The 72,089-nt window shown below is 43.7% G+C and overlaps 1 protein-coding gene across 1 annotated transcript; it reads left to right on the top strand.

Annotated features, from left to right (window-relative positions):
* The first annotated feature begins 42,278 nt into the window (after window positions 1-42,278).
* RNF149 (ring finger protein 149) lies at window positions 42,279-67,574 on the top strand. Its single transcript, XM_080916831.1, has 7 exons — window positions 42,279-42,788; window positions 53,664-53,914; window positions 55,152-55,220; window positions 58,485-58,567; window positions 60,822-60,918; window positions 63,356-63,548; window positions 66,498-67,574. Exons 1-7 carry the CDS (start codon window positions 42,341-42,343, stop codon window positions 66,539-66,541), a joined length of 1,185 nt encoding a protein of 394 aa, XP_080772957.1. The 5' UTR covers window positions 42,279-42,340; the 3' UTR covers window positions 66,542-67,574.
* The last annotated feature ends 4,515 nt before the right edge of the window (window positions 67,575-72,089 follow it).

The raw sequence follows: 72,089 nt of genomic DNA, 5'->3' as shown, positions 1-72,089 counted from the left end.
GAGGGTAATGACCAAATTTCCCAAACCAGTTTCAGTTGCGTTGTTTCCTTCTGCCTTCGGCCATAGACCTAACACTCACACAAAGGAACCAGAGGTAACCTGATCTCTCTTGGGCCATCTCTCTGTCCCAGCCTTCCGAAAGGAATAGCTCTGAGCCCACCCAGCCTCTTCCTGTTTCTATTTTCTTCAGCGCTTTGCTGTCTATAAAGTAAATCTCCAGTACTTGGTTCACGTGAAACTTACTGCATTTGATCGAATCGAGAGTCATCAGATTCTAGAAACACAAACAAGGGAGTCAAGATTTTTAAACTAAAAGTAACGTTGTCTTCTGACAACTTTGAAGGTCAAAATTCTACACTTTTTTTTGGAATTTATTTTTAAATTGTGTGTGTGTGTGTGTGCAGATGTGGTATTGTACGTGTGAATGCAGACCCCACAAAGGCCAGGATCAGGCACCAGATTCCCTGGAGCTAGAATCACAAGCAGTTGTGAACTGTCCCTTCACCCAAAGGCTAGGACCAGAATTCCATCCTCTGTAGAGCCGTATGGACTCCTAACCTCTGCAGTATCTCTCCATACTCTAGACTTAGATCTATCTTACGCAAAAGCCATTTTTCATAAATACTTGGAAAAGATCACGTTTTTATCTTGAGTGCTTTGTGGGTTTTGTTTGGCTTGGGACGTATTAATCATTTTTATTGCTCGTCCTATAGTGCCCTGTATTCTCTGTACCTGGTGGATATCACTTATAAAGAATCTCTCTCCAGACACATTTCTTGTAAGAGTAATAATTAGCCCAGCGTAAGAATCTTCCCTGCCATGAATCAGGCCAGCATCTAAGTACCAGGCATCACCAGCTGTGAGAGGAACTGGAAACTGTGACGTCCTCACGACCACTGTGGAGCTGTTCAAGGTCACACAGAAGCCGTCTGGAGCCGGTTCAGCTTTCTGGAGACAGCAGGAAAACGTCCTCCCCACATCCTAACACATCAGAAACTTTCCGAACCAACTTGGCAAGAATGTGATGCTTCACCTATGCCTGGGGCTCTGAGCCTTTGGTCAGGAAGTTTTTGCACACAGGTGCCGCATTCAGGCGAGCTCCTCTCGAGTAGCCACCCTCCTTCTCAGTCCCAGACACGGCCCTGGCCCTGCGTCCGTCCGGGTGAGACTCTCGAAGGAGGCCTGTTCACCTTAAGGCAGTGCTCCTCAGCCTCCCTGAAGGGGCTCGGGATCCCTTCTGGCAAACCTCTATTTCCAAAAATATTTATATTACAACTCACACAAGTAGCAAAATTACTGTTAGGAAGTAGAAACGGAATAATTTTATGGTTGGGGGGGACAGCTGCAACACGAAGGTCGCAGCATTGGGAAAGCTGGCCACCACTCCCTCAAGGGCATCGAACGTAACGTGGTTTAATTTTTACCCACATGCCTCTTTTCCCCAAAGAACATCAAACCTATTTCTGGTAGCCTGCCCAGTAGTTTCTCGGATCCATGCTCTCCTGATTTAAAGTGCCCTGTGACATTTTACTATGTCAGCACAGCGACCCCACAAGTCCAACATCAGAGTCGGAGCAAATCCACCCTGCTCCTTAGTCCCCAGAGGAGCTAATGGCCCGCACAGCTGTGACAGGCCCGCACAGCTGTGACAGGCCCGCACAGCTGTGACAGGCCCGCACAGCTGTGACAAGTATACTGTAGATGGCTCCGGCAGTGGCACCTTTAATCCCAGCAATGGGGAAGCAGATGCGGGTGGATCTCTCCCAGTTTAAGACTAGCCTGGCCTACATAATGAAAGTCTGTCTCAAAAGAGAAAAATGGGAAGAGGGAGGAGGAGGTTTAGAAGAGTTTGTTTACCTAAATTCAAAAACAGACAAACAGACAAAGTCCTTATTTCCCAACAGGGAACGCAGCCAGATGACCCATAATGCAGACTGGGTGTGGTCTATTCCTCCTCCGGAGACCGTGATAACTAAGTGCTTCATGTCACCGATGGAGCTAACATTGCAGGCCATCTTGCATGGTCATAAGACATTCTTTAGGGATGTAATATATTGATTTAACTGTCAAAAGTTTGGGAATGCCCCAAGATGACAATTTCCAATTTCTCTGCCTAGATAATGGACTGGGTTTCATTGCTTTAGTTATCTGCTACTCTGATGCAGATTACCTACTACACACACACACACACACAGAGAGAGACACCAAATTAGGCACTTAAAGCCACACACATAAGCCTGGCATGGTGATATATGCCTATAGTTCTAGCTCTCAGAAGACAGAGGCAGGAGGATGGAAAGATGAGGCAAGTGTCTCAAATAACCAGACACAAACAAAAATCCACCACTATCTCCTTTAGTCTCAGAGGCTGGGAATGTTACATATGCAGACAACACTGGCTTTGGACAGCTCAATCCTGCTCCAGAAGATATGATGCCCTCTTCTGGCCTCCTCATGTACTGCACCCATGTGCACCAACCCACACACATCAACACATTTAAAAAGCAGAGCCAGATACAGTCTCACATGCCGGCAGTTTCAGCTCCTTAGAGGCAGGGAAATCGCATGAACTCAGGAGTCTCAGATCAGTCTAGGCAGCGTAGTGTGACTTAGCTCTTTAAAAATATGAACAGGAATTGTAAGTGTAGTTCAACAGAAGAACAAGGGAAGAATAAATACTGTATTTATTTATCTACCCATGGGATGAATAAATATTGCTTCAACGTTCATCTACCCATGGGAAGAATAAATACTGTTTAAGTGTTCATCTACTCAAAGCACTTTACAGCGTCAATGGAGTCCCTATGACGGTATCAGAAGCCAAGTTGTTTTAAAATTAGGTGAAATTATTGCAGAGAGACCTAGAATAGAAAAACCACTCATTGTCACTGTGGCCAAAGAAAAACTGTCATCAGGGAAAAGTGTGTTTGATCCCGTGTGAGACAGACATGTAGAAGACCTGTGCCAAGTGTGGTAACAGCAAGAAAGATGAGGTGAGGAGCTTGTGAAACAAGTTTGTTCCCTACCTGAGGGTAGCCATCTGGAAAGGCTGCGCCAGCAGCACAGTTGAACAAAGGACACCACAGCCTCCTACAAGGACCTTGCACACAGACTGGCCAACTTTCGACTGACCCCACACACTTTCGTTACTAATCCTTGTTGTGGCCAAGGATTATTGACTCAAGACATCAGATATAATCCTTTTTATCATTTAAAACTTCCCTTTGCCTCAGCTCTTGGAACACACCATGGCTCACTGTGGCACAGGACACACACACACACACACACACACACACACACACACACACACACACCACTCATACTTTTTAAGCATACTTATCCCTCTGTTTCCTTAAGTAGTTTTGCCTATGCGTCTCTTAAATCCCCGCCTACTCTCTGTAACGGCCAATGAGCTTCTTTGGTTTTCCCAGTTTATGCCCATAATTGAGTTGCCTTATTCCACCGACTTTGTAATGACAAATAACATTTGTTGCACATTAACCTTATGCCTTTGCTCCAATCTCTGTCTTAATCTTAAATGTGCATTTATATATTTTAAAGTGTTCAACCTCGGTCTGGTGACATTTCCCATTTCTTCAGAGGGCAGTTACTTACTAGTCTCTGTGATGAACCTGACAACGGCAGGGGAAGGAGGAGGGAGGGAGGGAGGAAGCAAGGAAGGAAGGAAGGAAGGAAGGAAGGGAAGGAGGAAGGGTTTATTTCAGCTGTAGGTCCGGAGGATATGATCCATCGTGGTAGGGGAAGTGTGGAGGCAGGAGAATGCGGCTGGCTATATTAACTCCACCATCAAGCGGTTGGGAAAGCGATGTTCCACTAGCTTTCTCCCTTTTAATCTAAGAGGGAGCCCACTGCATGGGTGGCACTGCTGATTTTTACTTCAGAATCTAAACTAACCTCAGTTTAAGCCAGACATTCTTTCAGACACACCCAGCCCCTTGTTTCCTCAATGACCCTAGATCCTGTGAGATTGGAAATCAAGAGTGATTACCACAGTGAGAAAGATGGTAATCTTCCCTTAAGGTACGCCTCGGTCTGATGGCCAAGTTGGATCAGTACCGCAGGCTGAAAGCATGCCCTGCAGGGCACAATATAAAAAGAGCTCAGATCACGCTTTCTTCCCTTGTTTTCAGAAACGATGGCTCTTGTGACTTTGCTGGTATCCTGTTTATAGTTCCTGTCTCTGTGGTTAAACACTGTGACTTATTGGAGAGGGGCTTTACTTTAGCTCACAGCTCCTGGGCACAGTCCCTCAAGGCAGGGACATGAAGGCTGCAGGAGCTCAAAGCAGCTGATCATTTCACTCAGGAGCAGAAAGAGAATGGCGTGTGTCCGTGTCGGCTCTTCATTCATTTCGGGATTCAGCCCATGGCATTGCACCATCAACTTTCCGAACTCGTCTTCCCATCACAGCCGAGTAAGGAAACCCCTCATAGGCATGCCCACCGGCCAACAAAACTTGTTAGGCAATTCCTCCTAGAGACTTTCCTCAGACAACTCGAGATTGTACCAAGTAGCCAATCAATAATCACTAGCACAGCTGGGTTTTGGCTTGGTTTGGTTTTTAAGATTATTTGACATTCTTATCTGAAGGCTTTTCTTTTTCTCTTTTGCTACTAAGCCTGATAATTTTCTTAACTTAGGTTGCAGAGTTGATATTTGTCGGTCAATTTTTCCAATACTTGGTATAGCCATTGCTTTTCCATAGCTGCAACAAAAGTACCTAAGAAACAACTTGAGAGGAATAAAATTATTATTATTATTTTATTTTTATTCTTATTTACGTATTTATTTATTGGTCTGAGGTGTCCTAACAGCTCAGGTCACTGAAGCAGACATGTGTGAAGACTTTCCACATCGTGGTAGACCTGAATGCAGACAGTGCGGCAGGAATGGGAGAAAAAATAATCTCCCAAAGCCTACCCTTAATGGCCTACTTCTACTTGCCACCCAGCACTTGTTAGAGATTCTAACAGAACCGTCTAAATTAGCGCTGTCAGCTGAAGAGCAAGCATCAAAGCTCACACCTGTGGGAGAGTTTCAGCATCCTAACACCTGGGGAGCCCGTTCACCTCTGGGATGGGTTTGTTTTCCTGACTTCCGGTTCCTCTGGCCAGTCATCAGGCCGATGTGCAAATGCTGTGACTAAGCAGCCGGCCTTCTTGAACCAATAAACAGGAAGTCTTTGAGCTGAGTTCTCAAATGGGATGCTAACTGCTAAAAACAGCAAGTTCAGACAAATTTTCCTTCATTCTCCGGTGTGTTTTACAATTGTTTTTGAGACACGATAACAATAATAATTTATGATATTTAAGTGTTTTATAATATAATTCATGATAATAAATTATAACTGTAATGTCAGGTTGGAGTTAGCTTAAGCCATTCAAAATTGTTTGAGGAGTTGATTAATTCTATCTTACTTTTTGAATTATGAAGTATATCATTATACTAGACACCCATTCATTAAAATACTCTTAAGTTTTATTTGAAGAAATAAACCATTTCTATCTATCATCTATCTATTCTCTCTTTCTCTCTCCCGTCTTCTTTTCTCATTGTAAGAGAGAAAATCTGTTGGTTCATATTCAAAGATGCCTTGGTTCAACTTAGGTCCATTAACGCCAGAAAACTCTCAGGTCTGACCAAAGCCTGGCTGAGACCCCTCCCCCGCCCCAACCTGAACTCTGCCCACTTCAACACACACCCAAACTCATAAGTTTTGAGTAGAAAAAGACTAATGGCCAATCTTGCCACAAGGCCATGTGTCCAATATGCTCTGAGATAGTAAACAGGATGTAGCAGAGATGGACTCATACAGTTTCCGTTGAGAGGAAACGGATGTAAGCTGTAGAATGCCCATTAGAGGAGCAGGGAGGAGGGCCGTGTGTTAGGATTTAAAACCAACCTCTGCGTTGCTTGACTGACAATCACACTAGGCTCCTTCCTGGGGGCCTAAGCTTGTGGCATGCTGCAGGCGGGCAGGCAGGGCAGGCAGTGTGCATAAAGAGGACTGCTTGATACCCCAGCCCCCCTTCTCCCCAGCCCATATCCCTCCCCTCCCCCTCCCCTCCTCTTTCCCTCCTCCTCCCCCTCCCTCCCCTTCCCCTTCTCCCTTCCTCCTCTCTAACACACACTTTGGACCTAAGCATGTATGTCAAGTGTCCGATGAGACCCTAGTCTGGACCTGAGACTAGGTCCCCACATCCACCCACCTGTCCATCACACATCCTCCATCTTTAACTCTCTATACTCAATAAAGTCACTCATTCGAAACTACAAATAGGGTTAGGGTTATTGTAGATAAGTCCCCCAAACCATACAGGTCATCTGGCTTCAAGAATAGGCTGCTATGAGCCAAAGAACATGGGTACCTTCTTGGAGCTGGACAAAGAGAAGAATTCTGTTCTGAAGCTCCTATGAAAGAGCTCACAGTGCCGACACCTCAACTTTAACGCCTGGAGAATTTATTTACAGTTCTGACCGTGCCACCCCTATGCCTTCAAAATAATGTGTGTGAGAGGTGTTAGGCCATTGAGCTCAGGGTATTTTGTCATACAAGAAGAGGAAGCTTAGTACAATACATAACGGTGATAAATTTGTTCACGGGTCCAACAAGTGAAGGCGGAAAGTGACTGTTACAAATCTGGTCTTAGAGGTCTCTGAGCTCTGACAGTGCCTGACAGAGGTCCTGGGAGCTGGTGGAGGTCAGAACCTAATTGAAGTCGTTAAAGGTGTGTGATGAGCTCTGTCTCCCTTTCGCCCTCTCTCCTTCTTGGCCACCATGAGGTGGGCAGCTTTGCTCACGTACATATCCACTGCATGCTGTGAAGCCACGTGGTCACGGGCCGAAACCTTGAGCCAAATGCAACTTTCCTCCTCGGTAGTCAGTCAGGGGTTTTCTCACGGTATCCGGAAGCTGACTAACACAGAACCCAATCTAAAACAAATCTCGGTTTACAGAAATGAGCGACATTTTGCTCGAGTCAACCAAATCAGGTGGCTCTGGAAGATTTCTTTTCTTTTTTTTTTTTTTTTTTTAATAAAAAACGCAATGCACGTTTGTTCTTTGTGGCAAAGACCTAAGTCGTAGAGATGAGCAAAAAGAAAAGACAGAAATCGAAAGACAGAAAGGTGGCCCCTTGCAGCGTACAACTGTTCTCACCACAGATTTGCTGTTAAGGAAATGAGACTTTGGACTTTAAAAAAAAAAACAATTAGAATACTTGAAGCTTTAAATTGAGACTAAAGGTAAGCTGTAATAAACAAAGGCTATAGTCTGCTGGTGCACGTCCTGTTGACTGGCCAAACAAAAGTAAAACGGTTGCCTGCATGCAGGTAAGCCTTAGAAGATGTTCACCAACAGGGCGGGGCCCGGTCCTAGTTGAGTGAAAGAGGCCTTGCTTGGAATGTGCTAGCCCCAGCTCTGTAAACAAACAGACAATATTTTTTTAAGTCCGGAAGATCCATTTTAAATTTCGTAGTGCATTATTGATTTATCGGGGGATGGCGCGTGCATACCACCAAGCTTGTGGAGGTCAAGGGGCAGCTTGCTGGAGGTGTGGGTCCCGGTAATCAAATTCGGGTTATCAAGCTTGGCAGCAAGTCCTTTACCAACTAAGCCATCTCACCATCCCTGAAAAGTCCTGGACAGCTCCTGAAGAAGAGGACAGGTGTCCATCAGTCAGCCCCGCTTCCTCTTACTTTGGATGGAGAGCCATGTGATTCATACAGAAACAAAGATGAGAAAATCATGTTGATCAGGATTCAGAGCCGTCTGCATTCACCTTACACAATCTCATTATAATTCTCGTAATCAACCACCGCCTGATAGTGATAGGAAATTTTAAAGTTAGCCCCCTTTTTAAAGTTCTCATAAGGAAGTGTCTTGAGACGTCGGTGCCTTTTTAATAGTTGGGCGTTTTCAGTCTTTTGATGTAGTTAATAGCTAGTGGGAGTCGCTCACGGCTTGCTTTATCTACGATGGGATTAAAATTCATGAACTCCACTGAAGATAAAAACTGCGTAAGATCTGGGAAGTCTTCTGAACTGGTTCTCGGCATAAAGATAAGTTGAGAGAGACAGTGAGCTCTCTGGTAGATACCCTTGAGTCAAGGTGAAATCCTGGTCTCCTGTCCAGACAAAATGCAGCCTCACCTCCCAGAGAATACAGGATAGTTGATTCTGCAGCCAAACAGAAGTGGCCAGAACCTGGAAGCTCAGATTGATTCAGGTTGCCCCAGATACCTTGTTCTAACACGCAAATGGTTTCATGACTTTTTTTATAGTTGCAGAACAAAAGAGAGGCATGAATTAAAGCACTTTTAAATACACAGCAGGTGGTTGGCCTCAGCGAACTTTAGCTGTACGTTTCAGATGCTGTCTCAAGGTTGTCAGTCTCAGCATCGGAATTGATGAAACTCAGGAATGGGCTGTTCATACATTTCAAACGTGTTTCCCTGTGAGTCAGGGGTGTCAGGTAAGACAAAAGTGGCGGCAGATAACTAGTAAGGGAGATAAAGGTTGTCTAAAATAATTTAGCTCTGGATCTACAACATTTCAACTCTTTACAATTCCAAAGTTCTAATCTGCCCCTCATCCTTCTAGAATCTTTAACATAACTGTGGCTCCCTCTGCCCCCCCACCCCAGGAACATCAGTTCACACAAAATATTCATTGTAAAACAAGGATGCTTGATTTTTTTTTTTTTATTAAAGCAAAATCCCCCAAACAGAGATTTAGCCATGTTAAAATTAAACCCCATTCGGTGGCATCTCATATATCCAAGCATATTGTACAGCCAAAACAATCTCTTTTTTCTTTTTTTTTTTTTTTAAATTTCATCTTCACAGATGTTTAGGCACAGTTAGTCACCAAATATTAATAATGCATGAACTTATAAAGACCGCAATTGTTTTAGTTAAAAGAGGCCAAATATCAAACAGCTATCCGTCCCGACTCTTTCTTTTCTCATGCCAACAGAGACTTCCAAGTCCTGTCAGTGGAAGTCAGCAGAGATCAAAGGGTCTTAATGCTGCCTCTGAGGAAAGAGCAGACTCTGCACATTTTAATAACCCTGGAATGTACAGCGACCTGCAGGGCAGATAATGTTCCCCCAGGCTTTCCAAAAGACAGCAGTCAAAACACCCAGACTCCCTCTGACAGGTAAGGGTACCGCCAGTCACCCTGATGACATCCTGGCTTGTGTTTTCCTGGTGCTGTGCGATTTGATCTGGTTAAGTTTTCAATCAATTAGCAACATCAAATATCAGACTCTGATATCTGGAAAGGCTCTCGGTTTATCTTGGTTCATTAGAGTTTAGTTTCACCTATTAAAGGAGTGTTGTCTCCTCTTCTTCTCTAGGGCCTGACTCACCACCAATGCCTCTTTGGATCTTGCTCTGTAGACCAGGCTGGCCTCGAACTCACCGAGATCCACCTGCCTCTGCCTCCAGAGTGCTGGGATTAAAGCCACCACTGTCCAGCACCACCATCTGTTAATCAGTGCTCCTTCTTATGGAAGGTTAGCAGGAGGTCAGAGGGTAAAGGTAGCGACCTCCTCAGTCTCACACTGAAGCGGATCCTCAAGTTTAGCCTCACACTGCCATGCAGAGCAGAGCTACTGTGCATTAGAGAGCTGGCCCCTCACTGGTACGGTCCACTCCTTTGATTATTCAGCATCCATACCCTTCCATAATGCCTAAACATCCCTTCCCCAGCAAGACTCAAGCTCCCTTGAAATGCGATTCTGCTTTTCACAAGTGGCCAAACCTTCATTCCATAAAGCCTTGTTCCTCGGTGGTCTCATTTTTCTTGGTTCCTGTAATCTTTCACTGGGTCTCACTAAGACATATCCAAACTCCCTTTGCATGGTACAAGACTCCTTCTCCTAGGTTATCAGGCACCCCAGTCTTTTGGTTCAAAGACCTAAAGACCCTGACTGTCAAATGATGGTCTCCTATCATCAGGTGAGCTGTCAGTCCTTCTGGGAATAGCATCATCTTTGGAACTAATCGTTGGCATCTGGTTTTGGAACTTCTAAGCCACAGTAGTTGCAGTAGCTAATACTGTGTGTGTCTGTGTGTATCTGTATGTGTGTGGCTGTGAATATGTGTGTGTATATCTGTTTGTATGAGTTTGTGTGTTTGTGTGTATGTGTGTGTCTGTGTCTGTGTCTACGTGTCTCTGTGTGTGTATGTCTTTGTGAATACGTCTCTGTGTCTGTGTGTTTGTGTGTGTGTCTGAGTGTATGTGTCTGTATGTGTCTGTGTATGTCTGTGTGTGTATCTGTGTGCATCTGTGTGTGTCTGTGGGTGTCTGTGTATGTCTTGTATGTGTTTGTGTGTCTGTGTGTGTTTGTGTGTCTGTGTCTATGTGCTTGTGTCTGTATGTGTGTTTGTGTGTGTGTATGTCCATGTCTGTCTTGTATGTATGTGTTTGTGTGTCTGTGTCTGTCTGTGTCTATGTGTCTATGTATGTGTTTGTGTGTGTGTGTATGTTTGTCTGTGTATGTCCATGTCTGTCTATGTGGTGTCTGGATGTGTTTATTGTGTCGGTGTGTATCTATGTTGGTGTGTATCTGTGTGAGTGTGTATGTGTGTGTGTGTGCATGTGTGTGGAGGAAGTGTTGTGAACTCCACATCTCACTCCTCCATCCATTGTGCAAAAGCAGGGGAGTTTGGAGACACGGGCTGATGCCTACAGCACAGAACATCCTTGTCGCTCTCGTTCTGATCCTCATCTGCTGAAGTTCCTCTCTGGTGACAATTTATAGAAGCAAAATCTCTCCACGAATATTATCTGACCAGGAGAACCACCCACACATTACTTCCCGGGATTCTGTGCTGTACTTTCCAGATCCCTGACTGTGTGGCCAACCTTTCTCTCCTGCCTACAAAGAACACAAATGGTCTCCTCAGCTGTTTCCCCATCCAAGAAGTCATCCTTCCCCATCGCCTTTCAGGCATGCTTGGCAGCCTTTCCCCCCAGGACCGACCACAGAAAACTCCTGGTGGATCTAAGACACACGAGCTTCAGCAAACCATCTCATGAGCCCAAGACTTGGCTGCACTGAATCCCGAGAATGGCACAAGCCCTCTTGCATAATTTTTGGTCCTATATAAAGGAAAAAAACAAAAATGCAACAGATTGAGAAACGCTATGTTTATGTCAGCTGGGCAAAAAAAAAAAAAAAAAAAAAAAAAAAAAAAACTAACTTGGGATTGTAGTTAAGACACCGACCGGCTACCCGGGAAGTGACAGAAATACAGGTGGGCACCAAGAAATGCAGAAGACGCCCCCGTTTAGACTGGGAGAGATATGGACTCTCTGTTTCTCATGAACTCACCACTCCTTAGCTTCCTCATCTGTTCAGGTATTAGCTCGCCCACTGGATACCAGGCATAAAGTAAATACAACAACAAACAGGTCTTCGTGGCTTCATGGGGACTCTGTCATAGGGAGGATCTGTCATTTGCTGTCTGTGAGACCTTGACTAAAACACTCAGGTCTTTAGGCTATAAATTCCTCACTTGTGAGATGGATCAACAGAGCACTTACTTCTTCAGGATGTTTGGAAGCTAAGTGAATGAATATACACCCAGATGCACAAACACACACAGATACACACAAAGACAAATACAGACACACATAAGCAGGCACACACAGACATACAGACACACACAGAGATACACAGACACACAGAGATACACATACAGATACACACAAACATAGAGAAACACAAAAGCACGCAGACACACATAGAGACACAAAAAACACATTCACAGACATCCAGACATACACATAGAGACACACAGAAACACACAGAAACACACAGACACACACACACAGACACACAAACACACAGATACACAAACACACATATAGTCAGACACACAGACACACATATAAACACACACAGAGACACAGACACACACACACACACACACACACGGACACTCATTCATATGTTTAGAATAGGCCTTGACACATACTAAACACAGGAAAAAATTCTTTTCTTCCTTTCTTCCTTCCTTTCTACATTTTCTTTTCCTTCCTTCCTTTCTTCTTTTTGATAGCACCATGTTCTGTAGCCCAGGATGACCTGGAACTTACAATGTAGCCCAGACCGGAACCAAATTTGCCTCACTTTCCTATCTTGGAAATTATAGATATGAGTCACCATGCCCAACTGAGGAAATGCTACTCCTACATTCTATTTCCTACCTATAGTTGACACAGAGAGAGAGAGAGACTGTGAGAGAGAAATAGAGAGAAACAGAAACAGAGAGTGTATGTGTGTTTGTATATGTGTGTGAGAGAGAGAGAGAAAAAAAACAGAGTGTGTGTGAGAGAGAGAGTGTGAGAGTATGTATATGAGAGAGAGAGAATGTGTGTAAGAGAGAAACAGAGTGTGTATGTGTATGTGAGAGTGAGTGAGAGAGAGAGGGAGAGAGAGAGAGAGAGAGAGAGAGAGAGAGAGAGAGAGAGAGAGAGAGAGAGAGAGAGAGAGAAATGCAGAGAGAAATAGAGAAATGGAGAAAGAGATTTTAAGGAGGCAAGCAGCTGCTGCAGAAGCCCAGCAGGCAGCTAGCATCTTGTTGCCTGTACAGAACTGGAGCCCTGGAAGTACCCAGGCCCCACATCTCACAAGGTATTAGGGAAGAAGCCAGAGACATAACTTAAGGGTGAGATCAGCCCTCAAGGAGGGTGTTCGGAGATTCTGGCACAGAACTGCTGAGTCAGACAAAGCTGACTATGTGTCTCAACCCTGTCACTTTTTAATTATGAAACCCTGGGCAGTATCTCTTTACCCATGAAGAGGAGGACCATGGAGATGACTATGGGGAACCATGATGACCATGAGACACTTAGTCTAGACATATAAACATAAGCTTCAGTGTCTCCTTGCTGTGCCTGGGGTTTGTCTTGAAATACAGAAATGACCAAAAATTGGAAACCACATCTGGTCAGTGGAAGCAAAGGAGACTTATGGGAAGCTTTGGGCATGGCCATAGGCTTGAGAGAAAGTTTATGGCTCCTGAAGACTGAACAGAGCAGTCAAATGTAAGCTAAGGCAGGGCCCCTCTGGAATCCTGGTCCCCCAATGAATCCTTCCCTGGTATGTGCAGTTTTGTCCTGATATAGTTTAGGATCTGAGAGAAAACACTTCACTTAGAAGAATCTGAGTTACCAGCCCAGCCTGTAGCCACAGGAAAAGGAAGCATCTTGAGTGTCATTTGTCAAGACTATCCAGTGTAGAATGTGAGTGATGTTAAGATAGATGATATATTGGACAGTGGAGAGGTAGGCTGGGAAAGAGGCTGGAGGAGGGAAATGAGGGAGAGGAGTCAGAGATGGCAGAAGCAACATGGAAACCAATGTGTATGTTCCGGTGCATCTCTAGCTTGATAAGGTTATTATGATTATTTCTAAGTGTTTCTATGGGTCTAATTTATCTCCTATAGATGGACAGTTTATATCTTTGTCCATTGGTTGTGAGCTCATTGTGTAGAGGGTTTGTGGATTGAGAATTTAACACATAAACCTGTTTGATAAGTTAACGGATGCAGAGTCGCGTTTGTATCAGGCGGTGGAGGAAAGTGAGTAAAATCAACACACTGGGGAGGCCATAAGCTACCCAGGACAGAAGTAGCAGGGGTGGTGGAGTGAACCACGCCTGTGTTCTTAGAGGTGGCATGGAGCACCAAGTTAGAGATCCCTGCATGGCCAGATGGCCCTGCAGGAGCTGGCACTAGCATGGGATAAGAGGTTTACACTTTTTAGTATTTACCGCAACATAGGAGGCTATGTGTATAAATCAGGAGGTGGCCCCAGGTCAAGGGCACTCTGACAGTCACCCCTCTCCTTAGTTCCTAATAAGAACAGACCCCTCGGTAAAGCATTAATCTCCACGGGCCCCACCTCTTACATCTTTATCTTTGGAAATGAGAGGAAGAAGTCGCAGAACCCCCAAAGCAGAACTTCCAGACATCAGTTATTAAAGAAGGGGGTCATAGCACTGGCTTTTTTCCTAAGGGTGTCTATGGAGGCTGGTGTTGGATAGTTCAGGCTTCTGCTGTCTCTGCTTAGCCCACCTCCAGCTCTGGTTCACCATCATTTTTCCTCTCATAACTGTAGATGTCATTCCTAAATGGTGGTAGCTTCCTAGCCCAACCACCCACTTTCACGGTGGGTTCGAGATACAGGGCTGTGAGACACAAATTCTACTCTTCTCCACTTGAGCTTTCTTTACAACTCTACCTCTGGGCCACTTCTTCCAGGAGTAACCATTTATCAAGGAGACAGAAGAATCTCGCACATACCCACTGACTTCCTAAAAATATTTTGCTGATCTCCGATTTGCTAACCTATATCTACTTGGTGACACAGAATGAAGCAAGGCCAATATAAAGCCCTCAGCCAAAGAAGGAGCTTCTGTGCTCTTGTCTTAGCATCCCTTACTAAAGCCCTGGTCAGACATCATACCATACTCCTCCCATAGTATAAGGGTCATGAGACGTGATCAATGGCCTATGGTCCCCTGGCCCCTAAAGTGGATGTTCTATGCAAAAGTATTGATTTTAAAGACACATGCCCATCAACTGTGAGTGCTCCCATGATACTTAAAAAATCAGTCATTTTATCCTCTACTTCATTTCTCTGCCTCCCAGCTTCAGATGCACTGTGCTCAGCTGCCTTGTACCCCTACCACCCTGGCAACCATAGAACAAGTTTGCCATGGTGTTACTCAGAAGTGGAAACAGGAGGATCCCTGGAGTGTGTCTAACCTAACCAAAATGTCCTCAGTCCACATTAAAATGTCCATGCCAAAAGACAATGTGGATGATACCAAACGAGCGAATCTAAGGTTGGCCATTGGCCACCATGTGTATACAACGACAGGATGTAAGCATGTAAACCTGCACTGCCACCTTCATGAAAACACACCCAAGTACATACTGTGGTGAGTATGGGAAATAGAATAATGAATGCAGTCTGAACCAGTTCTTCACTTTCAATAATAACATAAAACACACAGGAGACTGCTTGGACTGACTCAGGCTCTAGTCTCTATTTGGTCTTGTCTCGCTTTGGCAGTCTGCCAACTTATTTCACCACACACTCTTGGGTTTTTGACTCAGTTAGGCCTTTGGTGGGCTTTAGAATTGTGCTCACCCACTTTTAGCAAACTCTTCAGTTCATTCCTAACAAGTGTGCCAACCTTTTCCTTTATTTCCACCCCAGCCCCCTCCCTCTTTCTCATGATGGTTTCCTACCCTCTTGAGAAGGACAGAGCACCTGCCAAGAATGTATCTAGCTTATTGTCCTTGCTACAAAAATTCTTACATTTATATCCTTCCCCTGAATCATGGAAGGTACCTTCCTTCAAAGGTCCTTTCTCTCCTCAGACCTTAACATCTCAGCTTGTTTTTGCAGACTTGCTGCCTCAGCTATGTCCTCTAGCCTGCAGCTCCTGTCTTCCCTTGTTCCCCTGTTTTCTTGGGGTCAGCCCACAAACAGTCCCTGCTCCAAGAAAGTCTCCCTCAGTCCTGCAGTTTGGAATTCCCATCAAGGGTTTTCTCAAACAACCTGGGTGACTAAAGCTTAGCTGTTCTAATGTCCAGTCAGCACTAAGTCAGCTACATATGACCAGGCTCACCTTTGTCTTCCACACCTATCCCTCTGTTGTGGTCTTTGGGGGGTCTTCATCCCTAAATCTTTGAAGGCCCTTCTCCATTCTCTGATCTTCACTTCACCCCCCCACCGTACCTCCAGGGTTCTCCCCTGGTGAACAACTTTTTCTTTCTCCAGTAGCTTGTTTCTGAGTTCCCTAACCATCTCCACATGGTTGGCTGCCCAGAGCCCGTGTCCCTCTAGAGCATTGACCTACTTTATCTACGCACATTTTTACTTGGATGTCTTGCCAAGTACCTCAAGCGTGAGCCAAGCCAAAATCATTATCTTCCCATCCAACTGGTTCTTTGCGCTGCCTTTCTCCGCTTGGCTTGGTACAGTCATCCTTGCAAACACCCTTTCTTTCCCTTGTTCATGCTCGAGCAGTTTTCAAATCGTACACACACTCCCCCTATAGAAGCTTTGCATGTTGTGGTGTTTCAGGTCCACCTCAGTCCTTCACAACAAGGAGCATCTCACTCGGGTTCCTTCTCCCAGGTGGCTTCTTAGTGCTACAAAGTTACCTTAAAATCACAGTTAACACATGCCATTCTCTGGTCCATTAATAATGTCAGCAAACTCCTGTTGTTGTCTTCCAATCGAAGACGAGCTTCGTGTATAGAATCTAAGCCCTATCCAGTCTGCCCTCAAACCCTTCCTGACTTCTCTTTGTTCAACCTGTATGTCATATCTCTATTTAAAACTGTTTCCTCGTCTCTAACTACAACCTCAATTTTCACACCTTTGCTTAGCTTGTGTTTACCTCAAATACCATTCCTCTTTGCCCACACATGTCATCCAAACCTTGACCAGCAACATTTCAAGTTTTTTTTTTCACCTTCACAGCTCCCAGAAAGCAGCACCCACTTTCCGTTTGGGACATCACCTTCGTGTGGTGATTCTTATTGCCTGGTCCTGAGCTCAGCTTACCAAGAAACAAGAGAAACACGAACATCTTATCTCTGTCACCACAGCCCACAAGCAGGCCTATGCCAGACTTCTCTTTATATCTCCTGAGTCAATGCCTCCTAAAAACAAAGGCCACAGCAAGCAAGCACAGGCTGAGCCTGCTGGTCTTTTTATGGCAATACTTTATGAGCACAGGAAATGATAGGTTGATTGACATCTCTAGGTTGGTTGACATCTAGAACAAACTTCTTATCTCACAGCAGACCAGTGACAAACAAGTCACTGATCAGCATCCCAAGGGCGAGCCTCATTTTTAAGTAGACTGACTCAGCACACAGTGGCTTTCAATGGATTTTTCTGAACACTTTTTTTAGAGCATTTTTATGTTTACAGTAAAACTAAGCAGACAGTACAGAGAGTTCCTATCTGCCCTGTTCTAGCATATGAACAACCGCTACATCCCCCATCAAGTTGGTACATGTGCTCAAAGTCCTACATTTGGCTGTCCTGTACTGAGACATCTTGATTTACCCAAAGCCAACAGTTTACATTTGAGGAGAAAGCAGATGACTGGATCCATAAAATGCCTTCCAGGGAGGTGCTAGAACCTGAATTCAGATCCCAAGAACCCACACAAAAGGTTTGGTATAGTAGAGCATACATGTAACCCCAGCCTTGGGCTGATGGACAGAGGCTGGTGGCAGAGATGTGGAGAGAGACAGATGAGGAGGCTGGTTCTGGAAGATCCTGGTAATGAGCTTCTCAATGAGGCCCTGTTTCAAAAGAGTTGGAGGGTAATGGAAGCCGCCTCATGTTCACCTCAGACCTCCACATGTACACGCACAAAGGTCCATGCATACACCATACACACATATGCACATACTATACACATGTACAACACGGCACAAACATGGGGGTATAATACACACATACACACACACAAAGAAAGTAGTAGTTTGGGAAACTTATAAATTAGACAACTCATTCCTAAATAATCAACAGATCAAGTAAAACATTTTAAAAGGAAAATTGGAAAATACCTAACAATGGACAAGGTGTGGTGACATGCATCTGTAATCCCAGCCCTTGGGAGGTAGAGTCAGGAATATTCTGATTCAATAACATCCACAGCTACATATCAAGTTCAAGGCCAGCCTGGGTCACTTAAGGTGTCACGGCAGAAAGAAAATACAATGTATCAAATGACAAAAGGAAACTACTACAATGAAAGCAGTACTTCATGAGAAACAACTTTTATCTTTAAAAATATAGAAGAGCTAGGTTTCGTGGGATAGGCTTTGGAAGATGCAGAGGTAGGCAGATCTCTGTGAGTCCAAGGCCAGCCCGGTCTTCATAAAGTTTCAGGGCAGCCAGAAATACCATGTCAAAAAAAGGAAAAAGGAAAAGAAAAGAAAGATGAACAAACAACAAACTCCAAAGCAAGAAAAGAATTTATCAAAATCTACAACAGAAGCCAGGCGGGGGAGCGCATCCAGTTAGTTCCAGGACTCGGCAGGCAGAGGCAGGCAGTCCTCTGAGTTAGAGGCTAGCCTGTTCTACAGGAGTCCCGGGACAGCCAGAGCTACACAGAGAAACTTATATTGGGAGGAAAAAATTAAAAAGGAAAAAAACTACAATAGGAATAAGTGAATCAGACAAGAGAGAAAAGCCCATGAAACCAGGAGATAAACAAACCTTTTGCCTATCCTGACAAAATGAGGGGATTCAGATCATTAAATTATCGCTGATAATTTATCAAATCATTAAATTGTCACTACCAAACATACAGAACTGAAAAGGATTTTAAGGAGTAGCACACGCAATTATGGGGCAATAAATGAGTTATTCCAAGTGGGACAGATCCTTAGAAGCACAATTTTAACACGTTTACACAATGGATGTAGGTATCTGCCTGGCCTTAGACATGTGTTCCCAAGAGTGTATTGGGGAGAAGCATTGGGTGTGTTCTCAGTCGTGACTGGTGACAAGTGACAGTGTGGCTCTGCTTATTCTCACTTTGACTGCTTGCTGACTTCTAAACGAGGCAGTCTAACTCCAAGAGCATGCTTTCTGTCTCTGACCCTCTGTCTCCCTCCTGGCCGTTGTGGAGGCTTACGGCTCATTCTGCTGTGTTACTCTCAGACTCACGAAGCTATCCTTGGAGACTTAAAACAACACTTTTTAAAAACGAATTAAGTTGAGTAAAAGAACTTTGCCTTTTCTCCTGAACAGCTGCTGGACAGTGGCCCGTGGCGTCCGGACAAGTGATCGGATGCGTTTCTTATTCCAGGTCAACCATGACGCTCGCAGAGTTGACGAGGAACAAACTTCCCACCATGGCGAGCATTGCACAAGGCTAAGACAACCTATCATCAGTAAGTGACCTAGAGTGAGGAGCTGAAGAACTTAACAGGTTACAGCCCCTGTTTATGAGCTTCTAGCAACCATTTTCAAACCTGTAACTTGACGGGTTATGGGTCCGTAGGATGCTACAACCTTGTCTCAGGATAAGTTAGACTTCACAGCAGCATCCCATTAAATACCCAACCTCATAATTGACCAAGTGTTTATGGAGCCACTCGGGGCCATTTGCGAGAGAATCTTATTTTCACGAGTAGAAGATATTAGAGGAATAAAAACTGTAGAAACTAAGATAATAGGCTTTTGAAGACAAAGCTTGGGTCTCCAGCACACGTTAGAACAGGTCTTGTAAGACCTGGCTCGAGTGGGGCATCGAGGTATAGCTGGGGTCTAACAACAAGTTATATGCTTTTGTTAGACCCAGTAGCAATGTCTTAAGAAAGCCCCTTGTGCTTGCCTGGTCCTGTTCTGTTCAATACGTTCACTGTGGCTACTAGGTATACACGAAGAGAAACTCATCCTAACAGAGATGTGCTGTGTGTACAAAGCACATCGAAATTCCAGTTATTACAAAAAAATCATAATGACCTAAGAATTTTTATATTGCCCACCTGTTGATATGTTTGGAATATGTTGGGCTGAATAAACCATGTTGCTAAGAACAAATTTCATCCATCTCTTTTTATGTTTTCATGTAGCTACTTAAAACTTTTACATACACAGCTACAGTATCGTTGTCTCGGATACCCGTGGTCTAGTCTTATCACAGACTGCTTGGCCAGGCAAAGGAAGGAAGGACACGAAGATATGCAAAGCCAAAAAGTTCACGTAAGTAAGACTCTATGGGGAGAACTTATGCAGAATGGAATCAGGGCTCGCCACAATTTCTTTTTTCTTTCTTTTTGGTTTTTCTTCCTCTCCTTTTGAGAGGGTCTCACCTCACCAATAGATAACCTTAAACTCTCTCTATATAGACCAGGCAAGTCCTGAACTCACAGAGATCCTCCTTCATCTTCCTCCTGAGAGCTAGGATTAAAGGCATACACTCGCACATCCGATTCCCCATTATCTATCCTTTTCTTCCTTCTTTTATTTCTTCATTTCCTTCTTTTTTTCTTTCTTTTTCTTCCTCTTTTTTTTTTTCTTTCTTTTTGGTCTTTGTTTTGTTTTTCAAGTCAGGGTTTTTTTCATGTAGCCCTGGCTGTCCTGGATCTTGCTCTGTAAATCAGGCTGGCCTCAGTGTGTGTGTGTGTGTGTGTGTGTGTGTGTGTGTGTGTGTGTGTGTGTGATTATTAAAATAGTTGATCAGGCTTGGACCTACTTAATTATAGTTTGATTCAGTTCTCTCAAAAAGATGTTTGAGAATGTCCCACTTTATGGCCTAATGACCAACATCACCAAATTACCCCTTTCTGTGACTTAGTGCCACATTTATGAACTCTTTTATTAGCATTTATTTTAAGCACTGAAGGCCCTCAACTTACCTTACCCCACATTAAGTGTAGTCCATCTGGACCCCCTGTGGAGCTGGTCTCTAGACTTGAAATGAGTCCTCACAATTCTCAGGCCCAGCCTAGATTTTCCGGTTTGTATACAGCCCAGTGGAGTTCAACACTCTTTCCTAACTTCACCACAGAAGTCAGAGGGTCAAAATCTTTGACCAGTTCACTGTGTGAGACAGCCTTCGGACTCCCAGGTGCCCTTTGCTCTCTCTTCCTCCTGCAGTACACATTTACACAGGTTGAAGAGAGCCAGAGGGATGTTCAGCACTACCACTCTAGATTCTGTTAGGTTTGTTATATTCTGTTAGGGGGAAAAGATTAAATGTGTCTAAAAATTAAACTGCACTTGAAGACATTTTATCCAGAGGAGGACTGGCATCACCAATGGTTAACAATTACATGGCATCCACTGAAGTCCTTTTTTATCATAATGGATTGGTGAGATCGATCGTGGTTTCCAGTTGTAATAAGTACCCAGTGATTTATCACCATTTCTCTGGGCACACAAATCCCCATCCTCCCAGTCATTTGGATTTTAAATTCATTTACAATCACCCTCTTCTTCCTCAAAAAAAAATTTTTTTTCCTAATAGATATAAGGTCTACATATAAATGTGATCAAGGCATTTTATTGGTAGGACCGAATTTTGTATTTCTAAACTGTTAATATTAACTCTGAAATATGAACTTGTTCTCCCTGAGCCCGTATCATCCCCCAAGCAGTGGAAGCAACACTGGGGAGAGCCATCATTTTGCCTGAGGGACTTCTGCAGAGCAGACAGCACAGACTGTTAAAGATTTGAAAGGAGGAAAGCAGGGTTGCCGATCCTCCCAGGAACCTGGAGTTAATGAGCCCTGCCCCACTTACAGCTCATGGGAGGAGGCCCCAGAGCCTTCTAACAAGTTCTTCAGGTAAGGCTTGTGCACAGTAAGGTGTGAGAGAGGCCAGACTAGAAGAAAGGGCTTCAGGGAGCTGAGCAGTGAGAGCATCTTGGAAAAGAGAAAGGGGGAGAAATCAGCCCACAGGACTTGCAAAGCTCAGGGCCACCTTTTGAGGAGAGACGTTGGGCCTTGTGGGATGCTAGCCTACTAATCTATCACATAATCACATCCCTAACCAGAAACACATTTAAATAAAGATGTAATATAGAGAGTGAGGGTACCAGGATTCCTGGCCCATCAAAATCATCTCCTGTCCCTATGCCCAAAGCTAACCAGGAGACCCTCCTCAGACCCATCCAGGCCTCTAACTCCACCATACCCTATTATCTTTCTAGGAGCATCCGGCTACCTGAACATCCACAAGAACAGGCAGCCACAAGCCAGTTTGTTTTTATTTAAAACAGTCAAAACATCACCACCGCTCAAAGATGAAGAATCAGAAGATATTTGCATACCTGATACTGTAGACTAAAATTCTCCCTCCAGCACACATAGTATAAAGTCAACAAAGGCTACTGAGATGGTGGAGGGGAGGGGGAGACTGGGGAGAAGAAGGTGCCTCCCCAAAGCCTGACAACCTGAGTTTGGTCCCCAGTGGTGGAAAGAGGAACTCAGCTTCCTCCAGATGTCCACTGACCACCCTATTCATGCTATGGCAATACTTAGCTTCTCCAGAAGTAGCGCTGACTGGCAACGCACTGGTATATAACAAAGTCCAGGTGTAGTCAAGTCTGAGTATATTAAAGCAAGAGGAAGGTTCTTAAAGCCAAATGGAGAAGGCTGTGTGAGGTCTTTGAAACATTAGCCCTTGGCTGTATGGGTGGATAGCAAGAGCTGTTTCAGCCCAAGGCTGGACAGGCAGTTCCTGGACAGACATCACTGCAGAAGTTTTTGGGGTTTTGTTTTTTTGTTTGTTTGTTTTGCTTTTGCTTTTTTGTGCACAGTTATGGTGACCTTTGTGTGAAGTCCGGGTTGTGGCAGTCTGTGGATAGCTTGTCTGTCTGTCTGTCTGTTTGTTGGTTGGTTGGTTGGTTTTTGCGGGGAATGCATGCCTGAGATTTGCTCCTTCCTGAATTCCCCACCTCATTCATTGACTTTTTTGTCTTTAAGTTTCCAATCCGCCAACAGCATCTCCAGTCTCACAACTTTTACGCGCTGACCAGAGCAGAGGGAAGAAAAGGCAATTAAGATGGCTCCGTGGTTAACGAGCATTTTCTGCTCTTGAAGAGGACCCGAGTCTGGATCTCAGATCCAGTGTTCTCTTCCAGCACCAATGGGCCATGCGTGTAAGAGTTGCACGGGTGCAGGCGCACAGATAGAACATCACAAACGTAAACTAAACGTTAAGACTTAAGAAAAGACCGAAGGTTAAGGATGAAGGTCTGGGGAAGGAGCCACGGTGCCGGCGTCTGGCATAGAGACCAGTGAAACAGAGAGGAGAGGAGGACATGTGAGGCTGGCCAGCAAAAAACACAGAGAGGAGCAGAAGAAACTCGGGAGCTAAAAGCTAAGGCTGTGGGGACAGAGCTCTAGCCACAGAAGGGATGAAGAAATCCGGCAAACCAACCAGGCAGCGTACACCAGCTGACATGAGATCCCGGACACAGCAGAGGACGGCCTGGTCAGGCCCCAGTCAGAGAAGATGCACCTTACCCTCAGGAGACTTGAGGCCTCAGGGAGTCGGGAGGTCTGTGGGGTGGGAGTGACGGGGTAGGAACATCCTCGTGGAGACCGGGGAGGGGGGTGCGGGGGGGAGGTATGAAATGAGGAACGGACAGAGGACGGACCAGGAGGAGGATAACAACTGGACTGTTAAAAAAAAAAAAAAAAAAGAATAGATAAATAATAAATACTAAATCTGGCAAAAAGAAAGCTATTCCTGTACCTTTGATAGCAGTGACCGTCTGCCATGCCTACTGAAGTGGCTGGATTCCCCACCATAGCATCTTTTCCCACCTACAGCTAAAATGAGGTTCGTTCGAGCCTGCTGTACATTTAAATTAGCTTTTATCAAAAACAAAAACTATCATACAATGCCTCCTTGTCTCTAGAGTTCATCCAGCTGCCTTGGAACTCAGAGGAAACCCAATCTGAAATCCTTCCAGAACCTGCTGATTCACCTTGGCTGCACTCTGAATTCTGTGGCTCCTGGAGAAGGAGGAAGCAGGGGAAAGGGAGGAGGGGGAGGGGTGACTATTTCAGCAGTATAATTAAGTCTCTGGTGTGCAGCTATAGTACAATGGTATAGCACTTCCACAGAAGGCACAGGGCCCTGGGTTCAATCCCTAGTATGGGGGGGGGGATATTAAAAGTGAATTAAAGGGGCTGGAGAGATGGCTGTTCCGGAGGACCCAGGTTCAATTCCCAGCACCCACATGCCAGCTCACCTGTCTGTAACTCCAGTTCCAGGGCATTTGACACCCTCACACAAACATACATGCAGCAAAGTACCAGTACACATGAAATAAAAATTTAAAAAAAAAAACTTTTAAAAAAGAAAAAAAGTGAGTTAAGTTTCTAATTACAGCGTTGACAGTTGCACCCCCAGAAGAGTGACAATAAGTCCCAGCTAATACAGGTGATCTTCCTGTCTCGGTCTCCCAGGCAGGTGGAGCGATAGACACATGCCAACCTATATGGAATGAAGGCAGTGCAAAAACTATGGTGACTGTGTTCATGTTTTTCATGGGTCTATACCTTTTTTAAAAAAATTCATTTCATGTAGGTGAGTACACTGTCACTCTCATCAGACACACCAGAAGAGGGCATCAGATTCCATTACAGATGGTTGTGAGCCACCATGTGGTTGGTGGGAATTGAACTCAGGACTTCTGGAAGAGCCGTCAGTGCTCTGAACCCCAGTCATCTCTCCCGCTTGGTCCATATCTTTTTAAAGCACTATGTTAGTTACTGTTTTCATTGCTTTGATTAAAATGCCTGACAAAGACAGCTTAAGGGAGGAAGCATTTCTTTTGACTCATGCAGGTACCGTCCATCACAGTGAGGTGACCGACGTGAAGAAGATGGCCACATCACATCTACATCCAGAAAGGAGAACGTAAGGGGAATGTTGATCCTCAGCTTAAGTCCTCCGTTTCATTCAGTCCAGAATCCCAGCTCATGAGCATGTGGCCCACATCCAGGGTGAGTCTCTCTTCAATTAAACTTTTCTACAAAACCCTCATGGACACAGCTAGAAGTGTGTTCATGATGATCCCAAGTCCGGCAAAATGGACAGAGCAGATTAGCCATTACAAGTTCCACACAATGTCAACTTGGAACCCAAACACTTCACTAAAAATCACAGCACTCTATCTGCACATAGGTTCCTGGCCATTTGTAAGTCAGTATAACTACCCTGCCTTCAGGAATTCACAGAATCTGCAATTTCATCAACAATATTGAGAAAGTCAAGATAGGGAAGGACATTACGCACTCATTAAAGGGAAATCTACCTAAAGGAGTATCAGAGTCAGGGTTTCTATTCCCACACAAAACATCATGACCAAGAAGCAAGTTGGGGAGGGAAGGGTTTATTCAGCTTACATTTCCACATTGCTGTTCATCACCAAAGGAAGTCAGGAAGCAGGAGATGATGCAGAGGACATGGAGGGATGTTACTTACTAGCTTTCTTCCCCTGACTTGCTTATAGAACGCAGATCTACCAGCCTAGGGATGGCACCACCCACAATGGGCTGGGCCCTCCCCCCCTTGATCAATAGTTGAGAAAATGCCTTACAGCTGGATCTCATGGACGCATTTCCTCAACTGAGGCTTCTTTCTCTGTGATAACTCCAGCTTGTGTCAAGTTGACACAAAACCAGCCAGTACAAGGTGTTTCTAACTCTAAACGTGTATACACTAAATACAAGGGCACCCAAGTCCATAAGAGAGACACCACTACAGTTAACAATCACAGATCAACTTCAATACATTGATAATGCTTGTCTTCAATATCCCACTCTCTACAGCTGGTGGGTGATATAGAGTGAAAAGCTAGACAGAGAAACACCACAGTTAAACATCATGAATCACACACACACAAGGGATATATCTACAGGCACATTCTGCCCAAATATAAAACTTTCTTCTCAACAGCCTGTGGGACTTTCTCCAAAACTGAGCACATATTATGGAACAAAGCTGGTCTCAGCAGACAGAAGACAAAGTAACGCCCTTTGTTCTGTCTGATCACCGTGGATCCATCAAAGCTGGATACAAACATCAGCAGACACAGGAGAAAGTACACATACTTGTGAAGGCTGACCCAATTCACTGCTGGATGACAACTGGGTCAAGGAAAAAAGTGTTTTGAAAGACGAAAACTTTTTAGAATTGAACGAAAGCAAAAGCAAGGCTTACCCAAACCTACTGGACACAGTGAACGAAGGCAGTTCTAAGACAGACACAAGTCCAAAGAACCTAACACTAAGTGCTTACTTCAGAAAACTGGAGTGATCTTGTTTTAATAACTAAATGACACACTTGATAAATGCTAGAAAAATGAGGGAGAAATACCCCCCAAAAAATAAATTGTAATAAATAACCAAACTCAGGGCTTTTGTTTCATCAATGAAATCAAACTAAAACCAGTGAGACAAAAGGTAATTGGCTTTGTTTGTCTGTCTTTAGAGAATCAATAATACTGACACAGCTTTAGCCAAATTCACTAAAAGCAAGAAGAGAAAACTCAAATTAATAAAACTGAGATGAAAAAGGGAATATCCCAACAGATACTGAGGCGATGCAGAGAACCATAAAAATACACTTTAAAAAAATCTGCATTTGGGCTGGAGAGATGGCTTAGTGGTTATGAGCATTGACTGCTCTTCCAGAGGTCCTGAGTTCAATTTCTCAGCAACCACGCAGTGGCTCACAACCATCTGGAATGGGATCTCACGCCCTCTTCTGGTGTGTCTGAAGACAGCTACAGTGTACTCACATACATAAAATAAATAAATAATAATTTTTAAAATTCCGCATTCTACCAAATTGGAAAACCAAAAATAACTTGGGTGGATTTCCTGACATACTCAACCAACCAAAGTTAATTCAAACAAAATCAACTGTTTAAGCCAATGTTTCTCGAACTGTGGGTTGAGATCCTTTTTGTGGTTACCATATCAGGTGTTTACATTACAATTAATAACAGTAGCAAAACTGTAGTCATAAAGCAGCAATAAAATAATTTTAGGGTTGGTGAATCACCACAACATAAGCTGTATTAAAGGGTCACAGCATCAGGAGGGTTAAGAACTACAGATTTAAGCAAACCTATACTGGGAATAAAACAGAAGTACTGTTTAAAACTCTACTCCCCCTCACACCAAAACAGCCCAGGACCAGATGGATCTAACACAGAATGGATTCTGTCAGACTTTCAAAGTCTGTCAATATTCTTCAAATTATTCTACAAAAAAAACTGAAGAACATATCCTAATATTTTGTGTGTCTGTCTGTCTGTCTGTCTGTCTGTCTGTCTGTCTGTCTGTCTCTCTCTCTCTCTCTCTCTCTCTCTCTCAGTGTATGCTTGCGCTTTCAAAACAAAGTTTCTCTTTGTAGCCCTAGCTGTCCAGAAACTCATTCTGTAGACCAAGCTTGCCTCAAACACTGTGGGTGTGGGCTATCAGACCCACTTCCTAACTGCCTCAAAGTTAGTCTTCCACTAGCAGCCTTCAGATGAAGATGTAGAACTCTCACCTCCTCCTGCACCATGCCTGCCTGGGTGCTGCCATGCTCCCACCTTGATGATAATGGACTGAACCTCTGAACCTGTAAGCTGGTCCCAACTAAATGTTGTCTTTATAAGAGTTGCATTGGTCATGGTGTCTGTTCACAGCAGTAAAACCCTAACTAAGAAAAGAAGCCAAAAATACACACTGTAGAAAAGGTAGCATGGTCAACAAGTGGTTCTAGTTAGACTAAAGGCTTCATGTAGAAGAATGTAAGTAGATCCATATTTATCACTTTGCACAACACTCAACTCTAAATGGATCAAGGAACCCAGTGTAAAGACAGACACCCTAAATCTGATAGAAGGAAAGCTTGACCTCATCCTCACAAGAAAGGATTTTCTAGACAGGACAACAGTCTCAAAGGCACCAAGAGCAACAGGTAATAATTGAGACCTCATCTACAAGGCTTCTGTACAGCAAAGGACACCAGTGTTCAGACGAAGGACAGCCTACACAATGGGGGAACCTTTACTAATTATATGTCTGACAGAGGGTTGGCGTCCAGAATATATAAAGAACTAAAAGCTGAACAACAAGAAGACCAGTAACCCAATTTAAAACCTGTTTTAAAGTGAGGCTTAGAATGAAAATAGAGAGTTCTGAAAAGCTGAAACCCACTTCAGATGGGAAGCTCTTTTAGAATGCTCAGCATAAAGTATATTTCTTTTTTTTTAAAGATGTATTTCTTTAATGTATATGAGTACACTGTAGCTGTCTTCAGACACACCAAGAAGGTGCCAAGATCCCATTACAGATGGTCGTGAGCCACCATGTGGTTGCCGGGAATTGAACTCAAGACCTCTGGAAGAACAATCAGATTAACCGCTGAGCCATCTCTCTAGCCCCACAACCGGAAACCTTATGCCTCCAAGTAAAACCTCCAGTGCCAGGAATGAGTTACATCTTATTGAGTTGTGTTGGCCAAAGAGGTCCCATAGACCTCTCCCGGAATACCACGGGTAACTGCCAAGGCTACTAGTTACTCTCCGCAGCCCTAATGGTATGGCCACTTTAGCAGAAGAAATCATTGACTTGTGCCTTTGAACATGGAGAAATCAAACTGGGATGCAGCAGGAAGCTTCACCCCTACTAACCAGTGTTCGTTTCTTTTCACGCTTCTGAAGGGGGAAAAGTGATCATCGGTATTATCCAGCTACAAACCCTGCGATCTACAACAGAGACCTACTACAAGATATTGCTACAACTGTTATGGGAGTTACCAGCCACTTCACTGCTTGGTTTTAGGCTGGCTCAATGAGACAGAATCCATACAAAACACTGCTAATGTGACTAAGAACCCCGGGACTACATAAATCATGGGTGCTAGGGGGAAACCTACTATTATTACTCTGCTAAAGGGACTCCTAGTGATCTATTGCTGTACCTATAGCTCAGCACACTGCCGGACTCTCACCCGAGAAGCTTTTCCTTGAAGTAGATGCTAATTAACACAGAGACCCACAGCTAGACAGTGTGCAGAGACTTTGGGACACTCAGTCCTAGATGTAATGTCTTTATAAAACCACCCCCCTTAAGGATCCGGGATCTATGAGGAAGAGGAGGCAGAAAGATTGTAAGAAGCAGAGTGGATATCAGTATCTTCCAGACACTACTGGACTGATGCCTATGGTCTCAGAGAAACTCTGACAGTATGAGCAAGACCTGCCCAGGTTCTCACCAGACAAAAATCCCAGAATTGAGAAGATGCAGACATAAAGACCCATTCTTAGCCAAGAAAATATTTGCAACTCATACCTGCTGGGAAAGGAAAAAACCAGATTTCTGGACCAGAGTGTCACTGGGTATGTTAATCTTACACCAGGGTAGGCCCATGTCCAGGAGTAGCTGGCTGACACGAAGCAAACTCCATGTTTTTCTGTGGGGTTTGGTTTGCTTCCATTTGTGTGCTGTTTGTTTGCTTGGTCTTTCTTACTGGCTTTGTTTCTTTACGTTTCCTTTTTTGTTTTTGTTTCGAGAGAGAAATCATGAAGCTGAGTGGGTAAACAGGCCAGGGGAGGACCTGAGAGGAGTGGAAAGGAAAAATATGTTCAAAAGATAAAAAAAAAAAATTAATCTGAAGTCTCCCCTGTGTGCTAAGCAATCTCTACATTTTGAACTACAGAGTAAACATTCTCTCTCTAAAGGGGAACAATAAAGGCAAAGAAAGGTATGACACAAGCAAGTCTGAAACCAAGGGGAGCAAAGACTAAATCCTGAAGTTTCTTTCTCTCTCTCTCTCTTCTTTTTTAAAGATTTATTTATTTTATTTAAGATTTATCTCATGTATGTGAAACGCACCAGACACACCATCAAAGAGCATCAGATTATGTATTATGTATGTGAGACAAACCAGAAGAGAGCATCAGATCTCATTACAGATGGTTGTGAGCCACCGTGTGGTTCCTGGGAATTGAACTCAGGACCTCTGGACGATCAGCCAGTGCTCTAACCACTGAGCCATCTCTCTATCTCCAATCCTGAAGTGTCATATCCAGCGGTCGAGGCTCATAATCATCTGGGCTCCAGATCATCTTTACCCCTCCAGTTAGTTCTTCTTGTGGCAACCGTCGTCTCTCTCTTGGTGCCACCCCACGTAGGTCCTACAAATTTCTCACCTGACAGTCATGTCCTAAATATTCCCAGCACTGTGTGATTCTGTTGCGGCTTGGGCTCCATCTGCCCGGCTTAAGTGTATCGGGTCATCCTTGCTGGAACCAAGTTCTAGCATACAGCACATTGTCTAGTCCCATTGGCCTTCTGAACCTTGGCGCAAGCGACTGTAACCCTCTTACCTTGTATGTTGCTTGCCTGCAAAACAAATGCTACTGAGAGAACATTGCCTAGATCTGCTACTAGCTTGAGAGGTAGCCTGCCCTACCCCTCTGACCACACTGCGGTGCAGACTGGAAGCCTTCCTGGCTGGCCCTGGGTGTTGGGATTCGGTAAACCCCACCCCTCGGTTACCTCCGCCCCAGTGACCTGACACTATGAAAGGGGCTGCTTGCCCCCTCCTCTCTCTCTTGCTGCCTGGCTCTCTTGCTCTCCCAGCCCTATTCCTCCTCTTCCCCTTCCCTTTCCCCCTCTCCCTCCACGTGCTCCTGGCCGCTCTCCTACGACCTGAATTAACTCTATTCTGCACTATACCGTTGTGTGGCTGATCCCTCAGGGGGAAGGGAGTCTCAACATCTCCCCCCCCCCCCCCCCGCCAGAGGCATCTCCCTTGCCCCCAGGCCTCACCGGACCTCCATGGGCCATATGCCCCCCACTCTCTTCATCCTTCCCCTAACATTGGTGCTGAAACCGGGACGTCATCTTTTCACAACACTGGGGAAACTTATTACTAGGTAAATATTTTGGAGCAGGGGAGTGCTATGGCGACTACCTAGGTACAGATGTTCTGATAAGTCATTTCTTTGCCAGTGAAATGAGCCAATTCAAGCCGAATTAAAGTACATAAACGCAGATTTATTGGGAACTGCTCTTGGACAGGTTCTCTGGTCGCCAAGGAACAAGGGCAGAGAAGTTGCCTTGGGGAGGGAAACACAGGGAAGAAGGAAAAGAAACTGAAAGAGTGTATGCATGCGAGGAACAGAAAAAGGAGATTGGGGGAGGGATCGAAATGTCTGGATTATATTGTAAAAAGCCTCTGGGGAGAGGAAGTGCAGCCGCTTGGGGGTGGGGGGGCTCAGGGCGAGGGCGGGGATATGCAAATTAGGGACTGAGGGATGCTGGGAGAACTTGGAGACCTTGGTCTGTTAAATACGCTCCTCAGCTGTTTGTCCTGGGTCTGAATCCCAAAGCTCTTCTTTCTACTAACTACATTTTGTCCCTTTGGAGCCTTTGGTGATGAATGTGCCTCAGGGCAGTCTTCCTCCTGTCCCAGGGAAGAATGTGTGTTTCTTTTTAATGTTGCTAATCTCATTAACAAGTACAGATATGTAGTTTGCAACCTCCTGGTCCACAACTTCAAATCTCTCACGAGCTTTTCCTCACCAAACTGCATACTTTTTATGCAGTCCTGAGCTCAATGTAGAAATCAATCATCGAGTAGCAGCCGCCCCACAGCGCGACTGCTTCACTGTCTTGAAACTTCTACCACCAAACATAAGTCTGTTGCTTTTGAATCCAGCCTAAATGTAAACTTGAAGGGATGGGAAGAATGAAGCCCAACTGTTGGTGCAGAACACAAAGGGCCTCTAGTCCAGGTCCTGAGAGCCTTTGATCCCCCTGAAACATGATTTTTCTCGGTATTCTCTAAAGTCCCACAAGCCTGGCCCATGGAACTCAGCTTACAGCATTCCAGAGATTCTGGGTTAGGTTTTTTTTTTTTTTTTTTTTTTTTTTAAGTTCCAAACTCTTTCACATTCCTCCCTCAAAGTTTAAGACCTTCAGTTCACAAGGTCAGGTTAATGACAGCGATAACCACGCTTTTGGAACCACTCTTCTGCGACCACCTATACTTTCCTGTTTCAAGACCTGAGCCAATGAAATATGTGGTGGCCTCGAGTGTGTGTGTGTGTGTGTGTGTGGTGCCTGGGAGTCCCATGTACCTGATGGCCCACGCCAAGGCACCCCCCTGAGAAATCAGGTTACGCCACAGACCTAGTATGAAAGAGGCTTATTTGGAGAAAGGGGGGAGCAGCAAGGGCCTGGAGAAGGGATAGAGGTAGACAGAGGGGAGCAGAGCCACGAGGGCAGGGTATGGGGGTTCAGAGAAGAACAGAAAGAGGAACATATGGAGGGAGGGAGGGAGAGAGAGAGAGAGAGAGAGAGAGAGAGAGAGAGAGAGAGAGTTGGGGAAGGAGAGAGGGAGAAAGGGAAGGAGGGAGGAGGAGGGAGGAGAAAGGGGAGGGAGAAGAGGAAGGGGGAGGGAATAAAAAGGAAGGGAGAGAAGAGAGAAGAGGGAGGTGGAGGGAGAGAAGTAAGGGGAGAGGGGGTGAGGGGAAGGGAGAAGAAGGAGAGAATGGAAAGGGAGGGAGAGGGGGAGGGAAGGGAGAAGAGGAAGAGGGAAGGGAAGGGGGAAGGAAGGGAGGAGAGGAAGAGGGAAGGGAAGGGGGAAGGAAGGGAGGAGAGGGGGAGGGAGAAGAGGGAGGGAGAGGGAAAGGAAGGGGAGGAGAGGGGAAAGGGGAGGAAGAGAGAACTGACCGGGTGCAGTCTTGGCAGCAGCAGATGATGGCCTCAAGTGGAGACATAGCTATCAGTAGGTTCCTGGGAGGAGCCCAGAGGCATCTCTGTAACCTAACACTGTCAAGGGCATGTTGTCAGTGTGAAGACTCACAGTTTGAGGGTACAGTCTGCTTTATCTATATGAGAAGTAATAATGTTAGCTGTATGGGGCAGCTAGTCACACCGCACCTGCAGACAGGAGGCAGAGAAAGATTCATTTTACTGTTCAGCTTGCTTTCTCCCTTATTAATTCATTTTGGGATCCCAGTCCACGGGTGTCAGCACTCACATTCAGTTAAACCACTGTCTTCAGTTAGACCTTTCTGGAAACTCATCATTGACATATCCAGAGGTGTGTTTGCACGGTGATTCTAAAACCAATCAACTTAACAAAAAGTAATGGTCATAAGTATGTATTACAAGAATTATATGATGTTTGGCGTGTCCTTTAGGGTGACATAACAGAAGAAAAAGGAGGTAGGTGTCAATCTAAAATTGGCAACTGTGTGCTGGTCATTCTAGAACCTAAATTAGGAATGTGAAGAGCATCATTCCGTTAGCTTCTCTACTCTGAGAACTATTTGAATATTTCCATACTAAGAGATTAAAAGGCAATGGTCTCTCTGTTCTTGCCCTTCAGAAAATAAGTGTTAAGGATAAGCCCTGTCAGCTCTTCTACAGAAGGGGACTTGGAGTGGCAGGTGAAGTCAGGATACAAGAAGGTCTCAGAAATTTGAGCTAGTGGTAGCACAAAACAGCAGGGAAAACCAGTTGGGGCTTGGTTTGATGACCAAAACATAAAAACCCAACAGGAGGTGGTGGCACATGTCTTTAATCCCAGCACTCTGGAGGCAGAGGCAGGCAGATCTCTGAGTTCAAGGGCAGTCTGGTCTACAGAGTGAGTTCCAGGACAGCCTGTGCTACACAGAGAAACCCTGCAAGGGTCAGGGGTGGCAGGGAAAAAAGAAAAGGAGAGGAAGGGAAAGGGAAGAAAGAAAAGAAAGAGTAAAAACCAAGAAGTTGTACAGGGCCCAAGAGCTCAACAGCATCAAGGGCTGCCCCATTAGTTTGTTGGACTTCTACAAGTGAGTGTTGAATTAATCATGAGTTCTGTGCCACGGAATAGTAAAAAGCCACTTTATTCATATGACAAGCTCGATATACTGCTAGTTGAAGCAGGCATGTAAAGAAAGCAACCAAGAAATCCTGGTCCTTATGTGGGTTGATGTCTATATGCAGGTGAGGGCAGGCACAAGATAAGGCAAGGTCTGTGATTGGGCAGTGAAAAAGAAAGGCTGGCACAGAGTTTTTGAAAGGCAAGAGAGAGAGAAGGGGGAGAAGAAATCAAGATGGAGGAGGAGAAGGATGAACCCTCCCCCAGCCAATGTGGCTTTAAATAGCTACAGGCAGCTATGAATATCTTATAAGGGATGGATTATTATAGGACAATTTGTCTTATATAGGTGGGCAGTTTATGTCATTATCAATTGGCTCTGAGTTTATTGTGTGTGTTGGCATTAGGATAGCCCCCTCCCCCAGCAATGGCTCCACCCACAGGTGACAGGAACCTAGCACATCAATTGCCATGGAAACAGCCAAAGCATTCCCAGAAGACATCAGTTCTAAATCCCATCTCCCCCTGGGAGCAAGTGACGTCACTACCCCTACAAAAGACCGAAACCCTTCCTCCTCTCTCTCTTTCCTCTTCCTCTCTTCGCCCGGCCTTGACCCCTGCCCTATCCCGTTCTATTAAACCTCTCCACGTGGAACCGTGTTTGGTGTGGTCTGTCTGGGCCTAGGCGAGAAATCTAATTTACAACATTGGTGGCCCGTACGGGGAGCCAGATTTTCTCGCGACCAGTCCTTGCCGGCCACTCCAGCACACCCCGGCCCACCCCATCGGGCTCGGCATAGCGGCAGCTGCATGGCGGGCACTGTGGTTGCCTATTCCTCTTAACCGAGGCCACTGCCTCGAGTTCCCATACTGCCTCTTGTTCTGCTGACTGCCGCAGTGACCGTCTCCCACCGCTGCTGCCGCCGCCACTGCCGCCGCCGCCGCCGCCGCCACGTGCAACCCGTCTGCCGCCACAGCTGATCTACCAACAGCTGCCCGACTCACAGACTTCCAGCACGTGAGTTGTCGCCATTACTAAAGCTCTAGACACTTGCTGGCCACTGCTCTGCCACGTGTGCCAATAGCTCCTGCCACGCGGGCTGCTGAGATAGATCAGCCACACGCCACACGGTTTCACTTTTCCTGATACCAGATCGTGGCTAAGGCTCCCGCACAAACATCGGCAAATTGGTAGGGATTGTCACTCCAGTTGGTGGAGAGAATCCCCGATTTCCCAAAAAGGCCTGGCCAGCTTTTTCGGGCAAAGAGGGTTACTTCTCTATAGCCACAGTTTTGAGACAGACATTGACCATTGAGAAGCTCGTCGGGAGTGCCCTTCACTCTTTTTCCCTTCCCCCAGGGCTCTAGCAGCCGGTTCACTCAGCCGAAGTCCAGGCCTGGCGAGGGCACTCTCTGCCAGATCCAGGATCTGGCGAAGCCACCAGGAGTCCGAGTGACGACTCGCGACCCCTGCGCACAGGCGAAACTTTTCTACCGAGTTTCATCCACTGGGACGCTGGATTGGATGGCTCCGTAGCCCCCTCCCTGTACCTTCCCAATGGGCAACTCAATGTCTCAAAACGTGTCACCAGGCTCCCCACTGGGATGTCTCCTGGAAAATTCCAAATCTCTAAAACTAACACCTCAGCTAAAGACATCAAAATTGATACACCTCTGCAACAATGTTTGGACTCAATATCCACTAGATAATAACTCAAAATGGCCGAAAAATGGCACCCTAGACTCGTTAATTTTACGAGACCTCCACTCATACTGCCAACGATCTGGTAAATGGAAAGAGGTTCCCTATGTACAGGCATTTACCTACCTCCGTTCTAATCCTTCTCTGTGTTCTTCCTGTAATCCCACTCACCTCCTTTTAGCAATGAAGAAAACACCAGATGACACTACAGCTCTTGACCCAGCCAATGAGCCACCCCCACTTCGCCGCAAAACCCAGACTACTGTTTCCACTCCTCCACAGCCGGTGCCAGCTAGAGGCCACTCTGCCTTGGCACCTAGTTTTACTCCTCCCATTACTCGTTCCAAGGCCATGGCCAAACTTCCACCTGACTCTTCGTCACCAGAGACGCCAGGCCCAGCATCAGTCCTTCCACTAAGGGAGGTGGCTGGCGTCGACGGGCTAGTCCGTGTCCATGTTCCTTTCTCGCTAAATGAGCTCTCCCAAATAGAAAGCAGGCTGGGTTCCTATACCTCTAACCCATCTGCTTTTATTAAAGAATTCCAATACATTACCCAATCTTACAGTCTGACATTCCATGATGTACATATGATTCTTACTAATAATTTACTTCCTGAGGAACGCCGGCGAGTTTGGGAGCAGGCAAAAACGCATGCAGACGAAATCCATCAAACAGATACAACATACCCAATTGGATCTGAGGCAGTACCTGACCAAGATCCCCGATGGGATTACAATTCCACGAGTGGTATCTTGGCCAGAGACAGGCTCATAACCTGCCTCCTGGCCGGTCTCCGCAGAGCAGCCTTAAAACCGGTAAATTTTGAAAAGCTACAAGAGGTTTTCCAAGACAGACAAGAAAACCCATCCCAATTCCTAGAGCGCCTCACAAAGGCCCTGTTACAGTACACTAACTTAGATCCTGAAAACCCAGAAGGTAAACAACTGTTAATGACATATTTTTTTTCCCAGAGCTACCCCGACATAAGAGACAAGCTTAAACGGCTGGAGAGGGGGCCCCTAACTCCACAGGCAGAAGTCTTGGCGCTGGCCTTTAAAGTGTACCATGGGAGAGATGAAAAGGCTCGCAAACAAAAGTACCATATGCTGGCACAGGCTGTCCGACCAGCCACTGCTACAAACTCCCGGCCTCCGAGGGCAAAGGGACCACCAGCTCCCTGCTATAAGTGTGGTCAGAAAGGTCACTGGGCAAAAGCCTGCCCTAGCCCCCGCAAACCAAAGGGGCCATGTCCTAGATGCCATCGAGAGGGACACTGGGCTGTAGACTGCCCTTATGTTGCACAAGACAGGGGGGCATCACACCCAAATAACTCTCCAGCCGATCTCCTAGGCTTGGCTATGGACGATTGACGGAGCCTGGGCTCCCTTGACCCGACCACTACCATTACAAACAGGGAGCCACGGGTAGCTATCATGGTATGTGGGCGGCCCATCTCCTTCCTCTTGGACACTGGGGCCACTTACTCGGTCCTGACGGAGTTTTGGGGACCCACTTCTCCCTCCCGTTTTCCTATTGTCGGGGTAGGAGGACAACCCTATCTCCCTCACCAAACCCCACCACTTAATTGTACCTTCAGGGGCATACCTCTCACCCATTCCTTTTTGGTAGTGCCTACATGTCCTGTCCCCTTATTGGGAAGAGACCTTCTAGTAAAGCTGGGAGCTTCCATTTCCTTTGCTCCCCCCACTCGCCTAAACCCAAGCTCGCCAGCAACCCCTCTGCTTCTCCTCCTAGCCAGCCAACCTACTGACACAAACATGCTGCTTCCTTTACCAGCTTCTCAGGTAGACCCCCAAGTCTGGGACGTCCAGAACCCCTCTGTTGCTAAACATCATTCTCCTGTTGTCGTCCAATTACTGGACCCTACCAGGTACATAACCCAAGCTCAGTACCCTCTCTCCCTCCAGAGCCTTAGGGGACTTAAACCTATCATTTCTGACCTCTTAAGGAAAAAACTTCTTCGCCCTACCTCTTCTCCTTTTAACACCCCTATACTAGCAGTTAAAAAGCCCAACGGAACCTATCGTCTGGTTCAAGACCTCAGGCGCATCAACTCTGCAGTGGTTCCCCTTCATCCTGTTGTGGCTAATCCTTATACTCTTCTTTCCACTATCCCCTCAGGGACCTCCCATTTCTCAGTCCTAGATCTCAAAGATGCGTTCTTCTCCATCCCTCTAGACGCACAGTCACAGGACATATTTGCCTTTACCTGGACAGATCCAGACACCCATTTCTCTACCCAGCTTACCTGGACTGTTCTACCTCAGGGGTTCCGAGACAGCCCACACTTGTTTGGCCAGGCTCTGGCTTCTGATTTGTCATCTCTGCCTCCTCTCAGATCTAAGGTCATACTTTATGTAGATGACCTTCTTCTCTGTAGTCCTTCCTCAGAGATCAGCCAGGATGACACCTCCACTCTCCTAAACTTTCTTTCCAGTCGAGGCTACAGGGTCTCACCTTCCAAAGTCCAACTGTCCACTTCTCAGGTCACCTATCTGGGACTAACAATTACCCCAACCCTAACAGGACCGTGCTCTGTCAAGCTCCAGAGGACGTCGAGACAACCCACCTTACCCTCGCTTCCAGAAAATGAGACCCCATCCTGCCAGCAACATTCAACACCACTGGATTAGACATGGGCTTCTTATCTTCCCTTTACTGTTTGTCTTTATCCAGGGAAGCCCATATATCTGGAGATTGGAGGTTCAAGAGACTTTCACAGATAACAAACAGTCTTTCCAAATAGGTTCAGGAAACTGCTCTATGGCTGGATGTCAAGAACCGATTCAAATCGCTATCGTCCCTGTGTCGGTCATCCCATCCAAGTACTATGATCTCTTTACCTGTTTCTCTTTGACCAGACAGCAGATGTTTGTAAGAAATGGCCAGATAAATATGGGGGTTGCCCATATTGGTCTTGCCAGATACACATGCTAGGATCACGGCCCCACCACTTCTTCTACCAACAGCACAAGAAGCTCTTTTTCTACATAGAAGATCCATGGGATCCCAGGTGGGAGACTGGAGTTGTCGGTAAGCTCTACCGTAAAAACCAACCAGGATCCCCAGTGAGTACTATCAAAATTCAGAGAAAATATGTTTCAATTGCCCAACCCCTAGATATAGAAGGGGTAGGAAAAATAATCAAACACTCCTCTGAGGTCCTTACTTCCTTAACATCCCCCCTCATAAATGGCACCAGCTTGTCCTTCCGCCTTTTGCTTCAGACTTTGACATTAGCATACAAGCTCCTTAATATCACCCGACCTGGTCGTTTTAAAGACTGCTGGCTATGTGTTCCTCCTGGAACAAACTCACAATTGCCGCTCACAGCTTCTCCAGTAATGTTGCCCAATAACCTTACCTCACCCTTCGTCAGCTGTCCCGACTCTGATGTTGCCATGACCCCTTACCTCTCCTCTATCTCTCTTCTTGGCACGGCAAACTGTTTTAAGGCATCTGGGACACATCCTGTAGGAATGTTAGGCTCCTTAGACTGCAATATGACCACAACCCTTGATACCCCATCTCTGCCACAGTGCCCAGTGATCCAAAATACATCAATCCTCTGTGGCACGCAGGCATATCATCGCTTACCTGGCAGCTGGTCAGGAAGCTGCACTTTGGTTCTCCTTTTCCCCGAACTAGGAGTAATCCAGGGAAACGAGCCCCTGCCAATCCCAGTCGTCAATATGATAGCCGCCCGACATAAGAGAGCAGTTCAGGTCGTGCCACTTTTGGTAGCTGCAGGAATAGCAGTAGGAACTAGCACTGGGATAGCAGGAATAACTACTTCCATGACCAAATATAATGAGATCACTTCCACCCTCAACAACAGGTTTCAAGAAGTGTCTGAAACTCTGCTCACCATCCAAAAACAGATAGATTCCCTGGCAGCTGTGGTTCTTCAAAACCGACGGGGGCTGGACCTTCTAACAGCTAAAGAAGGTGGCCTTTGTCTGTTCCTCCAAGAAGAATGCTGCTTCTATGTCAACCAATCCGGGATAGTGAGAGATAAGATCCAAGAGCTACAATCTGACATACAAAATTCCAGGGAACGTGAGACCTCCAGTTTCTGGACCTTCGAAAACCCTATATGGAAGTGGATACTCCCCTTTGTAACCCCTCTTCTAGTCATCTTTCTAGCATTACTATTTGCTCCCTGCCTTATCAATCTTGTCTCTACATTCCTTCAACGACAGATACAAAAAATTTCTAACCAAACCATTAATCAGTTCCTGTTGCAGGACTACAAGCCATTGCCTATAGAAAATCCTGATGTTAATGATTACCAAGTGGAACCCGATGGCGAAAACCAGCTACACCCCTACGACGCCCCAAGACAGCAGGAAGCAGTTTAAGAGACCCGACGCCCCTATTCCCTTTTCACCATCGGCTTCCCTACCCTCCCCTTTTCTCTCTTTTTATATAAGAAAAAAGGGAGGAATGTTGGCATTAGGATAGCCCCCTCCCCCAGCAATGGCTCCACCCACAGGTGACAGGAACCTAGCACATCAATTGCCATGGAAACAGCCAAAGCATTCCCAGAAGACATCAGTTCTAAATCCCATCTCCCCCTGGGAGCAAGTGACGTCACTACCCCTACAAAAGACCGAAACCCTTCCTCCTCTCTCTCTTTCCTCTTCCTCTCTTCGCCCGGCCTTGACCCCTGCCCTATCCCGTTCTATTAAACCTCTCCACGTGGAACCGTGTTTGGTGTGGTCTGTCTGGGCCTAGGCGAGAAATCTAATTTACAACAGTGTGGACATTTTAAGAAGTGAGAATTTACTAATATAAACCTTATTGATAAATTCTAAGCTTCTAGAGTTTTGATTTTGTCAGCTTACTGGGAATTGTGACAATAACCACAGGGGGCAGATGCTGGGAATGTGAGCAGAGCTCACAGCAGAGCCACTGCTGGGGCAGAGAGTAGCAGGAGGTAGCGGGCGTGGTGCCTGGAACCATTATTTGTTTTTTTTACATTTTTAAAATATTTACCTCTACACCCTTTTGAAGACCCCAAACCCTATTTGGAAATCAGTATCGGTGGCATGAAATTAATGTGTGTACATATTATTCACAAGTGACATGAGAATCAGAGCTTCTGTTAGCCTTTGGTCAGCCAAGACAGGTTTTACAGAAGAAACAGCTAAGGGGTTAACAATTTAAGACCAATGTAGTGTTTGCCAGAATAAGAGGCAGAAGGAAGCAGGAAATAACGTGTCAGACAGTAAGAAACCACAGCGCTGTGTTCTGGGAATGACGACTATTTGTATTGCAGAAGCGCAGTGCCAGCACTTCTAGGGATTGTTCCTCAGGCTGAAACACACATCTTGTTCTGGGTCTAAAACATGGGAAAGCCCTTAACCTAGAAACCCTATTGGCCTCTAAAAAGTGCTTTACTGACACTTGGGGGGAATGGGTCACTGGTTAAGAACTTAGGTTTGATTCTAAGCACCTAATTGGCAGCTGGCCATAGTCTCTAACTATGTTTCAGGGATATTCAAGGAGCACCAAACATACATGGTACACAGACATATATGCAGGCAAAACACCCAAATACATAAAATAAAAAAAGTTATTTTAGTAATGGGAGAGGAAGAAGAGGCGGAACCCAGGCTGTGTGTCTCACACCACAGATTCGATCCAAAAGACAAAGAGAAACAGGTCCAACATAAAACATACAGTCTGGGCAGCAACGACCTACTTCCTGTCATTACAGACCCTTGTACAGAGAAGGAAGACTAGTGAGTCAATCAGAAGTCAAAGCCCTGAACTTCGTTTCCAGCTCTTTCGTGGTTTGCTGGGTGGAAATAGAGAGTAGACGAGATACAATTTCACGAATCACTGGGTTTATTGCCACACAAAGGGGACTTTTGCCTTCTGCTCACATTGATTAAAGAGGGGGGACAACGTGAACAAACCTCACAGGGAACATGGGTTCCTGGATGTGGCACAACTGCATAGTGAGTGAGTTTTGAAATCACGATTCTGGTTGCTCCATTGGGGTAGAACCGGGCCTCTGCTGAAAGTCCAGTGTAATTAAAGACTTGGTGTACCTTTATATAAGTGGTTCTCGAGAGAGACTGGTTTGACCAATACAACAGAGATCTGTGAGGTGACCTGTGAATTGAAGGTCTATCACAGCATATGCCTGTGTGTGTACGTCACAAAATACTTACCTAGCAATGTATTGGTACCCTATAAGCTCTTAAGTGTCTGTCCACTTCTTAGGTCTCATATTTTGATACTCAGTAGCTTACATATGAAGAGGTATTTTAAATGTATTTCAATCTTTGGTAACTCATGTGTGTGATGTCTCTTCAGCATGAAGGAGAGATCTATGCTCATTGGGGTCTAATAAGACTTCATATTCTTCAAAGGAAATACCTTTCAAGTTCGCAGGGGATGATCTACCAGAGCATCTCAAACCTCAGCTCTACCCAGCTTTTTACCGTAGCAAAGAGTTATCACACACGCATTTAACTATGTTTAGTGTGTTCAGGATCTTCTAATGGTACACAGAAAGTACCCACCCACTATGTTATCCTAGGACTCTTATCAGCCAGCATTCATTTCCAAACAAATCCTTTTCCCTTTTTTTATTTTGACTAACGCAGCACCTTCGTCTTCATCCAAACAGAGGTCTACACGTAAACCAAGGAAAAGGATGGAAGCGAACCATTGAGAAAAGAGCAACGAAGAATCAAATCTATTACAAAGTTGGTAACAAAAGGCATCCGGACAGCTTGACTTTACTTTTTTTTTTAAGTGGTTTAGGCAGCCAGACCTTTGCCGCGTGTCTTGCACAGCCAACTCCACCCTTTGAGAAATTTTACACAACCACAGTCCCACGCTTGGCGGCCCGGAGCGCACAAACTTCCCCAGACTTGGGGACTCGGGCAGCTGCGTTGCACAACACAGGACAGCATCTGCAAGCTCCGGCTCGGCCGTCCACAGCCCTGCGGCACAGACCCTCGCGCCTGCGCACTCTCACGCCCCGTAGGGCCCCACCTCTTCCTTTGCCACGCCCCCAGCCACGCCTCTCCAGGTGCGCGTGCGCCGTGGGCCCGCCCCCGCCACGCTCGGCGGTCTCTCGCGAGCGGCTGCCGCCTTCTCAGAGTTGCGGGCCGGCCTGGACCGAGCGGCCTCGCTCTTCCTCGCGCTCTTCTTCTTCAGCGGCTCGGCTGGGTGCCATGGCGGCGCGGCGGCGGCCCGCGGCTGGCCTGGGAGCCCGGGATGCGCTCGCGGTGCTGGCGCTGGCCTTGTGTACTCCCGGGGTGGGCGGCGGGGCGCTGGAGTGGTACTCGGCCAAGGTGAGCATCGTGTACGTGGACCCGCAGTCGAACCTGACGGTGTGGAGCGAGTCCGAGAGCGGCCGCTTCGGCGACAGCTCGCTCAGGGAGGAAAGGCAGGGCCTGGTGGGCGTCCCTCGCGCGCCCGCAGACGCGGAGGGCTGCGCGCCCGACACGCGCTTCGTGGCGCCCGGCGCCCTCGGCAACGCGACCTGGGTGGCGCTGGTGGCGCGAGGCGGCTGCACCTTCAAGGACAAGGTGCTGGCGGCGGCGCGGAGGAACGCCTCGGCCGTGGTGGTCTACAACGAGAAGCGCTACGGGAACGCCACCGAGCCCATGTCGCACGCGGGTGAGCAAGCCGGGGCGCTGGGCTGCCCTCCGCGGCCGGGGCGAGCCTGGAGGTGTCCCGGGTGGTGTGGGGAGGGAAGTGCGTACACTCGCTGGGATCGGAGCTTCACGTCGGGTGGGTGCGAAGGCAGGGAAGGGCCCTCGGCTGGGGAGTAGCAAACACACCGGAGGAAGGTCCTACCGAGTGCTGTAAGCCTCCAGATCCCGGTCTCGGACCCTTAAAAAAGGCCGGCTCACCGTCGCCCAAAGTTGGTTGAGCGGTGAGTGTGTAGGAGTGGAAGGCTAAGCGCACACCAGACTCGCATTGGCTTCGTGGCTCATTTTGGTTTCTTCATCTCGACGAGGCGTATCTGAATATTTTCCAAAGCCTGGATCGGAAAACCAGGGTTTTCTTGCTGAACTTAATCTCACGACGTCTGTAGGGTGATCGCACACACTCGTTGCTTGGACAGTTCTGCTTTCAGATGAAATCTTTTTACTGTTTTTATTGAAGGAAAGAAAGGCCTTGCTACCTCTGTCAGGAGGCCGCTCCTGAATACGCTGTTCCAGGGACAGACAGGGATGAGTTGGCAAAATGTCATTCTTGGGACAGAGCTCTCTCCGGGGACCCAGAATTTGATTTTCTTTTGTGCCTTCTAAGATCACATTAGCTTTAAGGCATCACACGGTTGACTCATTCTGAATTTCCTGTGATTACAGTTTTTAAGTTTTTGCTGCTAGCTAAGACATCCTTTTTCCTGACCTGCGTTTTTGTTGTCTTTCTGTTTTGGTGTACATGCAACACAGTTTATAAAGACAGAAAAGTGACGTTGGATTTTGGCCATTTTTATACACGGTTAGGAAAGATGGTCATTTGATGGCAAGGAAGTGAGCTAAGCTTACAGGTCAACTCTTTTTCAAGGTTGACTCCAGATTAGAGAAATGGGTATAAATTGCAGAAGCGTAATAGGGTGGCGTGGGAGAAGGTACGGAGCATTTGAAATGGCGTGAAAGTAATCTGCTAGAATGAAGAAATGCCCAAAGACGTTGGGTGTCTTTGAGAACGCAGGACCACCGTCCTTTGTTACAATAGTACAAATGTCCCTGAGGTGGTGTTGAGTCAGGCAGTTAGTCAGGTGATTGCAAATCAGCCTAATTGTCACTGTCCACACGCCCTCCCTCTTTCCACTAGGCTCAAGAGAGATCCTAGCGTTGCAGATACATTTCCCAAGTCCAGTTCTGTCAGGGAAGAGAAGCTGGTGTGCTGCCGCTGGCTCCTTGATGTTGGGTGTGTACATGTGCGAATGCGCCCACATCTAATGTAGATGGTTTTCTTTTCAATGACAGGCTCATCACCCTGCAATTTTCTAACTCTACCCTTCTGCATTTTTTAATAATGACATTAATATCCTCCCAAGCAGACACCTCTTATTCTAAGCATGGCTCAGCAATCTGTCTTGTTTATATTGTTGACATATAATTTATCTGGACCCAGGAAAACACCTCAGTCATGTTAATTAGCATCTTCCTGTGGAGGATCTTGTCTTTCCCCTTCATCTGTGCCTCCTTTCTAGCTTTCTTAGCATTATAATAATTCTGTAGTGTCTTTTTTTTTTTTAAGAGAAGATTATCATTTTGGGAAATGTCTCAAAGTACTCATGCAAATGACTGAATCTTCCTGAGGGCCTTTTAAGTTAGATCTCTAAGGAAACATACTCTAAAGCATTTTAAAACTTGGTCAAGGTTGCTTGGTGACCTATTGGATGTTTAGCTACATTCCTGTCTTCCCACGTTCTAGAAGTTTTTCCCACAGTTGTAACAACCAGAAATGCCTTGAGATTTTGCCAGAACTTCAGGGAACAACACAATTATCTAGCATTTTGAACCACTGACCCAAAGGAAAATTGATTTGGTAGCAGTGTGATTGATAAGCAGGAAAAGCTGGAAATAAAGTTATACTCTTGGTCTTCAGCTCTAGACACTGCAGAGATGGAACAGTGAGCTTCCATAGAACTTAGTCCATTTGGGAGCCAGATATTGCTAATCTGACACTTTGAGAAGAATTAAGAAGATGGGAGAAGTTGACAGACCTTATTTAAATTTGGATAAAGTTTTTTTGTTTTTGTTTTTAAGAACCTGTTTAGACTTAGGTTGGTTTCCTCTGCTTAGCCCGAATGTAGCTGAAGCATTGAAAACCCACTATTGAGCTGTTCTTAGTGCTGATGTAAAACTGGATTTCTATGAAACAGGTAGAAGCGTGCTTCTGAAATTGAATACTGATAACCTTCCTAAGTTGTGGGCAGAAGTTTTCCAGTTCTTCTGAAACTCATTGCTTCTCTCACTGGAATCTAGCCTAGATAGCTTTTAAATTTTAAATCATCATTGAAGTCTAGGATTTTAAAGAATCAGTACTTTAAGATCATATTCTCAGAACAACAATAAGGACTACAGTTCTACCTTACAGTCTAGCTTTAGCAGACTTAAGTTTAGCAGCCTCTTTGGGCCCAGCATTGTACCTGCCTGTTGGAAATACCTAAGACAAGTGCCTGCCTGTTATGTGTTTGTGGTCTGTCAGTAGTGATAAACATAACTTCACGGGCCAGAAAAGTTTATACTGAACTGAAGGATAGGCCGGTGCTTAGAAAGCCTATTGAGTGGCTGAGTGTTGGTGCCCAAGATAAGTTGTAGAAATTATCTTGACCAAGATAGGTGAAAAAAGATAAAAGCCAAGCCATGAAAGTCTTAAGAGTTGGTCTTACTGTAGCTCTTGTAGGTTAATAAGTAACACGTTCCTCCAGCTGAAATTTTGGCATGACTTTCTAGGAATGACATTTTACATCCTTGAATGTTTATTTACTGAGTGCTAAACAATTGGCAGAGGGGTGGAGAAAGGGGTTGAATTTCGGTAAGTCAAAGGGTGTTTGAGAGATACAGAAGAATACCCACTTTAGCCAGCCATCAGTCTGCTTACCTGAATGGCCCTGCAGACATTCAGAAAAGGCTGGTAATGGTAAGGCCACAATACAACCCTTAAAGACTACTCAGGTCTTTTAAGACCACTGAAATGGCCACGATATTGCAGTGATGGGGGAAGCATAAGACTTTTAATTAAAATTTCACTGTGACTAGCTCCTAGAACTCAGTTTTGGAAAAAAAAGAAAAAGAACCAACTTTAGAGAAGCTATATATTGAGAGATATTCATTTTGTACTGGTAGTGCATATTAAATGGTCTTTTATGTGTAGATAATCAGTTATTGATTCTGTGTGATACTCTGCTCTCAATAAAATTACAACTTCACATTCAAATTTAAGATGTATTTGGATAAATGTAAAATGGTTCAGGATCTGTATGTGTGGTAGGTGGGCTTAGGACTTCTGTGTAGCAGAAACAGTGTTGCAAAAGACTAAAAGGTCTGAAATGAACTCACATGGCAAAGCTGCAACAGAGTTCTCTCAGCAAGAGTATTTTGTGCTATTTACAAGAAATCCCTTCTGCGGGAAGAGGTTGAGGTAAAGTGTTTGCTGTTTTGTGTTTTCATGTTTGCTTATGATGGGGTCTCGATAAATAGCTTGTACTGGTACTTAGTTCTTCTTTTAACCTCCTTATTTATTTTTATTTTATGTGTATGAGTTTTTGTCTACATGTATGTAAGTGTACCAACCACATACATGGCTGATGCCTGTGAAGGCTATGTGAGGGCACTTGGAACTGGAGTTACGTCCAGGGAATCACCAGGCCTCCTGCTAAAGAGCAAGTGTTATTAGCCACAGAGCCATTTCTACAAGTCTGTTTCCTTACCCCACCTCCCAAATTTTTGACAAAACCAAATCATACAAAATATAATTATATAGTGTCCCATTACAAATTTTGTCCTCATTTCACCCTAGCCGAACCATCCAAAAATTCTATTTTGTATAACAAGACACTTAGATTCCAGATTATTTCCTCTACTGTAATTCCTCTCTTGAAGTCTTGTTGTTGCCCTGGAAGATAAGCCAGTTTTTCAAATCCATCCATTCATAAAGAAACCTTCCATGGGCCATCCCTGCTGGATGCCTCAAAACGCTGATAAATTGAACAGGTATTACTTGTCTAGTGAGGAGAGACCTATAAAGAAATTAGACACGGTGTGTGGAAGGTGGTCTGAGACCGGTGATTAACAGTGAGTATTGCTTTTGCAGAGGCCCGCAGTTCATTCCCAGCTCCATATCAGATGACTGGTGCCTGTAATTCCAGCTCCAGGAGATCTGAGTCTTTCCTCTGGCCTTCTTGGGCACCTCACTTGAATGTATACGTGTGTACTCAACACACAATTTTTAAAATTGTTGACAATGTATACAGGTAGAGCAGGAGTCTCTGTAAAAGTTAAACTGTAAAAGTTAAACCTTGATTTTGTTAAGGATTCTTCAGGGAAATAGAAGTGGCTAGAATGTGGCAGCTTGTTTATAAAAAAGAAAACCTGAAAGTTGAGGAGATTCTTTTACTGGAACCTTAAGATCAATTATTGCTGCTAAATTGGTTTTTTCCACCAGAAATTTAACCTACTGCTTACTTAAATATTTCATTAGTTCTTATCTTCTTCAAGACAGTACTGAAGTAGTCTTTAGTCTCCTCAGGAGGAAAAATATTAGATTACATTCATATCTTGATACTAAAATTTAAAGTTATTGTACAAGTGCAAATGCTTTATCTGTGTGTTTGTTTAGTTTTTGACAAGGTAGCAAAAGGAACACAAAAATTTGAGAAGAAAATGGTTACGTTTTATTTTTTGGCATAGGAAAACTTAAAATTCTGTTACTACTAATTTGGCCTGCTATAAATTCTGTTTTGTATCTGTTATTCAAAGAGATTATGATGATACTAAGTGCAGTGACCCTGTGCTCAGCCTAGACCGGAATAAAACAAACTCCCCTCGGGGCCCTGTCTGCCTCAGGTAAGGTACAGAGATGGATGAATGATAAGGACACTAAGCCCTGGGGAAGAAAAAGAATTCCAAAGGTTTGTTTCTTCTGTTTCAAGTCTCTGTGCCTTCTGTGAGGAAATTCACCTGTTTAGCTGAGATTTTTCTCTCTGCACCAATGTAGGCACCATTGTACAAAATTACCTGAGCTGATTTGCTCTCTTTTCTGTAGCTTTGGTGCTCTGGTAGATGTGCTCAGTGTCCCTTAGCTTATGCCTGAGCTCCCTCCAGAGCTAGCACCGTCTTACCCTTTTGTCTTGCTGCTTGTTCAGCTGCCTGCCCTGCTGTAAGGCTGGCTTTGAGAACTCCTCTGCCTCAGCCTCCTGTGATTACAGGGTTTGGAGCACCTGAAAATGTTCATGAAAAGGGAGTCCATTGCAGAGTAGAAAAGGTCACCATGACTTTTTTTGCAGTAAGTCCTGGAAGCAGTCTTGCTGTCTGTTTCACAAGGAGCCCAGTCTACTTTGTAGGCCACAGCTTAAAAATACTATATTTTTTTTCACTCAGTGAGCTAAGTGTGCTGTTTTTTCATCTTGGTTAACTTTTCACTTCTTCATCTAACAAAATGGCTTGTTCTTTAGTAACTGGCCAAACTAGACTCATCACCATTTCAAATATAATTTTTAAAAAGCTTTATTGTCTCTTGTTTGAGTTTTTTTCCTGCATGCTGTATTTGTGCACTGTCTGTTTTCAGTGCCCACAGAAGCTAGAAGAGGGCATTGAATCCCTTGAAACCATACTTATATAGATGGTTGTGAGCTCCATGTGGGTGCTGAGATTTGACCTTGGTTCTCTGGAACAAGAGCCAGTGTTCTTAACCACTCAGCCATCTCTCTAGTCCCTTAAATATGATTCTAAGATAGTTTTATAACCTAGAAAAATTCCTTTCCTTTGGTTCATAGAACTTTTTCTATTCTTGAAGATAAAATGTAAATGTTCCTCTCAGGGAAAGCTTTCCCTCTATTCTGAACAAGATTATCCCTCAAATCTATAGTTCTTTATGTTCTGACTGCTTGTTAATAAGTAAGTGGCAGTCCAAAGAAGAATCATCCTTAGACTATTTCAAACAAACAAACTGAAAAGCATTCGCAGAGAGCAGTTTGTCCAGAAACACCCCTGGCGGTGCTTCTGGCAGTGCAGGAGGTGAGATCTGAACAAAAGTCTGGCTCTGTAGCTACACTGGAGCTACATGAAGATTCAAGGAATGAACTTTCTGACCCTGAGAACCAGCATTTCCAGGTGGTGTGTAACACTGAACAACTCCCTGAAGGTTTCTGAGCCCTCAGCTGTAGAATGCCAGTATGGCAGCTCCCCCTCCCCCACACCCCATCGATCACTTGGTAATTACAGAATAGAAGCCATTTGAGATTCAGTATGAAAGCTTTTAACTGAGATGACAACAATTGTTTCTTTTTTTTTTTTTAAGATTTATTTATTTGCTTTATCGTACCCGTCTTCATCACAGATGGTTGTGAGCCACCATGTGGTTGCTGGAAATTGAACTCAGGACCTCTGGAAGAACAGACAGTGCTCTTAACTGCTGAGCCATCTTTCCAGCCCCATGTACCATTGTTTCTATTGAAATGTTCTACCCGTTTCTTTTCTCATTGAAAAGGGTTCTAGCAGCCCAGGTGGTGGTGGCATGAGTCTTGGGAGGCAGAGACAAGTGTATCTCTGAGTTTGGGGCCAGCCTGGTCTACAGGGCAGCCAGTACTATTACACAGAGAAACCCCGTCTTAACAACAAAAAGGCTTTTAGCTTGTACTGTGTTGTAATTTTAGGTGTGTTATAGCTGTGCCCTAGTTATACATGTTTATGGACTGCTGAACACATTTTCCTAGAGATAATACTTGCTTCCAGGTGTGTCTTTCCAGTGACAACAGGGACATCAATGGCGAGAAAACTACAGGTTCCTCTCACTAGGCTCAAACTGGTTCTAGTATCACCTTGCAGACAGAGGCCACCTTAGAAGGCTACCCTTCTGACATTTCAGTAACAAAGTTCCTGTGGCTAAGATCACAGTGGAAATGCTATGGACTATATGTCTTGCTAAGATCACATAGTCTATGCTCTGTTTTTACCAGATGAGTGAAAGAAAAAGAAGAAAGAAAGAACATAATGCTCAAAGTGTGGTTGAGGAAAACATTTATTGTAGATGTGAGGGAGAGCACAACCTGACTGAACTGGGAGAGGAGAGAAAGTGGGGAGGATGAGAGTAAAGAGGGCAGAGGAGGAGGCTGGAGCAAGCTGAGAGACCAAGAGGACCAGAAAGACCAGAACTATAGTGGCTAGGCTTTATAAGAAGGGAAGCAGGCCTTTGGGATGGAGAGGTCCTGGGTAGGGGCCAGACTATGCCAGCCCAGGTGACTGGAACAGGTACTTGTGAGTGGGAAGAGACTTCAGCCAGTATCTACTTTGATGTGTTAAATAGGCACCTTCGCCCTTAGCCCATGTTTCTTTGAGACCAGACACATTACAGTATTTATCATAGGACTTCAGATCTAGTCATAGCCTTCATCCCTTCAGTAGCCTTCCATGGTCCTCCATTGGTTTGGTCAGGGGAGAACTTGGAGATCTTTAAGGATAGCATGCCGTCCACACTTTACCTGTTGCTTTTTTCTCTTGAACATTGCCAGAGCTACTGCTTCACCTTGTGCACATAAGTACTCAGGATAGCCCTGTCTTTTGATGGGCATTTAGATTGTCACAGCAGGCCCTTGGTGGGGGAGGGAAACTTGGCAGGTCAAGGAGAGAAATCAAGGGGGGTAAAATCAAAGATTTGTTTCATAGGTGCAGGAACCAAACAGTCCCCCTCATTTACACGTGTCCACAGTATTGCCATGTTTCTCCAGGGAAAGAGCTGGTGTTTTTAAGGAATTATTTATTATTATTATTAAAATTTGTTCTTGCTCAAGTTTGTGGGCACCATATGTGTACAAGTGCGCACACAGGCCAGAGAGCATCATCAGATCTCCTAAAACTAGAGTTGTTATAAAGCAGTGAGTGCGCTTTCCTGTTGAGTCATCTCAACTTGTCCCCAAGGTGTATTTATGTCTAAAACCGGTTAAAGTGAGGCTAGAGAGGGAAGATTTTTGAGACACATTACTGCAAGTGTGGAAGAAGCAGCTTTTGTACCACTGGAAAGTTGTACTTCTAAGTAGTCTCAGGAGTGATATTTGGGGAGTCTGGTTAAGTATTTTTGTGCCATTTAACCTACATCAGAACTTTGTTGTTGCTTACCAGGAAAATGATGAATATGCAGTTCACAAACCTAGGCTTCTGAATTCTTTTATCCCTATCAGTGTGACCATTAGAAAAGTACAGCCTTTAATGCAGAGTATCAAACCTTAAAAAAAAACAAAAAAAAAAAAAAAAACCAAGCACTAACAAAAATGTATTTGTATACATTTATGCAAAAATGTTTAAAATTTTTTCTTTTATTTTTGTTTTTTAAAATAAAGTTAAAAAATTTTAAAAATTAAAAAAAAACATACACAGCAAGACTTTCAAGACTTTCAAAGCCTTATAAACAAAATAAAACAATTGGCACTCAAAGTTGAGTTACTACTTAATATTCTTAAACTTCGTAACCTTTAATATAACTCTTTGTGGGAATAACAACAGGTAATATAATTTAAACTCTCTAAGATACAGGTGTCTCTCCTAGAATATACAAGAATAACAAACAGAAAAGAATGTGCATGAAGTGTTTAACATCCTATTAGTGTCCTTTTTATTAGAAATATTTTAGTCAACTGTAATATTACCAGATATGTCTCATTTTCATCTGCCAAACAATAAAATTCTCTTCCACATGATGCATTTGCTCTGAACAAATTGTAGAAAATATAACTTGAAGTAATTCATGGAAGTATATCCAAAAGACAATGAAATCTAAATTAAATTCTCTGTACATTGGCTTAGGGCTTGATTATGTTCTTTAAGTGAAAAACATCAACTGTTCTGTTAAATACTTTTCCAGGAAGAGATAACTGAAGATGTAATTGCAGAACAAAAATAAATGTATTCTTGCATACTGCCACTAAACGAATTTATATATTCTTAGTAGTGGTGAAAAATATCAAATGTCAAATCTTTCAATTTAGAAATTCCATTTTTCTTGGCTGATTCAGACAGTCTCAAATAAGTTCTGTAAAAGGAATGTGGTCTATTGTGCATTAAAATATATTAAAGTTGTAAAAAAAAAGAAAAAAGAAAAGCACAGCCTCGTGCTGGTGTTGTCTGCAGCACAGTCAGTGAGAGAGCCTAAGTGTGTTTGAAATCTGGGCACAGTTAACAGACAGACTTGGCAGGGCTCTGTAGACTCAAGCTGGAGGTATCCCACGACTTTGAAGACCTGATAGATTTCTTTAAATTGCTTGTTACTGGGGACTGCAACTGGGGTCTCATTCATACAGCATGAAACAAACACTTTTAGAGAGTTTAAATTTTCTCTCCCGTAGTAAGCACACATGCACCATTGAGGTATCCTCCGCCCCTTCAGACACTAGTCCCGTCTGTCCTTTTACTTAGATTGGTTTAACATCAGCTTATTAAAAACTAACTGAAGGAGACAGTTCAGTAGACTGTTGGTATGGATAAGTGGATTTAAATTCTTTTCCTGGTCTTGAAGATAGAAGTCAGCTTTCTGCTAGTAGGTGAGCACTCAGGCAAAGCCATCCCCCACCCCACCCCACCCCACCCCACTCTAAACTTTTAAAAAGTGGTAAGTACAGTTACACTTTTCAATTCATGTCACCCCCATCTCTCTAATACCCCCCCTCCCGGCACACACAAAGTATACAAACACACTGACTTGTGCATCTTGGCAGTAGACTATATAAAACTTAGATCTTTGCTGGTCTTACAGATAGCTGAAACACATTTTCATATATTTCTAACTCACTTGCTGAGAGTTGACTGCTGATGGATGAACCCAGGATTCCTTCGGGTGATGGAATGGGATGTAATTAAACTGTGGTACTTACCAGTCTTTAAGCCACCGAATTGTGCTGTAAAGCTGGTGGGTTATTTGTTTGTTTGTTTGTTTGTTTGGTGTAGTGTCTGAATTATTTTCTCAGTAAAACAGCCATTTTAAAACATAGACTTTCTCTCAGGTCTGCTCTTGTCTTCAAAAGGAGTATTAAGTAGTAGTGAGCACAAGCTGGGTGGGGTAGTGCATACACCTTAATCCCTGCTCTTGGGACACCAAGGCAGGTGGATTTCCATGAATTCTAAGCCAGCCTGATACAGAGTGAGTTACGGGCCATTCAAACCTACACAGTGAGTTCCAGGACAGCTTGGTCTACATAGTGAGTGAGCCAGTGGTTCAGGGAAAAGAATAGTAGTGATCACAGAAGAGCTCTCACAGTCCCTGTTTGATTTTGTTTGTTTGTTGTTTTCCTCTGTGTAGCCCTGGCCATCCTAGAACTCACTCTATAGACATCCCTAATTCTATAATCTTAGACGTCTTTATAGTTCTGGAGTTCAGCAAGTACTCTACTGTTGAACCCCAGCCCCAGCTCTTTTTTTGATTTTTGGGATAGGGTCTCGCAGTGTAGTCAGGCTGGCCTTCACTAACTGTACAGTCCTGAGAGTCTGCTGTTTCCACCTCTGGATTAGACATTGACCACATAACCTGGAAGTGTCCTTTTCTTACTTTTAATTAGCCATGGAACAGTTTAAATACACCAGTATTTTGTGTTTCTTAAAGGTCTGATGATAGAACCATCTTTGAATCTTCATGGTGTCGTAGGTTTTGGGAGAACAACTCATAGTGATTTTCTCGCTTCAGGGAGCCTATGTTCTCTTTTGGGATCAGTTTTGGCAGTTGATGTTTTTCTGAAAATTATTCATTTTTATTGACGTTTTCAAATGTACATACTCTTAACTCTACCTAATTTTGTCTTCTCTATTTTTTTGTTGTTTTGCACAGGAACAGGAAACATAGTCGTCATTATGATTAGCTACCCAAAAGGACGAGAAATTTTTGATCTGGTGCACAAAGGAATTCCAGTAAAAATGAGCATAGAGATTGGTACTCGTCATATGCAGGAGTTCATCAGCGGTCAGTCTGTGGTGTTTGTGGCCATTGCCTTCATCACGATGATGATTATCTCATTAGCATGGCTAATATTCTATTATATACAGCGCTTCCTATATACTGGCTCACAGTTTGGAAGTCAGGTAGTTATGGATAACTTTATTTTGATTTTTAAATAATAACTCATAAATATAGTCTATATACTACTTGAAGTTACATTTAACCACACTAATTTCAGCTTACTTACTGAAGTCATATGACTTTGATAACATTTTTAATTGGGTTACTTTTTGTACATTTGGTTTCTGGAGGTACTTGTACCCTCTGTCTTTATGTAGACAGAGGGGACTAGCAAAGGGGCATGTGACAGCCCTGTTTTCTGCTACCATAAGGCCAAGGGCTGTTTTGTATCCACTGCAGTGGCCAACAAGCCATCTCTCTGAAGGCAGGCCCTTCCTCTGCAACAGTGTAGAGAAGAGCCAGAGGTTTCCATGGCACTCTAGGTCCTGATGCATAGCTGCTTTCTGGCCTGATAACTAGGCAGGGTTCTTTCCTCGTGGGCACCATTGGTACCGTCTTCCTGGGCATCTCTACTTTTTCTGCCAATATGTAAGTGTAGGAATTGTTTTCTGGAATTTGAAAAAAGTGTGGCTAAATCCATGATTAGAGTTTGAGAGTCCCCGACTTCCATTACACAGAGGAAGACTTTTTCAGACATGGAATTAAAAGCAACTATTCCTGGGCTGGGGATATAGCCCTCTGGTAGGGTACTTAATTAGCATTTGTGAGGCCCTTGACTTAATCTTGCTATTGTACATTACCAAGTAAGTAAATAAATATATTCTTAGCTGGGCATGGTAGCTCAGGTCTGTAATCCTGGGTTGCTTCGAGCTCAAGTCCAGTCAGGGCTTTTAAGTGAAGCAAATGATGGTGATGATGGTGATGATGATGATGGTGGTGGTGGTGATGATGATGGTGGTGGTGGTGATGGTGATGATGGTGGTGGTGATGGTGATGATGATGGTGGTGGTGGTGATGATGATGATGGTGGTGATGATGATGATGGTGGTGGTGATTGATGGTGATGATGATGGTGGTGGTGATGATGATGATGGTGGTGATGATGGTGATGATGATGGTGGTGGTGATGATGATGATGGTGGTGATGATGATGATGGTGGTGGTGGTGATGATGGTGGTGATGGTGATGATGATGATGAGTGAAGCGTTATATAATGATGATCATGATTCTTATCAAGTAGCTTATGATGTGGCTCTTATATATATTAAAAGTTAATTTTTTTCTAAGCTATTTTCATTTACTGTAGTATATGGGTTACTTTTAAAGGACTATTTAATAATACTGTTTTCCTCCCCAAGAATCATAGAAAGGAAACCAAGAAGGTTATTGGCCAGCTTCCACTGCACACTGTGAAGCATGGAGAGAAGGTAAGCCTGGCCTGTGCTGTGTCTGCTTCAGAGGAGGGTGTTTGTGGGTTTGAGAAGTATTTCTCCTCAGGCTACTGTTCAGCAGTAACAAGCTGTGATGCTCCGTCAGGCCTTCATGTGTGTGTCCCCGATTGTAAGGAGAGTGGACGGAAGTGTAGTGAATGAAGGGCCATCGCAACAGTTACATGTGACGAGGCGCAGTCACAGGCAGCTGTGGAGCTCCGTGGTGGAGCCCGTGCTTAGCATGCTTGGAGTCCTAGATGGGTCCAGAACCCACTCCCCAAAGGCTAAGTGCGGTAAATTTGACTTAAAAGGTAGCTTCTACATTTTATGTGCTTTCTAATGATACCGTGCCAATATTCCTGTCTTTGAAAGTCTCTGTAGGCCAAAGTGAAGACCGTACAGATGCTATGCATTTAAAAAGTGTGCACGTGGGTCCTCTAAACGCATTCTGCTGAATCTGAGTCTGTGTGCATTCTCTCCAAGTCCCTCAGCATCTGCGAGGACATACTGTACATCTCTAGAGGAGAGAAAGGAGATTTTTTAAAACTACACGTTTAAAAAGGAGCCATTTTGACCTGCTTGGTCAGAGACTGAAAGCAGTTAGGAAGCACAGAGCCTGGCTCCTGAGAAAAGACCCGCAGGGGGACCTGGGTCTTGTGTGGTGCCTGCTGCCTTGTATGTGGGCTGCCTCGGGTGCTCCCGTACTGTTCACTGCTGTCAGTAAGCTTTGAGACTCCATGTCATACCCTCCAGTCTTCACTTCCCTTCATGAAAGGAAGACTAGGGAAAGAAACTGCCTCATCTCTTCCTCTGCCTACATAAAGAACTTTTCTTAAAAGACATTACATTTTAGACCTTTTGAGTTTAAAAAAATTGAAATCTGGCTTCTGTGGTACATTTAGGATTAAGATAAGCTTTCTTCCCCAATAACTTTTGTGGTTGCTGTTTATTTGGGGCAGAATCTCAGTGTATCCTGGCTGTCCTGGAACTTCATCTGTAGACCAGGCTGGCCTGGACCTCATATAGATCTGCCTGCTGGGAGTAAAAGCGTGCCCCACCACAGCTAGCCCCATACCTTACTCGTAACATAGTGGGATTTTAACAGTTAATGCAAGGTACTGAGTGCTTACTCTGCAGATCACCAAGTGAGCTTCTAGTTAATGACTAATCGTGCAGAGTATGTGTAGAATTTTTTATACAAATTAATAGAAAAGATTCTTTTACTAATTTATAAATTAGATACTGGTCTTCGGCCGTGAGAATTGATTACTAAAATCTAATTTGTTCTTATTTGCAGGAAGAAAATCAGTACTTTGTACAAACTGTTAAAACTACTGTACTTGCTGTTGTTTTCTCCCCCCCTTAGCACAAACTCTCATACCTTGCATGTGAAAAGACTCACGTGTAGCTTACTGAGCCAAGCCCTTAAGAATATGAATAAATTGATATATTCCTATGTCCAACATTTGTTAAATATTTCCTATACAAAACATTGGTATGATACCAGGAACTTGTTTTAAAACTGTCAAAACAGTATTGAACAAGGCCTGGTCTGTAAAGCATGAGCCTGGATTGGGAGCATTTTTACACTGCACTGACACAGAATGGCTGTTTGCAGTCAGCATCTTACCCAGTGCTGAAGACAAGTGATTTTTTCTAATTTTTATGGATCTATTTATAGTATATAAGCTGGTCAATTAGTAAAGGATTTTAAAATGGCTTCTTGTATAATATATGATATATAAGTGAAAGATTTTGTTACAATATTTATTTTTTAAAGGATTTATTTATTTATTTAATTTTATTTATGTATGTGAGACACTGTCACCAGAAGAGGACATCAGACCTCATTATAGATGGTTGTGAGCCACCATGTGGTTGCTGGGAATTGAACTCAGGACCTCTGGAAGAACAGTCAGTTCTCTTAACTGCTGAGCCATCTCTCCAGCCATATAATCTAAGGGACTAGAGAGAGATGGTTTGGTGGTCAAGAGTGCTAACTGCTCTTAAGAGTGTCTGGCTTTGATCTATTGCACCTGCATCAGCTCATAACCACCCCTAACTGCTTCTTCCTCTGAGGAGCTCCTGCTTCTGGTCTGTAAGATGTCATACATGCACATGGTATGCATAAACTCATGCAGGGGTACTATATATAAAAATAATAACTAAATCTTTTTATAAAATAACACAATGGAGTTTCAAATACAGTTTTAAAGTTACCTTTAATAAGTCGCTGATAGTGGTATATACATTCAAAATCTGGTTTTTACTGCTTCCTCATTAATTGCTATAGGTGGTTAAGGGTATGTTTAAACAATAACTCAAGAGTAGTGGGGCTGTGTTTCATAATGTGAAGTTGCCAAACATTGCAGCCTCAGAAGTGTGTGCTGCTTGAGGTTCTGAGTGCCTGTCTCAGAACCTCAGCTTGTCCCAGCTCCACTGACCCATGCTAACTCACCGAAAGCCTAAGGCCTGGGAACTCTTAGATGTAGAAATGTTGCCAATTCTCCCATCCTACCACCAGCAATGTCTGTTTCTTGATACTTTTGTTCATTTTCCAGGCAAAGGTGTTACCTCATTCTAACTTGGGAGGAGGAGTTAACAGTAATGAAGTCAAATTTCAGATGTGTAGCCATTGTACTTTCTCCACGTTGTAACTGTTCTTTCAGAGATACGGTTTCTTTTTAAATAACTTCAGAAGCCAAAGGATTATTTCACTATTCATTCTCTTTATGCTTTATACTTGAAAATATTTTTTTCATAGTAGCAGCCATGGCTAGAATGTAGTTAGCTTCGTAGAGTTTTATCTGGCATTGATGATGTCCTGAGTCCAGTGTCCAGCCCTCAGCCCCATATAAACTGGGCCCGGTGATTCTTGAGTATAATTCAGATTTTTGGAAGATGGAGGCAGGAACATGAGAAAAATCAAGGTTACCATTGGCTACACAATGAGCCTGAGGCCATCCTGGGAACAAGACCTCTAAAAACAGAGTGATTTGCATTTCTGTAGCCCTTAATCATCTTTTCTTCAAACACTTACTGTTTAAAATGTTGTTAATGCCTGGATTGACTAGATGGTTTTCTCTCCTTTTCATTCAGTGTCTTCAAATAACTGCTTGATAGCAGTAAGAAGGAAAAGTGTTTGGGTTCGGGTTGTTCCAGCATAGAGTAGGATCCATTGTTCTAGTTGGTTTCTTTTTTTCTAACTTACTGTTGCTGCATGTGTAATGTGTGTACATGTGACTCTCCCTCTCTTTGCAGGGGATTGATGTTGATGCTGAGAATTGTGCAGTGTGTATTGAAAACTTTAAAGTCAAAGATGTTATCAGAATTCTGCCATGCAAGTATGAATACTTTTTTCCTACTCAGATATTGCAAATTATTTAACAAGTTTCATTCTGACAGAGTTCCATGTTCTCTGACAGGAAGTTCTTGTGATCTTGAATTGCCTCATCTTTCATGCTGTCTTCAGAGACTTGTAGGTGGCCACTAAGAGCTGCTGTGCATTTTTGTCTTGCATTGGCTTTTAGTCTTATCAAGGCTCTCTTAGTCTCCTTTATACACCCAGTAATGCAGAGCACATGCTAGCTGGAAAGAAGCAAGAACATCCTGGCTGAGAGCCTTCAAGTGAGAAGCCGTTCAGACCCACGGCAGTTTGCAATTCCTTATCCGCTGGGTGGGTGTGGGTTCCTTTTGAAACTGTATGAAATGAGTATCCTCCCTTTGCTGAGGTTTCAGTAGCACAGGTGCACTTAAAACTGGGAAGTAGCCATTTCATTTTTAATAATATGCTACTTTAGTTGACTTAAAATTTTTTGTTTAAAAAATTGTTAATTAGCCAGGAGATGGTACACTCACACTTTTAATCTCAACACTTTGAGACAGATGCAGGAGAATCTCTAAATTTGAAGCTAGCCTAGTCTACAGAGTGAGTTCCAGGACAGCTGAGCCTACACTGAGAAATCCTGTCTCTAAAACACACCCCCATAAAAGAATTGCTGATTAGCAAAAGGGCTTGTTTTATGTATAGAAATTAGATTTTCTTAAAGAAGTCTAATAAATGTCAATTATATTTTACGTGTTACAATCAAATTACATAGTACTGTATTAGCTTTTTTTTTTTAATTTTTTTTACTATGTATATGGTTCTTTTTAGTAGATTGAATTCTTGATACCTCTGTGGAGGAAATAAAAGGAGTATCACAGTTCCCTGGCTAAAGTCTGTCAGTTTATACACAATCAGCCCAGTGGGTGCTTAATGAACTGAGGTCATACGGGTTGATCATGTTCTGCACACGAGCATTGGAAGAGTTTGAGGCTGGTTTTAGAACAGGTTTTCCGATTTCAGAGTGATGCTCAAGACTACACAGGAGAGAGGCGGAGATTCATGCTGACTGCTGCACTGAGCTGCCCTTTGCAGATGTGCTCAGTGTACACACCCCTTGCTCTCCTTATTGGGGTGTTTACTTGGTTCACTTTTCTCCTGAGCCCCATGTTAAAACATTCCCCAACAAAACTGAAGTTTCTTTCTTGTTTTTGGGCAATTTTCTGGGCCAGTGAGTTTTAATTTGTGTTTGAGTGACAACCTGGACTAGGGTTTTCACAAGTAAGAATTACTGTTTTTAATGGCACTGGCAGGGTTTTGTTTAAGAAGGTCTCCAGCAGAGTAATAGTAATGAATAGTGTATGCACACACTGACAGCTCGTGGTGTGGGTGTAGAGACAAGGTGACACAGCTCCTTGGGGTCTTGCTGTCTAGTCACACAGCTAGTGTTGCAGTCCTGTCTGTCTGGTTTCAAGGTCTGTATCTTACACATTATGTGGGAAGGGCAGGAAACCAAGATAAACCAACAAGAAAAGAAAGTGGATGTGCCTTTCTGGTAGCACAGATGTTTATTCAAGAGGAGGCTTATAAAATGTGCAAGTGGAAATAAACCGTTTGTTTTGCCACTCAGATGGTTAGTATGTATTTCCACTTGAGTCACTTTATAGACTTGAAGAAGATACTATCAGCTTTGGATTCATTTATTACTGATGCCTTATTTGTGGACTTTACTAGCCTAAATAGTTTGTACGTGTTCTACTAAGCACATAAAAATGATTGGGCATTGTAGCACATAACAGAATCCTAACACTGGGGAAGCAGAGGTACCAGGATTCTGAGTTCAAGGCAATCCTGAGCTACATAGTACATTCCAGGCCAGCGTGAGTAACATAGCAAGATTCTAATCTCAGAACTGTGAGTAACATAGCAAGATTCTAATCTCAAAACTGTAGATATGCCTGTGCGCTCGCGTGCGTGCACACAGACACACACACACACATGCACGCACGCACGTATAATTTAGTATGTGGTAAAAATAGATCCACCATATTTTTGTTTAACGAAGAGCTTTCACTTTTAAAAAAATAATTCACTACTAAGTTCAAAGTCTAAGTGGAAAATAGACTAGAAAATAACAGACAAGTGGGTAGACTTGAGTGTTGATGTATGGTTGACTCACTTTAATAGATGGTATGTTGGTAAAATGCATTATTTCCTTTATAAGATATGCAAGCATTTATTTTAAGACATTAATACATACTTAATTTTTTTAGGCATATTTTTCATAGAATATGCATTGACCCATGGCTTTTGGATCACCGAACGTGTCCAATGTGTAAACTTGATGTCATCAAAGCCCTGGGATATTGGGTTTGTTACATTTTTGTTTATATTCAATCTCTACCCCAGTTCTTCCTGAGTATCTTACCTTTTATTACTGACTAGAGGCAAGGCAAACAGATGAAATGTTCCTTTTGATATTTTTACTGTTATTTAGAGAAGTTTTCAGTATTAAAAATGAATTTGTAGAGTAGTCCACATAAGTAATTAAACTGAGTTTATGACGGAATAATACAACATAAGAATGTGTTCCCCAGTTTGTACTTACTAAGCATAGTTCTGTATACTCTAGCATGCTCTGTGTGTGTTTGCTTGGGCATGCATGTTTGTACATGCGTGCAGATGCTTGCATGTTTGGTTTTATGTAAATTGAATCATAGAATGTATGAAATAGAGGTGCCTCTTTACCTTCTGGCGTCAGAGATACATTTTACACATTCTATACCCAATAGTTTCTGATACCTGCTCTCACTGTTTCTGGGCTCCATAGATTTTTGTTTGTTTTTTAGATTTACATATACTCTATTATTCCTCAAAGTACTATTAATAAAATTATATCTTATTTTAGCTAACAGTGAAGGACTGGGAATGCGGCCCCAGGTGATCTAAGTCATTGTGCTGAAGTCCTGGACTCATTCTCCCTAGTGCATACATTGGGTGAACATTGTGTGCAACTTAAAGCTGTAACAGCCATGTATGCATCTATGATGGTATTCCAGGAACTACACACGGGACAGGACTGGTTTCATGGGCTGCAGGTCTGACCTCACCCTTTAGCTTGGTGTGTCTCTTGATATGTTTCACCCAAGGACTACAGCCTCATCCTGTGTTGTCTGAAATGTGTCTTCCTTAGAGAACTCCTAAACTTCCTTTATTGGCAGCTTTTTTAATTATCTGTTCCTTTAGCCTGGGATAGCATACCTCCCTCATGGGCTTAGTTCATGTCTTCTACTGTAGAAAGTCTAGTAACAAGAGTCTGACTCTTTGTGGTTCAGAATTTTAAATGAGAAAACACAGAGCTTGATGAATTGTTTTCTTGACAAAGTCTTGAATTCCCTTCCTTTGATGCACTGTAAGCTTATGCTAAGTTAACTTTGTTGAGCGACTAACTAAACTAGCCTTTTTGCTCTTGACATTTATGTGAGACCGATTTCTGTTCTTAGCTAAGCAAAGACTCATATCCTTGTACATTTTGTTCAGAGAGTACAGGCCCACTTATATATTAGAAATGAGTCTTCATTTTATATGAGGTTGAGTTATTTTTTACTAGAATACAGAGAACGAGTATGTGGCATACTTTATGAAGGACAGGAAGCTATTGTAACTTCAGCACTAAGGGTGTGTCTCAGTTTTAGAAGGTCCATTTTCCTCTCACCAGTAGAGTCCCCAGTGACCCTTACACAGACTTTAAGGCAGACCTTTGGTTTGCCACCATTTCCACTACATCCATTGGGGGAAAAACAATCGAACAAATGCGTCTACGATATTAAATTGAGCTTGGCTCAGAGATAATAAAGTATAGTCCCTTTGCTAGAGCAAGGATTCTTGGGGGTTTGTTTCACTTTCAGACCAACTGGGGACGTGGTAGATGCCACATGGGCTGCTGAGGGACTCTCACCTTGTATAGGAGGTGGGTGGTGCGGGCACAGGGATGGAACTCAGGTGGAGCTTGGTGGAGAGTTAGTTTGGCAGCTTTGTTGAGAAACAGCTTGGGATGAGGCTAAACAGGAGTTGCCATTGTGAAATTACAACAGGAATTTTTGCTTGATATGTTCTAAGATGTCTAATTACTGGTGAGGGAGGAGGGGGTGGTTTTAAAATGCTCCTAGAACAGAACAGAGACGTCTGAGTGCCTGTGAACCCCACGCTCACAGCCTGCAAACCCTTAGTCACCTTCCAGCAGTTTCACCCGCCCACGTGCATCTGTGGCTCTTAAGTTCAGCAAAAAGAATGTCTGAGACACCCACCCACTGGTGTTGAGGCTTAATGGAGTTTGACTAAAGGCCATGCCTTCATTATCTTCCTTCAGTGCAACAAAGGGATGGTAGATACAAACCATAGTCAAGAACAGGTTTTTAAAACAAAAATCTGAAGGAAGCCTTCAGCTATTCAGAGCCTATTTGTCTCTGATATCCCATTGCCATGCTGTAAAATGGCCCAGGGCAGTCACTGGGACTGAGCTGCAGTGAGGCTGTACAGGTTCACAGACTCTGCACAAAGACATTTTCAGGAAGTAGCCACTTTGTTTAAATAATTTAAAAGGGAGATACAACTTCCATCAAGTAGGGAGGGAAAACAAACCATACTGTAGGTTGTAGAGAGCTGCCTGGCTGGATGCAGAAGGTGGTGTGCTGCCCACCAGGTTCCCTGTAGAGATTCAAGGATACCTGTCTTGAATTTACTAGTAAAATAACCCCACACTGGTCATGTCACTGAGAAAGCCATTGCCTTCTGTCTGCCTCTCAAGGGGGACCCTGAGGATGCACAGGAGCTACCCATCCCAGAAGCTGCCCCAGGAAGTGTTTCTGTTGGGAATTTGAGTGTGACATCCCAAGATGAGGAGAGGAGTGAAAGCAACCTTCCATCTTCTTCCTCAAGCGAGTTTGGGCCACATCGCCCCTGTCTTAAAGAAGATGCAGGGGAGGACACAGCGTTACTAGGTATGTGGCTTCGGGGTGGAACCACGCTGTTAGCAGTGATGGAGGGATAGCGAGCAGACGACACCAAAGCAGAAACAAAGACCACAGCCACACTGAGACGCCGTTTTACCTTGATGCATATAGTCTCAAAAATGGGGGTGTCACACAAATGCTGTTTTGGTAGACTGTTTGGATGTATGGTGTTCTTTCTATATCATTTGGTAGATAAATTTTTAGGACCATGTTCTGTTTAAGTTTTTTATTTATTTATTTAGTATTATTATTATTATTTTTGAGTTGCTTAATTCATGTCTGTTTCTGGTGGTTTCTGTAGTTTCGTCGTATTGTGTAGCATGTTGTGGTCATGGTTTTCTTGCCACTGCTTTTCAACTCAACAGCTTTTTTGTAGCAATTCTTAGTTTAAGCTCTTAGTTACTTTTCTGATGCTATGACAAAACACCACGACAACTAAAAGAAAGCATTTATTGGGGCTCACTGTTCCAGAAGGTTAGAGTCCATGACCATCATGGTGGGAGCATGGCGGCAGACTCCATAACTGGAGCAGTGGCTGAGCTCATGGCTTATCCACCGTGAGAGGGAGGGAGAGACTCCTCATCCCCAGTGCCATTGTTTCTCCAGCAAGGCCACACTACTAATCCTTCCCAGACACACAGTCCCAGAGCACGTGAGCCTGCGGACCTTCTCATTCAAACGCTGGACTCCCTTAGAAATGCTTTAAAAAATTGTAGTGGGCCCAAGTGAAGCCTGGGGCTTTGGGCTTGCCTGACAAATACCTCTAGCCCTTTCTTAGAACTTCTAAAATTGAATATAGAAAGTACAAGAACTTTGTAATATATTTTGTTTCCTCTTCCTCGGTTTCTTAATTTCTTCTTTGTGTTGGGGATGGGACTCAGAATTTGGAGATGCTAATCAAAATCACTGCCATGTGACTCTATTCCAGGGCCTAACTTCTATATTCTTAACCTCTCTGTCTTTCAGCATCTTGGGGCTTTTATGGCATGCTAAATAGGAAAGTCTTTTTCTTCTTGGTTTGTTATGGTTCATTAGAAACTTCTTGACCTATGTTTTAGTAATATTTGTGGCATTTCTTTTTTCCCCAAAATTCTTTTTGAAACTGTCTTATGTATACCAGGTTAGCCTCAAATTCCCTGGATAGCTGAAGATGACCTTGAATTTTGACTGTCTGATTCTATCTCTCAGATGTGGTTCTCGGCATGCATTTCTACATTGGTTTCTACAGTGCTTAGCTCAGACTCGGGGCTGTGTGCAGGCTAGGCAGGCACTGAGCTGCATCACAGTATCTACTCCCCTTTGATTAATTTTTTCACTCATTTATTTATTGGGATATCCACGTATGTCATCTCGTGAGTGTAGGAGCCAGAGGATAACTGAGTTGTCAGTACTCCGCTACTGTAAGTCCCAGAGATAAAACTCAGATTGCCAGGGTTGGCAGCAAGAGCCTTTACCCTCTGGACCATCTTGCTACCCCCTCTTCTGTATTTTTTAAAGATTAGTTATGAAGTTATTTTTGAGCCTGGTGTGATAGTGCATGCCTTTAATTCCTGCACTTTAGAGGCAGAGGCAGGAAGATCTTTTGAATTTTGAGTCTAGCCTGGTCTATGTAGGGAGTTCCAGACTAGCCAGGGCTACATAGTAAAAACATCTCTATAAGCAAAAGAGAGAGTATAGGGATTGCTCCGTGGTTAAGAGCACTAGGTGCTCCTCCAGAGGGCTTGAGATCCATTCCATTATTAGCACTCATATGGTGATTCACAACTCTGTAATTCTAGTTTCTGGGGATTTGATACCCTCCTTGGCCTCTACAGGCACCAGGCATACATATGACATACCTATATACATACATACATACAGGCAAAATACCCATATACACAAAATAAAAATTTTACTTTGTCAGTTAAAGTCCCACCAACCTTTTTATTAGAATTAAAATAATCTATAGATAAAATATTATTTTAATTGAGTAATTGATGCTTCTAATCTTGAATTTGGCTATCCTAAAAAAAAGATTTCCAAAACAGTAAGATTAAATTGAATTGGATTGTCTTTTAACATGTTTTGGAAAACTCAACACAAATGGTTAGAACTTTCATTTTTATTGTATATGTATATGTCAGGAGGGTGAGCTCCATGTGTGTGTGCAGGTATAAGTGCAGTGTGCACATGTGTGTGCAGGTCAGAGGTCAAACTAAGGCCTCATTCTTTGAGGTATCGTCCACTGTGTTTTTTGAGAGAAAATCTCCTACTAGCCTGGGACTTGCCTGGTAAGATGAGGCTGACTGGCTGGGAGTCTCTGGGATTCATCCCTCTCCACTTCTTTAGCTCTGGGATTATAAGCACACACTATCACACCCAACTTTTTAGGAGCGTTCTGGAGATTGGGCTGAGGTAGAAGGAACTTTACAAGCGTAACTATCGTTCAAGCCCCTAGAACTTAAGTTTTAAGGCAATACTACAGAAAGAAGAAAAGGAATGCATTATGGTGGCTCTAGGGAATGGATTTCACGGGATCATAAAGCTGGGGCTTAATCTCACCGGTTCTCTGGCTAACCACATTACAAAGCAGCGTGTTCAGTATAGTGAGGAATTTGGTTTTACGAATCCTTCTGAGTCAAAGTGCATATATACTACTGTGATCTGAGTCCAGAAAGAAAACTAAATATCTTTTCTCAACATGACCCCACTTGGGACATATAAACAGTCACCAGATGAATGTTGGCTCAGATAACACTAGAAAGCCTGTCTGTCAAACTTACTGGATGAAAGGATATTTCTGTATTTCTGTTACTGTGTTTGAAACAGACCATTATTTTTACACGTAAATTTCATTTAAATGTTTCTATAATTTGTTTCTTGAGTTATTATTTCCACATGTGTAACAAGCTGGACAGACCAACTGACCTAGGGTTGTTTTTGATGCTTTTGTTGTAGGAGCCGGCAGGAGTGACCCTCAGCATGGAGGACCCGTCTGCTAGCACAGTCTTCACTGACAGCCTCACCGACAGAGCCTTGGCTTGAATACAGGACACTCAGTTTTTTACTCTAGGGCATAGTTTGTATACTTGAAAACTGGATTTTATTTTACCTTTCAGATTCAGGTTTGATATACAAAGGGCTGAGATATTTTATTCCTAAAAGACTTTAATTAGCCTCCATCTATTTATCTACTAAAGTATGATGTCTATCATAAATTTCGTTGTATCAAACTGTCACAGATGTGTGTGGAGGGGTTGTTTCTGAGTCCTAGACTAGTTTCTGTGGTACTATAAAGCATTCTGTTTCTCAGGCTGTGTTAGACAAAGTTCACTAAGTTGAATTGTGAAATGTGATTCCTTATTGATCACATGAACTTTCCCTGAAGTAGACTCTAGAACTTGTAAAATAAGAAACCTTGCCATGGGCAGTGGTGTACACCTACAGACTCAGGAGGCTGAGGCAAGAGGATCGTGAGTTCAAGCCTGCCCTAGGCTGCGTAGCAAGACTTCTACAGAGGAGTTAAGGGGAGAGAGAAATCAGCTGTCTTCACTGTATTGTCCATAGAGACTTTAGAACCACGAATACCTTTTTATTATGTGGAATTGTGAAAAGAACACTAGGTGATTTTATGATTTTGCATTTTTACCTTTTTGCCTAATTTCTTTTCACACTTGGAAGGAGAAGGGAACTTATCCATGGTTTTCTACAAATTAAAAAAAAAAAAACTGGCAAAAATGCCATATTGCATGTTAAAAAGCATTAAAATATTGATTCATTAAGAAAATCAAGTAGGCATACTGTAATGTTTTTGAATAATTAGTATATTTCAAAAATATTTAATTAAAAATTTGATTTTGTTGTTAGACTAAAATAACATTGTCCTAATGAGATTTTAAGCCGATTCAATACTGTGACCTTTTATCCTTTCCTGTTTGATGTTCTGATAGGTGAAGTCTTTGAAGACTGTTGTATGAGTTCTGTGTAGTGCTTAGATACACACATTAAAGAGCAAGGAGTCCTTTGTTGTTAATTCTAAACTTGTGTTATATGTCTACTTTGTAGACAAAAATAAATGCTTATTGACAAAATTTTCTATGTAACACATTTTATTTAGCATAGTCAGCCCCAACATTCAGCACAAAAAGTTTATAGGGGATAGAAAGTGCATTAATAAAAGCTACTCTTGGGCTGGGGAGATGGCTCAGCGACTAAGAGCACTGACTGCTCTTCCAGAGGTCCTGAGTTCAATTTCCAGCAACCACATGGTGGCTCAGGACCATCTGTACTGTAATGGGATCTGATGCTCTCTTCTGGTGTGTCTGAAGACAGCAACAGGGTACTCATAAATAATATAGATTTTTTTTTTAAGATTAAAAAATAAATACATAAATTTTAAAAAAGCTTGTCTTTACACAAAGGAAAGAAAATATGTTCTTGTTCAATGATAAACTGAGAATGCCTTTTTTTAAAAGTTTATGTATATGGGTACTTTGCTTGTATGTACATCGGTGCACCATCTACATGCCTAATGCCAAGGGAGGCCAGAAGGGTATCAAATCTGCTGGTGCTGGAGTTACAGAGGCTTGTGAACTAGCCTTGTGGGTGCTAGGTATTGAACCTAAGTTCTCCAGGAAAGCTGCCAGTGAGTGCTTTTAGCTGCTGAACCATCTCTCCAGCCCAGAAAAGAATGCTTTAAGAAGGTGGTCTCTGGCTGACAGCAGAAGTCAATAGGGGTCAGTGATCCATGGTCTGTCTTGCCCTGTGCATTAATGCCCCCAGCTGGAACTGCCTACATACAGGACAGGAGACGTCTGAGTCAGGAACACATCCAAGTCTGTCATTCTACTGTTGAAGGCTTCTGCCAAGTAAAAGATACACATCTTCATAGCATGAAGTTAGGAATAACTTCATCATCATTCTCAGGTCTATTTTTCCATCTTCTTCAGGGCAAAACTTAGTCTTTGTACTTCTCGGTCTAAATGGGACCATTCTTTCTAGTTTGTAATAATCTGTTCTGGTCATTTTTTGTTTCAAGTCCTAACTAGCTGTGATCCATTTTCTCCATCTGCCATCTTTGTCACCGACTACTGAGGGATGCTCAGATTGTGTCCTCACTGATTGTTTCCTCTCCTCTGGGACCAGCAGTAGTCACAGGAGCCTTGAAAGGGTACTGAGAACTTGTGGCTGTGTATGGAGCACCTAGTGTAAGGATAGCCACGGTAATCGCTAGGGTTCGGGAAGGAGGCATCCAGACGGGTATACAGAGATTCTACTTGGCACACATAGCATATAGGAGGTCTTTGGTGGTCCTGCTTTCAGGGACAAAGGATGGGATATAGAAATGACAGAATGGAGAACACTGAGAAAGGTTCTTCTCCAAATACAACAGTCATGACCTACATGAGTTCCAAAAATCTGACAGGAGGTGCTTCTGTTTGTGTGGGTCGGTTCCCTCCAATGGCCATCTTTTAAAAAAACAAGTCCAGTACAATCTTAAGGTTTTTGTGTAGAGTAATAAGGGCAGTTTTATGTCATGTGTTACTATCTGAATGTGGACAGCATCTAAGAGCTGGCTCTAGGGCAGCACTAATACATCATACACAGTCTTCACAGAGCATCAGCACCAAGGGCTTGTCCCTAGGTCTCCAGAAAGTTGCAGAAGCGATCCCAACTGGAAGCCAGTGCCAAGAAAAATGTAACTTTAAAGGCTAACTTTACCCTTACAGCCACTTTTAAGACCTAAGTATCTTACCAAGCTGTTTTTCTCCACAGTTTGATTTTTTAGCTACTCATAATAATGTGTTGCGTTTTGCTGAAAGAAATGTATAAACAGATGACTATAAAGAGCTGTTAATGTAGAAAATCTTACTTTGAGCCCTTTTTAGAGAGTCTCAAAGTTGGCTTTACAAGTTAACACCAAACCTCACTGTGTTCAGTGCAAAAAAGAAAACTTGAATTTGGTATCAAGTAGATTAGTGCTGTTTTTAAGACATACCAGGAAAAATGCTGTAATCATTCTAACAGCGAATGAAGCTTGCTTTTACAAAGGATCCTATGATGGAGCAAGGTAAAATGTTTTTAATCATTTATTCATTAAAGAATTTTTTAAAGACAGGGTCTCACTGTTTAATTTGAACTCATTGTTTGAATTCACCATTTTTGTGCCTCAGCCTTCCCAGTGGTGAGCTCACTTCTGACTATTAAATAGTGGTGTGAAGACTGGAGGCAGCATCCATGACACAAGCTGTTTGCTGTGGTTCCTGCTCTCCTGGCTTCCACTCAGCAGTACTGACTTTGGCTCCAGCTTGTGGAGCTGTGACCACATGGTCTCACTTTGCAGGTAATTGTCTCTCACATGCTGAATTGATTGGGATCGGACCTTTCTTCCCAATGGCTGCTTCCCGTGGCTGCTGAGGAATGATGACAATAAAAGGCCGAATTGCAGTGTCTCCATCAACAGTTTGCTCTCTGTGTGGACACACGATGACAAAACCTCCTGAAGCGAGTCACTGTCTGACCTCAGTAATGCCAGGGTGGAAGCTTCCTGCCTCTGCTCAATTTCCCACGTGAGGGGTCTCTGGGGTAGAAGGAAAAGCCTTCCTTTGCCAAGAAAAACAGTATCCCTTCTAGAACAAGATAGCTAAATTTGGCAGCAACTTCTTTGGGGAAAGTTGATGTTATTTGCTCAAAAAAGCAATCAGTGTGTATCTATTATTAGCTAGAACTTGAGTGCATTTAGACAGAAATAGTTTTTACAGATCAGAAAAGCATTGTTCTGCCATTTTCTAAGAACTAGATGTGGGCCTGAAGTAGAGATTGCTTTGTGGTAAAATACAATGTTGTGCTTTTATGATAAAACATATTACTACCTCTACCTTTTCCAGCTCAGTCTTGCTTCTAAAGTCATGCGAGTTAACATTTCATTTCCAAAAATAGTATCTGCATCACTCATTATGGTGAGGTCTGCCATGAACCCACATGCCTTCTATAGCAAAGTGTAGAACAAAGTCGAGTTGAAGTGTCTGTGCCCATTCATTGAAAATATGAGGAATGGAAGTTTATCTTCTTGACAAGTGGTAGGCTGTGTGCTGGGCTGATGAGATGTCTGGAAAAAGCAGTATTTTCTGTGGGCCCATTGTAGTTACAAATCTCAAGCTTTAGTAAATATTGGATATTGCTAATATAGACAACAGTAACAAGAAAAAAACAGATCAGAATGAAATGAAATCGGGCAGTCTAAGATTGATGAAGATGTAAAACATTTTTCTTAATTACTAATTTCTTAGATTCCCATCACTAAGAGCTACTCAAAATGTTGTATACATTGTAAAGTGCAGGCACACAGCTAATTCCTATAGAAATGCTATCTGAAGTATATAAAGTTTGCTACTTAAAATTAAGTGTAAATGAGAACATAGTCTGTAGACAAGTGGTCTTCTGTACAGTTGCCTAATTACTAATTAATGCTATTGAGAATTATTTAAGTGGTTGTATTTTGGGATTCCAATCCCAAAGTATTTTTAAAAGTTCTGCTCTTAAAATGTTACTGATTAGTGTTCCTTTTTTTGAACAGGTGATTTGAAGACTTAAGTTGGATTAAGAACTTGATGAAGGGCTGGAGAGATGGCTCAGTGGTTAAAGAATTCAGTTTCTGAATTCAATTCCCAGCAACCACATGGTGGCTCACAACCATCTGTAATGAGATCTGATGCCCTCTTCTGGTGTCTGAAGACAGCGACAGTGTACTTATGAGTTGCTGTGCCTTTCTATTGTAACTTTCAGTGCAAAGATACCTTCCAAGCTCATACATTACTGGGGGAGGGGGCATTGTGTTTGCCCTGGCAATTGCCTTTTTAAAAAATGAACAATGAACTACCATCCTAATGTGAGTTTAATGAGATTGTACAGGCTTTATGGACAAAATACTTGTTAAATAAAGCTTTAGGGAGGTTTGGTTTGTTCATGCATCCCAGTTGTGTCCTTGTTGCTGCAGGGTAAAGGGATTTACTAAACTCATGGACATCTTGACAGACCAGGCATCCCTCTGCTATATATGTGCTGGGGTCCTCAGACCAACTAGTGTATGCTGCCTGGTTGATGGCTCAGTCTCTGGGAGCTCCCAGGGGTCTGGGTTAGTGAGACTGTTGGTCTTCCTGAGGGTTGGTATCCCCAACCTCCTTCAATCCTTCCCCTAATTAAACCATAGAGGCCCCCAACTTCAGCCCAATGGTTGCGAGTATCTGCATCTCTCTGACATTTTAATTAGGTTTTTTGATTTTGTGTTGGGCTGCAGCCATAGCTAACCTGTGCTATAGGACAGACATGCCTATCTGCTGTAGAGCGGTTTCCCACACTGAGTCTTTGAAACTTGTCATTCAAAAACAGTGGTTTGGTCATGGGCTGTTCTTTGCCCAATGCTATCTGCAAAACCATGGTGGCCTCTTTGGGACATTGAGAGAAGTCAGCTGTTTAGTTCAGAGGGAGTCACTCCTATAGGGGCTGCTCAAGGCTCATTTCTTGTTTCTTTTCCACTGTTAGAAGATTGTA

This window comes from Micromys minutus, assembly GCF_963924665.1.
Source record: "Micromys minutus genome assembly, chromosome: 5".
Classification (NCBI taxonomy): domain Eukaryota; kingdom Metazoa; phylum Chordata; class Mammalia; order Rodentia; family Muridae; genus Micromys; species Micromys minutus.
The sequence above is the reverse complement of the archived record's forward strand: the minus strand, read 5'-3'. Positions and strand labels throughout refer to the sequence as shown.

What these genes read in the sequence shown, in the direction of transcription:
- RNF149 (XM_080916831.1), top strand. Translation starts at nt 42,341, where the DNA reads ATGGCGGCGCGGCGGCGGCCCGCGGCTGGCCTGGGAGCCCGGGATGCG. An exon ending in TCAAAGCCCTGGGATATTGG is followed by an intron (nt 60,919 to 63,355) that starts GTTTGTTACATT and finishes CTGCCTCTCAAG; the next exon opens with GGGGACCCTGAGGATGCACA. An exon ending in GGAGGACACAGCGTTACTAG is followed by an intron (nt 63,549 to 66,497) that starts GTATGTGGCTTC and finishes CTTTTGTTGTAG; the next exon opens with GAGCCGGCAGGAGTGACCCT.